We start from the raw sequence: 72,089 nt of genomic DNA, 5'->3' as shown, positions 1-72,089 counted from the left end.
AATATTGTTACAGGTATTCCGCCAAGGGTTTCCCATCCTGACCTGATTGTCGCCATCCCACGAAATCTGCATACAAATGCTCAGAACCTACAATGCAAGAAGTTCGAAGAGGGCCACAAATGTTTTTCGCCACACAGCAGAAGGTCGGTAAAGATGTAATAATTCTTAGGTTTACACAAACAACTGTCACAAAAATAAATAGTAACTTTTAAGTTTACTGAGAGAAATACATGTCAGTTAAATGTTATTTACCAAAGAAAGTTGAAAATAAGGCACATATTTGAAGAAAAACTTTTCTGGAGGTTTTTCACATAGGCAAATGGAGGGTTGAAAGTTTCTGTGAAAGGAACTTTAGTTTTGGAAGCTCACCGATGAAAATCGAGGTAAATGATGTGCGAAGTTCCAATTACGTTGATAAGAAAGAAGCATTTAGTGCTTTAATAGAAAAGCTTAGCCTGTGCAGTCACCTGATAACCACGCCAAGAACACTCGGTAGCCAACAATCATTAGCATGTGGAAAAATTACTATTTAGAAACCACCGAGCATTGCCATATAAAATATTATTACTCTCGGACCATATTATAAAATAATTATAAAAAACCTTTTCAGCAGCCCATGAACTGATTTTTGCTCAAACTGTTTACACCTGTAGGAAATAATTAAGGATTTAGAGGAAAGAAAAACAACTTAAACAGACAGTTTAATGTACACAAGCGAAAATCTGGCAAATGTTAGATTGTTAAGCACGAAACAATACGGTGTACTTAATATTTCGCATGACTGCCAAAATAATAAAGTCCTTCCAAAGTTACCCGACCAGAAGGCATACCTATATACTATTCACGGCTGTAGTACATACACAATTTCACTGTTTGTGTTGGTACGTATAAAGATGCACAATATGTTGACAACACTTTTATCTAAACTTGGGTAGCAAGTAGAAAATAAAGGTTTCAAGAAACCTCTTGTATCTTTCACTAATTTTACTTATGTCCACGTACTTCAGCTTTTTACAGATGGGTGTGGCGGTCAAAATAAGAACTAGATAATTTTTTTAATGTTATGCACGTGGTTCAACAGTAGGCCTAAGTCACCTCCATGTGTTACAATTATTGAGTGTACTTTCCCTATTGTTGGCCATTCATTTTTGCCACCATATAGGATGTTTGGTCCTCTTGAAAAACGTATTAGCAAACAATCTATACCAATAGCACCAGAAGAGTACGTTGTTGTCTCCAAAAAGGAAAGAACTGTAATTAAAGTGTAACTGTTAATGGAGATTGTAATGTGTATGATTGAAAGGAAACTACAAACGGACCTTTGAAATATAACTTGTGGTTGGACTGTACATATGGAAAGCCATATCCGTTCGTTGACAAAGTGAAGAAGTATGCATTCAAGACATCGTCTGCAGTAATTTACAGTTCTGACGATGTGAAGCAAACTGTTAAACACGGTATCCAGAAACTCTGTCAAGAAGAGGAGGACTATGTCAGTAAAGTTTCTGGTTGGTCTCTGTTTGTATAAACCGATTGGAGCTAAGAATTAGTCATTTTGCACCTATGCAGGGCTAAATGTTTATACGATTGCTGGCTTTCGCAAATGATCCTGTAGTAGAAGAGAAATTATGTAATAAATATTATGTTAGTATACTAACTTGCGGTGTTTTATTTCAGGAACCTGACACTTTTCTGGTATTTAAATTAAATTTATTTTTAGCTTCGTCCATAGATAGAACCAAATATCGATTCAATATGTAAAGTAATGTGTGATTTTTTCGGTGAATTTTGGAATTTTTCCCGAATTTATAAGTCAATAAATACAAATAACTAAGATGGCGGTCGTAATGGTTTATAGGATGATGGTAGTAGATGATTTTAAGTCTCTTTTAGAACTTGGATCATGATTTATTGAAATTATTATTTTTTACATAAAATTATTTTTTTTACATCGTCCAGGGATCTAACTAAAAACAGGAATCCTTATAAACAATCATTACTTTGATGAGTGAATTTTTTGATGAAATTTGGATTTTTTCCCGAATTTCTAGCTAAATAATTACGATTTTCCAAGATGGCAGACATAACGAAAAGTGCAAAGAAGGTTTAAAGATTTTTTTATAAAATTTTAATTACCAACTCTTTATTAATTTTTAAAAATTTTCGCAATTTTTTAGCATTAAAATTACGGATTTTCAAGATGGTGGACATTACATCATTATAGGTGACGATATATATACTTTGACATAAGTGGTTGGGGGAGTCACTGCCAGCGGCTTCCTTGGAGGAAGGTTCGGACGCCATTTTTATTTTTTTCCCTCACCTGGTTCGAGCCGAGGACTCCGAGCTCCATGTCGTAAATGTATGTTTGCAACATATTTTATTAAAATTTTATTAATTGAATTTTTTTATAAATATAAATATTTTTCATTAAAATCGGATAATAAATACAAATTTTCAAGATGGCGGCCGTAACGGAAATTGCAACTGTGACGTCACATGCCATGATGACATAATCCATGACGACGTCAGAGGCTTATCGGAGGCTGTAGACATGGATGCTTGAGCCTCTACATATATGGATATTGTGTTCTTTCTAAGGAAAAATGACTTTTGAGGTTTTTTTGAATTCCTAATTTTTGAATTTTTGAGGGAGAAAACGAGAATTTTTCCCTCGAAAAGAGGAATATTTAATTTTTCAAAAATTTTTGGAATATTTTTCCAAAAATATGGAAATTTGTTTAATTTTTAGGATTGTTGGGTAAATGTCTAATTTTTGCTAATTTTGAAGGTCAAAGGTCAAGGTCAAGGTAAAAGGTCAAGGTCACGGTTATCCAAGATGGCCGCCGTGACGTGAGAGTAATCAGCCAGCTCCACGGCTCCAGCTCCACACCCGTCACCCTGTCCCAGGAGGAACCAAACTATACTACTCTCCTAAAGTATAATATTTTACCACTGTTTCATCTTTGGAATTTTTTTCTGAGCTAGAAAGATGAATCAGACTTTTGCTGCATGAAAGCCAACATGTTATGTTTTTAAATTTACACATCTGGATGACTATATTCATGATTTGACACGCATTCATTGCTTTATATTGATCTTTATTGAAAAATATTTACTCAGCAATGTTAATTGTTGTTTGTTTTGGCCGATTATTTTGATTGTTTCCTTTGTTTTTGTGTATGCAGTTGGTGATACCGGCGAATCGTCTAAACGCGTGAATTTCTGCCTGTTTCGGCGATAAGGAGATTCCTGAGATTGCGGGCAGACATGGAGTGACCACCAGTTTAGGCAAGCCTTTACCTACTATACCTTCAGCCACGATCTAAATGCTTCTGCACAAATACTTGGAACGTCTTCAAAATAAATAAATCTGGTCACCTTCAGCTCCACATCATCCTAAATATGCCTTGTATATTATTTCTTTAGACTTAATTTTTAACGTGATTATAATTGCAAAATCGTATTATTGTAATATAATCATTGTAATAATATTTATTTTGTAAATGAAGAGAGCTCTTAGTAACAAAATTGTTTTTAACACTTCTATTTAAGGCACATATCTTATATTTACAATTAATAACATGTGTAACCGTATTTTAATATTTTTTCCGTGCGAAAACCTCTGCTAATACAACAATTAAATATTTGACGAGTGTCATTTTACGTAATTTCGCTACGTTATTTGTTGTTTTTGCCTTTTCAAATTCTTATACCTTGGTACCAAGCTAACATTTATAATTAATTTTTTTTATATTGAATTTTTATTACTGTTAGTATCTGGTTGACAATTTACCCCATTTTCCTCGCAAACAGTCTTTGACAAAATAAAGCTGACACTTTATGATCTTCGATCCTGGAAGCCTCTCCTGGTGACCATGTTCACTACGCATGACATTATTGCCTAGTCAACAAGTTTTGCCAGGGGAATGCTTTAACCCTACTCACACGTTTATGCAAGGGCTATCACAGCCTACACACATAAGGTTAATTCAAAAGTGTGTACAACTTGAATACATGCCTTCAGTTTATTCTAGTGCTGGACATTAAATCCATATTTAAATTTTCAAAAACCTTAAAATAAACCCAAAGATATGACAACTAAATAAAAAAACTTATAAACGTTGACTGAAAGATGCTTTGTGTATTATAATTACGCCATGGGACACACCACGAAATTTTATAATCTATATAATTAAATTGAATTACTATCCAAAAAGTGCAGGTGTGAAAAATATACGTTTCCGAAATCAACAAATGCTAAAGAAACCATAAATGGGAGATTCGACCCTGATACCTCCACCAAATACTTAAATCAAACAAAATATTATTGGGGAAGAAAATTCACGCGAAAAATGGACTATTTGGGAAAGAGGCATCGCAGGAAAGTATTTAAAAAATACTCACAGGTATGGCTACATGACCTCGTAATTTTTTTTTTTTTTTTTTACAGATATTATATTCACATTGTGGTTTTAAAGTTGCGATATCTTGAGAGCTAACAGGCTATTTACAAAAGAACAGCATATAACCAAATGGTCGCATTGTTGGGAAGGGAAGATAATAATTGTAACCGGTGATATGTGCGTATCTGTAGTGGAACAATTGCTAAAAGTCGATATCTTATTTCTCGAGGTCAAAGAGCGTCGCGGCAAGTACGTGTGGACTGCCAACTGCGAAATAAGAGACGGAAATACTGTGAAGCCTGCAGTGTTGCCAGGCGCGGGTTAGGTCGGCACTTCACTCCTGCGAACATTCTGGCTTGAGCTAGAACTCTAACTTTGCTGACCAAAGGAGAAGTACACAAGCTGGCAAAAGTAGTTTTGTAATTTTTAAAAATTTTTTTAATGTAATTTTCGTGACCCACTGATATTGATTTAGCAAAACGTGCGTTCGTTTTCTCCGTGTGCTGCTGATTATTCCTGTCAATATTTTGCTGTTATCTCCAAATGCTTCTGGTAATTCCTAGCGAGACCTGTTGGTTTTCTTTGTGTGCTTCTGGTTATAAAAGGCGAGACTTCTGCTGAGATTCTTTCTGGTTATTTCTGAGATAAAATATCCCTGCTTGAAAATTATTTTTTTTCATAACGAGACAAGAAATTGTATTCAGAGTTTCGCTTACTTAGTAAATTACTGTTCCAAATCAACACTTTCAATATTTTATTATCAGGTAGACTTCAGACCAAAATATTCATTACTCAGATGATTACTATGCCTTAGAACAGCTGAGAAACACTATCATGCGAGACGAACTTCCTAGCAGGGCCCCGTGCCTAGCAGGGCCTCGTGCCTAGCAGGGCCTCGTGCCTAGCAGGACCGCGTGCCTAGCAGGGCCGCGTGCCTAGCAGGACCGCGTGCCTAGCAGTACCTCGTGCCTAGCAGGACCTCGTGCCTAGCAGGGCCTCGTGCCTAGCAGGACCTCGTGCCTAGTAGGGCCGCGTGCCTAGCAGGACCGCGTGCCTAGCAGGGCCGCGTGCCTAGCAGGGTCACGTGACGGTTATTCTCTGCTTTATAGTCCTTTTTTGTCTAGGTTTTCTGTTAATAATTAGGACACAATAGGAAATATAAAATTTTTAAATCTAAAGTGTTGAACAATAATTTTCGATGTCAACTGAGTTTTAATGAATTCTTATAATGAAAACAATTTGAACATTATATTTTCACATATAATGACGCGGTTTCGTAGGAATTTTATCGATATCATTTATAAATATATCCGAATATAATTTCTAGAAAGAACATCAAAATTTATTACAAAAATAATGGTAGACTTTTAAGTTCTATTTTGGTTTAAAAAAATTTTTTTTTTTTTCGAGAATTGTTTCTTAAAAATTTCCCTACTTTGCATTAGGGAGCTATTCAATACTCCGTAATATCAGGACTCTGAAAAACTAAATTTTCCAGGCCCCGCAATTTCTAGGATCGCCACTGGCACGGGGAGACCATAAACAGTAATCTAGAAAGAGATAAAATATTTTTAAAAAGTTCCCATATATAGGCTACCACAATAAATGTTTTGAAGAATAACCATGCTCCAGTTAGTGCCACAAAAAAATGAAACTTCCAAGTAAGTTACATTTATCCTATCAACTCCAGAAGAGTATTAAGAAACATTTACCTAGACGAATAACTTTATTTTGTAAACAAAAATAATAGTGTACCGAAAATTGTTTGTTTGGTAGTAAAATTTTAGCACTTAGGATTTGGTCTCACATGTACAGTTGGTTAATTGATGTTCTTGTCATTACAACGAACAAAGTGATTTCAATGACTTTTTATTCCTATAAATCTCTTGAATTTTTTGTAGGTTGAAAAATTTTCTCAACAAATATTTTTGTAAACTTTATTTTAAAGATCTAATATTTCAGGAAAATGTTAATAATTTTTTATACGCGTGATACTTAATGACGATTTTACTTAATATTTACCAAATATATGTTAAGAAAATTTCAGTCAAGGTATAAAATGAAAGCGCTCTATCGTAATAAATTCACTGAAAAAAACTTCAAATACAGTGCTTAAGAAAAGCTTGTGACCACAGGCTTATATAATATAAAATACCTCAGTTTTTTATTTTTTAGTTATCATTTCATGAATATTTTATAAATAGTGCAGATCATGAGACATCTTAAATAAAAAAACATTGCGATACAACATTTAGTTTCAATATACAATTTTTTTTTTAAATTTTCGATACTCATTTAGAAAACTTACATTTTTAAGTATGGAAAATTTTCATAAATACTAAACCATTTAGTTGATTTCATTATGAATTAAGATGTGTAAAATCATTTTGAAAAAATAAAAACGTTCAAAAAATTTGTTTTCATAAGAAATATTTTCTACTTTTTGAAAAATACAGGGAAAACTCAATGTTGAGAATTAGCATGTTTAAATATAAATAAAAATATTGTTGAGTAAGCTAGGTTACTCTTCAGGCTATTGATCGATGTATATATGTTCTCGCTATCTCTGTCGACAAAATTTATATTTATATTTAAACCTTCAAATACAATTATTTGTTTTTCCCTCATATTTTTTCAAAATGTAATAATAAAATTAATGTAAACAAATTTGTTTGAGCCTTATATTTTAAACATGATTTTACAAGTCTTAAATTAATGAACAAAAATTGATACTGTAATCAACCAAATGATTTAGTATTTACAACATTTTTGAAATTTAAAAATTAAGGTTTTTTTAATAAGAAAAAAAAATTTAAAAATGTATCTTGAAGACTGAATATCAAATCAATTTTTTTTTGATAGATAGATGTATCACGATCTGCCCTATTCACAAAATATTCATTAAATGATAACAAAAAAATAATAGGGTACTTTTATTCTAAATAAGCATGTGATCTTTAACTTTTGTTAGGCACTGTAACTTTTTATAACAATAAAATAAATTTATTATAATAACATGACTTCTGAAGCCGAGCGTTTCAAAATCATATTTCCGTATAGTTTTTAGACTGTATTCATTTTATAAATATTTTCTATAGTAAGTTTTTGTAACAGTGAATTGTTAGTGTGTAAAAATAAAACATACTTTGACTTAATTCAAATGATAGAATGAACTGTACAACGGAAAAGTTAATTAAATTGTTAATAATTTTTGACACTACAGGCAAAACAAAGAGCAAGAAAAAAACAAATGGTGGCAGAAAGGTAACCCAAAATAACTGTGTGTGGCGTGTTTCTGGCAAGTTTCATCTCCCATTAAATTCTTACCATACACGGTGCAAATTGCTACTTGATAATATAGGCAAATCCAAAACACCCGATGTCTTGCAACACAAGCAATAAATTTGGTAAGAGTGCGTGCAAGTACTTTGGATTGTTGTAATACTGAGTTGAAAATATCTTCCGAATCTTTTTAAAATAAAACACCATTCTGAGATAAACGCAATTTAATGTGCGAGTTATTGACGTGACAACGTCTAATAAATCGATGAACGCCGGCTGCACGCACGAAAATGTGTCCCGTTACGCACATTGTTCCGTTACGCTGTGTCCCGTTACGCTCATTGTACGCTTGCGTCGCATCTATCTCTCTTCCACTCGATTGGCCTATGCATCCGAGGAGAAGAAAGACAGCGGCAGCACACATCTTACATCTACACGTGAACTGTTTCGTCGACTGTTTATAAAGTGAAGTGAAAAGTTTATGTGGTTTTCATTGCTTATTACAACAACAATTTCGGCAATAAAGGTTAATTATTCTTGCATTTTAAAAATCTAATTACTAGTATAATTTCAAGTAGGTATTTATTCTTTTATTATTAAAATAAAAATTATACAATTTTATTCATAAAAGTATGCAATCATTTCATCAATGTTTTGTTATGACGTTGTCACGTTAAACTATCATCCGTAAATCGACTTTACAGACAACTATTTTTTTATAATACGCACGAAAACATTCGGTATACTGGTTGAGACTGAATATAATCGATATTTTTAGCTGCTGGTTTATCACGAGAAAATGTGTTTGAAAACTCTAATCTGCTTCCCAAGGCAAGTAAACGTATTTAAAGTTGAAGCTAAACCATTGGTTTACTGATAAAAATACTAAGAAAATATTATAAGATGGAACATCAAGAACCTACGTAAAGTTTAATTAAAGAAAGTTACTCTTCCACGCAGTCCTTGTCACTGTCGTAAAATGATTTCTTTGAAATAATTGAGTTTAACTTCCATATTCCCCATTAATTTTTGGTAACATAGAATTAAAATGAGAATCTTTAAAAGTAGACTGTTGTCCGCTTGTCAATTTTATATTTATAATAAATCTGATGATTACCTACAATTAGTAAAAAGATTTCTCAAAAAAAAAATTGCCCCTGATTTGCAACAGTTCTAGCATCCTGGGTAATGTGCATGTTGCATACTTTCCAGGCGTTAAAGTTTTTTCGTCCTAAATTTCATAGTAGCATTTCTCGAAAACGTTGGAATTAAGGGTAGTTAATAAAATATTTTTTTTTTAATTTTATATAATAAAATCCCAAAATTGTTTCTTTTCTCCATTATTTGTAATAAACCAGTTGTTTGGCTCCACCTTTAAAGACGTATACAAGCCTTGGGAAAACAATACTGATGGCAAGTTTTACCACGAATGCCTGGTTTATATTTTACAGCAATTCATCAACCAAATGAACCTGTTTGTAAAGTCATTACTCACAGTGATAACTATTGTGTATTTAGTATTTACATTGCTTTCAAGCTTAATATTTAGATCAAAAACGTTATCTGAAAGTAACAACGAACTGTAAGAATGAAGATATAGGTTCATGATATATTTATCGTATTTTTTTTCGCTGAATGGCAAGCAATAAAATCTGGTAAATGCACTAAACAATTTGTACGTATAGATCATGAAAAACTCACCTGAAACTTAACCCTTCTGTACTACCTTATTCTATAAAATCCTCTACTTGCTGAATTATTGTTACAAATGTGATGTTAAAGAGAGAAACAACTGGTTTCGAGCCATATATATTCTACGATTTAGGACACTTTAAAAAACATTAATAAATAATAAAATTATCCCATTTATTTGAATAATTATTATTGTTTTTAATTAAAATGAAATGGAAAATTTTTCACATGGTAATATATTTTTGTTATTTTGTGTTATGTACGAATCATATATATTTAAAACGAAGGCACCTTAATGTTTACCAGAAAAACATGAAAGTTGGTTCAAATTTTAAGATGATGTGAAGTGATTATAAACTTAAGTTCAAACATGTAATAGTATAACTGTAATGGATGATCACTAGATAATTGAGACATATAAACTGTAAGGGTAAAATACTTAGAATCAAAAATATACATACTTAAGTTCCAGTTCATTTAACCTTTTCTATCAATTTTTTTACTAATTTTAATGAACTATAAAGACGTTAGTTTTGAAGCTCTTTGGTGTAAAAATTGACGATTAATACAACACATTTACGAGAAAGGTTTTGGAAATTATCATGCGAAATAATGGGGAATTTTTTTTTATCAATTCAAACAAAACCTTGAATCTAGGAATAAAAAAAGTCCAATGTTGTAACGTTGATGATATGGCTAACTTACTTGAGGTGTTTCGTGACTACCAAGTTCCTTTACAGGATTAGTCTGAATACGACTGAAAATCTCCTATAAATTTTGTAACGAAGAAATTATTCACAAAGATACATATTATTTCTCAAATAACCGTTATTACACACTCACGACCACACTAACCATAAGATTATGAATACATATAAATAGTTTAAGATTGTATGCGCATTTATGTTTTGAATAATGTTAATACTGTATGCACACAAATTATCAAGAATGCGATGACAAATATGTAATCTAAATATGTGTAGTAGTAAAAAAAGGACAATTAAACAGTGTGTCATCTCCCAAGAAAATACCTTTGAAAATCAAGATCAAAACTGTACTATTTATATTTTCCCGATAATTTAGGCAAAACCTCCATAGTGAAATTTTACTGACATCCGATCGGTTGATTAAGGATGTTTGAGTAACAGAGCAAAATTCCATTCATACAATGGTAAAAATATATCTTACTACTTACACTTGAATGAATGAATCAATCAATGAGTGAGCTTACTGTCTAGTTGACGTTGGTGTCCCTAGAGGCGACGAATATTAATGAGATGAGAATGGAGCATTGACGGAATTAATGTTATGTGGAAGATAGTATCACCTGATACAACCCTTAGGATCACGAATACGTCAGACTCGTTTCCCAGCTATAGAAACCCACCAATATGTGAACCAGGATCTTCTTAGTGAGGAGCAGGTATTCTGTCTTTTTTTTTGTATTTTGATTTTTGATTATTGGTCTATCACAAACGAGCAAAACATTACTCTTTTTTATCCACTGTTTTTTGACGTACATTTGACAGATTCGTTGTGATCCTCTATTTGAGACAAATATCAGACAGTAAAAGTTTATACCTATCCTTACCGCAGATTCTTACCCAGAACCTCCCACGCCGTAAACTGGCGTTTTCATCCAACTATCGGCTGTAACTGAACCACTGTGGTCCGTATATTGTTATTTTGTTTCCACGACTCACCAAACATATTTGGTTTCATTAGTCATGAGCGTTTTATTAAAAAAAATGTAATTTTTAAAAAAAAGTATGACCATTCATATTTCTTTAAAGTCCACATTTAATTTCTTAAAATTTATCTTCTTTTCTTCTTTAATGTAAAAAACCAAATTTTTCTTAATTTTTAAATTTTAACTATTATTTAACTTTCTGTTTAGGATTACATCATTATTAAAATACTAGAGTACTTCAGACGGATCAATAAGAAACAAGAAATTAAGTGTTTTTAAGGAAAATTTTATGTAATATATTGGTTTTTGATAACACTAAAAAATAAACATGTTTTTCGTTGAGGGTATAATATTTGATCAGTACTCTCGAAACTTGTGTGTTAACATGGCTGTCCTACATTTTCTTTAATTGTAAAAACGCTGTGCACAGAGAATTGAAATAGAAACGAACACTCTGGGTGATTTGGAGAATATAAATCACTCAGAATTTTATTTCCCAAAAAAATATTAGAGTACTTCTTTTTTAAGAATTTATTTTGTGTTACTAATAGCGTAAATCTTGAAATAGTATTAATAGGCACATACTTTTATGTTGAATTTTGTATCATACGCAGCTAGTCACATAAATTATGATAAGAATTAGCTACATGTACAGGAAACATATGACAACTGTTAAACCTTTTATGAAACAATGCAATACATCAAAAAGACAAACATTTTAAACTTAATAAACTAGACGGTTTAAAAAACACGTTGATTATTTTATTCTCAGCCACTTGTAATTTTATAATAGCTGAAAAACCTAACATTTGTTGCACTATCTTATACAACATTAGTTTAAAAATAATTATTAACTTATAGCCTACTGAAAACAAGTATTTATTTTGACATTATAAACATTTATAGGAATCTATAATCGTTTCCTTTGTTAAGAGAAATTTACATAATAATTTGATTATTTTCTACGCATTAATCGTTTAAATGGAAATTGATTATTTTTTAATGTGGCACATTAACACGAATTGAACTTTTTTCTTGAAAAAAAAATAGTTGGAGATATAAAATGGATTTAAGAAAAAAAAATTGTAGCTAACCATCGTATAGGTTTATTACTTGCATTACTTCATGTTTAGGACGTCGTGCAGTCTGGCAACATTGCGACCGCCTGTGGAGTGTGGCCGCTTGGCGGTAACTCGTGACTCGAAGCGCGGGAGTCACCGTTGGCTTCGCGCGGGTGCACATAGCCACAAAAGAGCGACAAATACGACGCAAGCACGTCATGTATGTTTAAGCAAAAAACAACTAATATACAGCTTTTGGTGTGTTCGTGTGTTTAGATTGATTTGGAAAAGTGATGACCCAGTGGAAAGGGGGGGGGGGGGAAGAAACCACGAAAAAGGAAAACCAGCAAGGTCTGACGGCAATTATAATGCTAGTTAAGTGTCTTAGCCCTACATAAAACACCAATCTGATTTCAAGAAAAAATTTGAGCACGTCTTTGCTATGTCCCGCTCGTGTGGTGAACAAGATGCCTGTAAACGCAATGATTGCCTCGCAACACAAGAGTGGTGTGAGATAAGAGTTTTTAGTAAATTACGCAAGTCAGAGATAGTGAACATATACAGTTGGTATTCTTTGTGGTAACGGGAGTATTATAATCACGAACCAAAATTCAAGTGCACACGATATGAGTAGTTTATTTTCGTTCGAACGTACCATTTAAAAGGTATAAAGTTATCAATAACAACGTCAAGTGGCCCTCCAAAGCTTGTATAAAAACTCACTGCAGAGTTGACCGGGCATGTCAGTCTTCTGAGAGGCTCCAGACATCCATACAAAGGTAAGGCAGCACCAGATAATTTAAAATAGTCAGAACCGTTATTTTGAATATATTTTGGTCTCTTATTTTTGTCAATGTATTCTTTTGCCCTTTTATGATTTACTGAACTTAATTTTTCTCCCAATATTTTAAGCATTTGGAAGCTTCATTTCCAACTGGAAAATAGTACTTCGAGCGTATCTTGTGTACTGTATTCTTACTTTTAAATAGCCTATATAATTTTTACCTTTGAAATAAAATTATTAACTTTCACTTTACTCACTTCTCAGTTATAATGTTTAATAATTAGTTCTATGCAGTTTGAATTATTGATGGTAATGACATAAATAATAACAATGATACAAAATATATATATAAGAGGTTAAAAAACTAACTTTTCAATGTCATCAACATACATAAACAGAAAAAAATTCTCTGAAGTTTGCTCCTTTTTTATCTCGTAAACTTCTTCTTACATAACTTTATTCAGATATGATAGAACAATTTTACAAATTTCTTATTAATTTACTTCATTCTTAGCTAGTAAATGTATTATTATTAAACGAAGCAATCATATATTTTCTGGTTCACACAGAAATTCCCAAAGAAAAAGAAACCTTAAGATTTTAGTAGGATACATACCACTTTTTCACAAAATTAATTTTCCCGAGAGATTTTGGATATGAGGTGGGAACTATTGCATTTTGCCCTGCCTCATAAGCGAGATGCCACAGGCATGTACTTACCACAGATTCACATCATATAAGCGTCAAAAATATATTTTATTTGAGCGTATTTTTATAAAAAAATATCCTTAGAATGTTGTTTTTTCGTAATAAATAACAAAAACAAGAATCGAATTGTTTATCCTTTAAAGGTATATTTAATGTAATTTACTAAAGAAATATAACTAAATGTAGTTTGTACGTCTAAGCCCCGAAAGATAAGTAACACTCATACAGATATTTATAAAATATATGAAATAAATAAAAGGATCTCACACAATAATATTTTTACAATTTTATTCCAAAAAAGGTTTTGTTTGATAGTGGTTTAAAAAAATGTATTTGAAACAAAAAATTATTTCTTTATAAATAATTTTAAAACAATGTCGTATTAAAGGATTACATTAGGTAAACATTTCAAAGGTTTATTTACAAGACACATAAGCAACACTTGTAAACAGTTATTTACTCAAAAATATTAAACGAGATTAAATTATTTATTAAAATCTACACTAAATAAAAATATAAGCATACAGAACATATAATAAATAAAATTGTTATTTCTTATTTTTAACAAATTACAATAATGTCATACTGTTCAGGTAAAATAAACTAAATGTAAAATAAAAAATCTTTCATTTAAATATATAAAAAGACAAAGAGTATATTATTTCAAAAAAAAATTCTCTAGCCATTGTCATAGAATGTTTACTTAACTTAAATTCTGTCTCTCTCTCTCTCTCTCTCTCTCTCTCTCTCTCTCTCTCTCTCTCTCTCTCTCTCCCTCCCACTGTATTGGGAATTAACCTTTTTTCCCCAGATGGTACCATTAAAAATAAAATATGTTACTAATTTTTAACTGATAAATTGTGACTTTCAAACACCATACAGCTGAATATATTTCTTCACATCAAAACTGTCCGGTGCAGATATTCTGTAAAAAAAATTAGGTCCGATATTTAACACTATTCATAATATTTTCAATTTACATTTTCTATACGTACACTCTAAAGGGGAAATAAGATAGTTTAAAAATTCTGACCCAATTATTATCAATTTTATTACCTATTATGATCAGGTTTTAAGTTAAAAATGATATAAATATATATACATATAACAGGTTTTAAGACAAATTCGTTTACTATGAGATTTTGCAGAAAGAAAATGCATTTTAATGCATTAATATTAAAATTTATATATACATACATATATACGAGTACATACTCGGAACTACACAATAAACATATTTCATAAATTACAGTCACAAGCAAAAAACGTATTATAATATTTAATATTGTTCTTTAAATTAAAAAAAAATACAATAATGTCATTTGTATTTTTCAGGAATCAACATGAAGGTTCTAACAACGACTTTAGTAGTCATTCTCGCACTACAAAGCATCGAAGGAAGATCGTTTTTTTCCTTGTATGACTTATTGGGTAATGACGCTGTTGAAGTAGAATCAGCAACCCCACCATCTAAACCATCTGGTTCTCCACCATCTGGCACTCCACCAGCGAAGCCATCTGGTACCCCACCATCTGGCTCTCCACCAACAGGAAAACCATCCAAGGCTTTCTTCGTGAATGACCGGGCGAGCTCTCCACCACCCAAGCCATCTGGTTCTCCACCATCTGGGTCCAGACCATCGGGCACTCCACCAGCGAAGCCATCTGGTACCCCACCATCTGGCTCTCCACCAACAGGAAAACCATCCAAGGCATTCTTCGTGAATGACCGAGCCAGCTCTCCACCACCCAAGCCATCTGGTTCTCCACCATCTGGGTCCAGACCATCGGGCACTCCACCAGCGAAACCATCTGGTACCCCACCATCTGGCTCTCCACCAACAGGAAAACCATCCAAGGCTTTCTTCGAGATTGACCGAGCCAGCTCTCCACCACCCAAGCCATCTGGTTCTCCACCATCTGGGTCCAGACCATCGGGCACTCCACCAGCGAAGCCATCTGGTACCCCACCATCTGGCTCTCCACCAACAGGAAAACCATCCAAGGCTTTCTTCGTGAATGACCGAGCCAGCTCTCCACCACCCAAGCCATCTGGTTCTCCACCATCTGGGTCCAGACCATCGGGCACTCCACCAGCGAAGCCATCTGGTACCCCACCATCTGGCTCTCCACCAACAGGAAAACCATCCAAGGCTTTCTTCGTGAATGACCGAGCCAGCTCTCCACCACCCAAGCCATCTGGTTCTCCACCATCTGGGTCCAGACCATCGGGCACTCCACCAGCGAAACCATCTGGTACCCCACCATCTGGCTCTCCACCAACAGGAAAACCATCCAAGGCTTTCTTCGAGATTGACCGAGCCAGCTCTCCACCACCCAAGCCATCTGGTTCTCCACCATCTGGGTCCAGACCATCGGGCACTCCACCAGCGAAGCCATCTGGTTCTCCACCATCTGGCTCTCCACCAACAGGAAAACCATCCAAGGCTTTCTTCGTGAATGACCGAGCCAGCTCTCCACCACCCAAGCCATTTGGTTCTCCACCATCTGGGTCCAGACCATCGGGCACTCCACCAGCGAAGCCATCTGGTACCCCACCATCTGGCTCTCCACCAACAGGAAAACCATCTAAGGCTTTTATAGCTTAGAGAAAACTCATATTTCTGCCTGTTTAACCATTTTTGGTTTTTGTTCTCTATAATTGTTTATAATTTATTGTTTTTTTGTGGAATTTTCGAAAAGCATTTTAATGTAAAATAAGACTTTGTCAATAAATATATTACTTAAGTTAATTTTTTGTTCTTTAATTATTTCTTTTATTATATATTGATAATTAATAGTTTTATTTAAAACGTATAATATATTTAATATTTTTTAATTATAGGGTTATTAAGATTAAAGTATTTGTTATAGATATGGTACGATTTTCACCATCATTATATGAAATGCTATAAACAATTATCACACAAGGTTCACGCTATGTTATTATCGTCATATGTTATATACCGTCAATTAAGGGGGTTCAAATTTGGGACCATAACTTTGGAGGATCAGCTTTCGAATTTCAATCTAAACTTCCCGTTTGAGATTTACCATAATTTCCTAGTCGCTTTCCAGAAAATTTCTGAGATGTGTTCTTTATAGAGGCACGATTTTTTTTTTCGATTTATATTATTTATACTTAAAGCTAGTGTCCCTAATTAATGAACTTGTTGCGATGAGAAAATTTTATTTCTATCTACTGTTGGCCTTTAAGCTAGTTTTAAAGAAACAAAGGATATAAAATTTAGAGTAATCGATCACTTTCATCCTTCTCTTTTCCACCACTATCATCAATCAACTTTTTTTTTTATTCCATCCCTCATTTATCCAGATGCTATGCTTTATGCCTTACCACAACTCCTTTAGGTACAAATTTTTATTATTTTTTTAAAATTAAATTAACTATAATGATTGATTATGTTATGGTTGATTGCTGTATTTCGAATGTTGATTAGGCATCTTCTCTCCACTTTCCCCTTCGCCAAACACCATTCACGCCAAATCACTTTGATTTTTATTCCATCTTTCTACTTCTAAACATAGTTCACAAGATAGGCGGTTGGTGTCACTGGTTTGTGCCATCAGTCAATTTGAATTATTTTAGAGGTAGTTCAGAGATTCTGTACAAGGTAGCACCAGAGTCGCTGGGTGTTATTTTTATTTCTAAATAATTTGAGTGCACTGGCTGTGCATCAGTCATGTGATCTCAAGGTTGGGAAGCGAGCACCTTGTCCATTTTTTTTTATAAAAAGATGGTTGGCACACCGGCAAGTTTGACAGTCAACAATGTGCCAATCATCTACCACCCGTTAATGATATATGTAACCCCGCGTCGTAGAGAAAATTTAGTGAAAGTGTTTGGAGTATGACAAGGCCAAGGAGACGATAAGGACAGCACAATTGACAACCATGTCTTACCCGGGATTCGAACCCAGAGCCCCCGCACCGAACCCCGGTGCTTTGCCGACTACGCTACGGAGGCCGACATCCATTCGGCCACAAGCAATATTGAAGAGTAGGAGGGAAATAAGGTAGGCTAAAGAAAATATCAACGGAGGGAGAAGCAAGAGGAAGGTAAAATTATAAAATATGAGTTTATTCATGAAGGGATTAAAATTAATAAGGAGGAGGAGGAGGGGAAATTGAGGATGGATCAGAAAAAGTTAAGGGGAGAAGCTGGAAGAAGTATGGGAGGAAGAGTATGGGAATAGGAAGGTGAAACTATTAAGTATGAAATCAATGATGATGTAGAGGAAAGTAGATGAAATATAGGCAACATGTCAACCAGGTACGCTAGCATATTTAATACCAGAAACGATGACCAGAGTGCACTACATGTAATGCCGTTGTTGTATACCAGGATCGCTAGTGTCCCATGCTTTAGTTTAATTACTCACTGAGAAGTTACAGCACATATGCCAGAAATGCTGGCCAGAGCACACCACATATTTAATATTGAAAACATTAGTGGCCAAAATTTTACTAGAGCACACCAACACCATACATCAACAAATTGCTCCATTTCGTGCAGGTACTGCGATTATGACTTGCTCGAAAACACCATATTCCCCTCCCACCACATCCTCCTTCAAACGAACACACGCATACATCTCCTATATTTCTACCCTGTACTTTCAGTCTTCTCCACACCTGTCCTTTATTCTTCTCCGAGTCACACACCAACGCACACACTTTCTCTCTCCCCCTCTCCTTTTTTATCCTCCTCTCGTCCTTCTTCCCCACTCTCTCAGCCTCTCTCTCATGCTGTCTCTTCTCACATCCCCTCCTCCTCTACCAGCCACCATCAGTGGGGAAAAATGGAAAATTATGTGTAATATTTAGGCAAATTACCTTCGGTTAGCTGAAAAAATCATGCAAAAAGTGTTATGTTTAAATGTAAAATAATTAACATATTTAAAATACATGAAGAAAAACTGAGTTAAAAACCAAAAACAGCATGTGGATTAATGTGAAAGCTAGGCACATATTATTTTTATATACAAATATTTAAAATCAACCAAACTACTGTACAAAAAACTGGACCAATTTTCCAAGAATAATCTCGAATGGCTATAGTTTTCAACACCCATACAAGAATTTAATTAAAAACCATTACATAGAACCATAAGTAATAATTATGTAACATTACTTGAATCGGAAAATATTTTAAATTAGCGTTCGCAATTCACATCAACTTGAATTACCAGGATTAGGCAAATCCAAAACCTGTTATGAGTTAAGTGATTGTATAACAGAAGTTTTCAGTGTAAGTGTAAATAAAATTTTATTCACCCCATTGCATTTATGGTAGCTATTATTGTTAAAATAGTTCGAAATGTATGTATCAATTTAGTCATGTTTAGAGTATTTAATGAAGCAAACCAAATTAATTATCATTTCTTGACTCAGAATGTTTTTTTTCATGCGCCTTTGCGATTAAAGTCGCCTTGAATTTCCATGAATATTCAAACCACTTATATGTAACTACGTGCATTGGTTGCAGTCTCAATGTATGATTATGATAAAAAGGAGTAAAGCCCTCCAAAAATATACAAAGCAAAATAAAAATATTCTTATCTCAAGAAGTTTACTGTAGCCTAGTCCACAACAAAACTTGCTCTTAAGAGAAGTCCTTTAGCTCAGAGCACATACTCAAACAAGCATTCGAATGTGTTCTATTTTCTTGGAAACAGATCAATGAACTTCAACAAAATTTTTACAGGGAATGTAAAAAATGTATATCCATGATTATATAATTGTACTTTTTGATTAGAGATCAATAAATAATAATTAAAACATATTGAATTCACCAAAAAACAGACGATTTCATATACATTTTGTGTGCATTTCCTAAAGAGAATTGTGAAAATAAAAAGCTTGAGACATAGCTACATGTGTTAGCTACAATTTGATGTAATAATATAATTGTGTCACCGCTTTGGAATTTGTGTAACTAGAACACAAATGCATGTTATGTGTTTTTGAGGGCAAGCTGGCTGGCTTGGGCCGGCCTGTTCGTGTCGCTGGTGTGCGTCATCCTCTCTCGGCTGGAGGGGCGGTAAGGCAGCGTGCCCTGCCATCCGCGTGGAAGGGGAACCGCGAGAAACTAGGGGAAGGGTGAAGGGGGAAACAACAAACCATTTTTTGCCTTCTCGCACACAATTCAGACTTGAGGACACAATTTCTATATCCGTACCCAAAGCTGGAACATTTATCAGTAATATAAATCGAGAATATGGGGCGACGTAAAGAGTGGAGGAAGGGAAACAAGACTCGGCTGTTTCTCACATCTAAACGAAAAAGAGAACAGGTGCTGCACTTCTGAAATACCATGAAGAATGGTAAATTCTCGTTTATCAATATTATTCGTTCACGCTTACCGTGTCCTGGAATAAACAAAAACACAAAAAAAATCAAACAAACACTCTCATTGCATACTGTTATGACATAGCGACGATCGCGGGAAATAGATACTTGTTAGCAATAATTGTGTGTAAGTAAAGTTACTAGATCGTTTACTGCAAGGATATAATAAGAAATCACATTAAAATGTTTCCTGCACATGTAAGTTATTACTCAAGGGCACACACGAAAAAAGTGTATCTGAACCCTGACTTGTCGATAGCCAAGATGTTTCGTTTGTATCAAGATTATTGCAAGGAAAAACTAGTTGTACCACAAAATGAAGCATTGTACCGTAAAATTTTTGTGGAAAAATTCAAGTTTTGATTTAAGAAGCCGAAAAATGACACATGTGGTAAATGTGATCGGTATGAGTTACTTCTTAAATCCAGTAAGGATGTAATTGTTCTGGAACAATCTGAGAAAGAAAAGAAGATACATTTGGAGCTGGCAGAAACGTCCTATGAAGAAAAAAGGAAAGACAAATTGCTAAGTAAAAGTAACAGTAACTGCATAACAATGTTATTTGATCTTCATAAATGCCTCCCTAACCCACATTTAGTGAATGGAGTAGCATTTTACAAACGACAACTCTGGACATTTAACTTAAAAATATATGAGATAGGTCGCCAGAAATCTGCTGCTACTTGTTTAATCTGGGATGAAACCATTGCAGCAAGAGGTGGACAGGAAATTTAATCCTGTTTATACAAGTATCTGCAGAGTATACCTGATGCAATTGAAGAAGTGAATATGTATAGCGATTCCTGTCCTGGCCAAAACCGCAATATTTACATGGCCGTAATGTTATTGACTCATGTGAAAACTGTAAACATTCAAGGTAGAACACTGATCATCAATCATAAATTCCTAGAGCCTGACCATACTTATATGGAGGCTGATACGATACATGCGGCAATTGAGAAAACAAATAAAAACACAACAGTAAATGTAGAACTTCTAAGAGACTGGGCAAACCTAATTCGAATGGTACAATGATGTCCACCCATAACAGTTATTGAACTGGAGAAAAATGACTTTTTTAACTTCAAGGAATTGCTTAGCAATCATTATGTTCATCGGAAGGGTGATAACGAAGGAGATAAAATTTCTTGGTTGAGAATAAAGTGGATGAGATATGATTCTTCATGTTCCGATACAATCAAGTTCAAATATTCTTTCCAAGATGATGAACAATTCAAGACACTTGATCTGTCACGAAGACACAAGAAAAGGAATTCGCTTCCAACCTTAAGTCCTATTTCAAGTATGCCATTACCACTTCCGGTAGAGAAGGTAAATGATTTGAAGTCTCTCTTACCTTACATTCATCCCAACCGTCGTCAATTTTATGAGTCATTCCTGAAGGGACTCACACCATCCTCTGAGCTTACCGGTGGGTAACTCCCGGATGACAGTGAAGAAGATGAAGCAGACACTGAATAAAGTGAAAGTTAGACCTGTTTAATACTAACCAAAACCTTGTGGATACAATGGATTTGCTTATTTTGTTTGTTGTTTTATTGGGCTACAATGTAATACTTGTATGTATTTATTTCTGATTTTTACTGAGCATATCCACCACATACATGGTGGATAAGAATATTAATTAGTGAAATTATTCATATGTTAATGTGCATTGACTGATTATGTTCAAGAGTCCTCTTAAATTGATAAGAACTGAAATTATTTCATCTAATTAATATGTCTAAATAGTAGTTAAAGGTTCTAATTATGTATTTTGTGTGCTTTTTCAAGACCAATGTCAGCAATTTTAACACATTTTGAACGAAATAAGGGCCAATGTCTTTTTTTTTTGTTAATGTGTCTAGAGAAGTTGGACTTGGTGTACTATACTCTTCATGGACTCTAGTTTGTATTGGGGAAGTATCATAACATTGATGGGCATAGTTTCTTTGCCATTAATATTTTAAGAATAAACCATATATTCAGAGCTTAATATCTCGGAACTGTTATTTTTGACATTGGCCCTTTTAGAACCAAGCCATAGAATTATTCTACTAAGAACTGTGTCTAAGTGCACAATTTCGGGAACCGAGGTATTAAAACTTTTCGGCAAGATAGAATGGGGATTGTGTCCATAATGTTTTCTTAAGCAGTAGGAGAAATTGCATTGACTTTTGTAAAGTTTTAGCCAAGATAACCTATTGCAAGATGGGGAGGTACTATTACGACTCTTTAAATTGTATATGAAACGGACTCACATGCTCTAAATGCGCTGTAACCATTTGCAGTGTACTTCCGTTGAATCATCATAAACTGTTTAAAATTAATCAAATATATGGTTTTACGAGAGACTGAACCAAATAGTTTTTAATACAGGTCGACAGCAGCATTTTCAAATGTTTTAGACCATGCAAAGTACCACATACCTTTCTGCTGATCAAAGTTATATGCTGAGACCAGTTTAGTGAACTAGTAAGTGTAGGCTTACTTTGCCACGTGTACTTCGTATTGTGAACAATATGTGTAAAGCAAAGATGCCTCGAAACAAAGGATGATAAGAGAAAAGTTATCTAGGTTATTAACGCAATTTTAAGATAGTGAATAAACAATCTTTATATTGTAATCGGTAACCTAAGTATTACACTCACAAGCCAAAATTCAAGTGCCCACGTTAAAACTGGAAATACGTAAGTGATTTATTTTCGGTCAGACGTAGCTTTGAAAATGTATTGAAGTATTAAGTAAATTGTCAAGTGGCCATCCAAAGCTTGTATAAAAACTCACTGCAGAGTGAGGTAGACATGTCAGTCTTCTGAGATACTCCAGACATCCAAACAAAGGTAAGGCAGCACCTAAGAACTTATAATAGGCAGAGCAGTCATTTTAGAAAAATAATTGGTTGCTTATTTTTGGGAATCTTTTCTTTTACCATTATATGATTTATGGAACTTACTTTTATCCCAAATATTTTTATAATTTGATAGAAACTTTTCTAATTTGAAAATATTAATTTTTAATTGTTCCTTATAAATTAATTAGTACATTAAAAGCTATTTACATTTAAAATAAAATTATTTAATAATGTGTTTCTCTGTTCACATGTCACATAGCAGTACAAATTATTGATAGCAAAGCCTATAAGTTTATTCTTACTACGAAAGTGTATAGCCAACGTTAGAAAACGAACTTTCCAATGCTGTCTCGATGTGAAAACTCGAAGACTCTATAATGTAGAGCAATTTTTATTTTATAAACTTCTTCTTACATAACTTTATTAAATATGACACAATTTTATATAAAATATTATAACCTTAATTCGTTCTTAGTAACGTTAATTAAACTCAGAAATTATTAATAAATTCCTAAAGTGATAGAACCTCTAAGAATTCAGTAAGTAGGCCACGGAACACATGGCCACAAAATCATTCGTCATTTATATTGTGAGAGCATTTATATATGAGGTGGGAACTCTATGATTTTGCCCCGCCTCATGAGCATACAATGCCTCCTAGTCAACCAAAGACATATTTCTTACTGTCTCGACAACATAGCTGTCTTAATAGACGATCATGGGTGATGATAACATAAGAATGGAAATAAACGAAATGCATGACAGGAGAAAACTTAACATCTGCGATTAAAAAATACAACACGTCACAACAACGCACACCTTAAACAAATCCTGTTTCCAAAAGTGTGGCACGCGTCATCTGATCATGTACCCCAGGTTTAACTCAATATGTACATAGGCGTCACAAAAAATGCCTTATTTAAGAGTATTATGTTTATGAAGTTGTTATAAGTACCAAATAAAACAGTATCTAATAAAGTTATTTTAAAAAATCTAATTGCTATCATATTTCCCAATTTTTAAGAGTCATTAAATACAAATTAACGTTTTGTGTACGTCTGAGCCCCAAAAGATAAGTTACACTTGCACACACGTGTGTACAAAATAAATAAAATATGTTAATAAAAAGGTAACAAAATAACTATTTATTTTTTTTATTGTTTTCTCGTAAAACCGATTTGTTAACAATAATTTAAATTAATAATTAAATAAATATAAAAATCAAATACAATTTTCAATAAAGCTTTAAACTCATTTATTAATAAAGTATTTCATTAGTTTAAAATGTCAAATGTTATTTTAATAAGACACTAACGAAATATTTGAGAAAGTTATTAACTAAAATATATTAAAGGAGAATAAACAATTGATTTAAAATCCAAACAAAATGAGATTATACCACAATCAATATAAAATAGTTAAAAATAATAATTATATCTATCGTTTAATGTAAATAAAAAAATATTTAATGCTATTGAGCCAAAGAAAATATCGGTGAAATGAAACTCAGCCTTCCTTCGTAATATATAAAAAAATTTAAAAAAATGGTCTTAAGAAGTGATGGATAAATTTCTCTCTGTACTTAGAATAAATATCATTAAAATTGAAAATACTGATAGGTATTTTATCTCCTTTCCTAAATATTTATAGATTTTCTACACGTATACACAAAAGAGTAAAAATGAACAAAATAAATTTCAGAAACAATTATTTGAAAATTTTTCGAAGTTCCAGATTTCTAAATTTAAAATCCAGATTTATTAGAAAACACGTTAAGCGAAAAAAGGTAGGGTAGCAATAAATTAGTTAAAAAGTAATTTTAAAAATATATTAGTATATACTTGGGAATAAATACTGGATTGATAAATCTTAAAAAACGAAAAAAGATAAAGTAAAATTAATGTAATTGTGAAATGTTCCAGGAATCAACATGAAAATTCTAACTACCTTAGTAGTCATTCTCACACTACAAAGCATCGAAGGAAGATCGTATTTTTCCTTGTATGACTTATTGGGCAATGACGCTGTTGAAGTAGAATCTGCAACCCCACAATCTAAACCATCTGGTTCTCCACCATCTGGGTCCAGACCATCGGGCACTCCACCAGCGAAGCCATCTGGTACCCCACCATCTGGCTCTCCACCAACAGGAAAACCATCCAAGGCTTTCTTCGTGAATGACCGAGCCAGCTCTCCACCACCCAAGCCATCTGGTTCACCACCATCTGGGTCCAGACCATCAGGCACTCCACCAGCGAAGCCATCTGGTACCCCACCATCTGGCTCTCCACCAACAGGAAAACCATCCAAGGCTTTCTTCGTGAATGACCGAGCCAGCTCTCCACCACCCAAGCCATCTGGTTCACCACCATCTGGAACTCCACCACCGAAGCCATCTGGTTCCCCACCATCTGGCTCTCCACCAACAGGAAAACCATCCAAGGCTTTCTTCGTGAATAACCGAGCCAGCTCTCCACCAGCCAAGCCATCCGGTTCTCCACCATCTGGGTCCAGACCATCAGGCACTCCACCAGCGAAGCCATCTGGTACCCCACCATCTGGCTCTCCACCAACAGGAAAACCATCCAAGGCTTTCTTCGTGAATGATCGAGCCAGCTCTCCACCAGCCAAGCCATCCGGTTCACCACCATCTGGGTCCAGACCATCAGGCACTCCACCAACGAAGCCATCTGGTACCCCACCATCTGGCTCTCCACCAACAGGAAAATCATCCAAGGCTTTCTTCGTGAATGACCGAGCCAGCTCTCCACCACCCAAGCCATCTGGTTCTCCACCATCTGGGTCCAGACCATCAGGCACTCCACCAGCGAAGCCATCTGGTACCCCACCATCGGGCTCTCCACCAACAGGAAAACCATCCAAGGCTTTCTTCGTGAATGACCGAGCCAGCTCTCCACCACCCAAGCCATCTGGTTCACCACCATCTGGGTCCAGACCATCAGGCACTCCACCAGCGAAGCCATCTGGTACCCCACCATCTGGCTCTCAACCAACAGGAAAACCATCCAAGGCTTTCTTCGTGAATGACCGAGCCAGCTCTCCACCACCCAAGCCATCTGGTTCTCCACCATCTGGTTCCAGACCATCAGGCACTCCACCAGCGAAGCCATCTGGTACCCCACCATCGGGCTCTCCACCAACAGGAAAACCATCCAAGGCTTTCTTCGTGAATGACCGAGCCAGCTCTCCACGACCCAAGCCATCTGGTTCACCACCATCTGGGTCCAGACCATCAGGCACTCCACCAGCGAAGCCATCTGGTACCCCACCATCTGGCTCTCCACCAACAGGAAAACCATCCAAGGCTTTCTTCGTGAATGACCGAGCCAGCTCTCCACCACCCAAGCCATCCGGTTCACCACCAACTGGGTCCAGACCATCAGGCACTCCACCAGCGAAGCCATCTGGTACCCCACCATCTGGCTCTCCAACAACAGGAAAACCATCCAAGGCTTTCTTCGTGAATGACCGAGCCAGCTCTCCACCACCCAAGCCATCTGGTTCTCCACCATCTGGGTCCAGACCATCAGGCACTCCACCAGCGAAGCCATCTGGTACCCCACCATCGGGCTCTCCACCAACAGGAAAACCATCCAAGGCTTTCTTCGTGAATGACCGAGCCAGCTCTCCACCACCCAAGCCATCTGGTTCACCACCATCTGGGTCCAGACCATCAGGCACTCCACCAGCGAAGCCATCTGGTACCCCACCATCTGGCTCTCAACCAACAGGAAAACCATCCAAGGCTTTCTTCGTGAATGACCGAGCCAGCTCTCCACCACCCAAGCCATCTGGTTCTCCACCATCTGGGTCCAGACCATCAGGCACTCCACCAGCGAAGCCATCTGGTACCCCACCATCGGGCTCTCCACCAACAGGAAAACCATCCAAGGCTTTCTTCGTGAATGACCGAGCCAGCTCTCCACGACCCAAGCCATCTGGTTCACCACCATCTGGGTCCAGACCATCAGGCACTCCACCAGCGAAGCCATCTGGTACCCCACCATCTGGCTCTCCACCAACAGGAAAACCATCCAAGGCTTTCTTCGTGAATGACCGAGCCAGCTCTCCACCACCCAAGCCATCCGGTTCTCCACCATCTGGAACTCCACCACCGAAGCCATCTGGTTCCCCACCATCTGGCTCTCCACCAACAGGAAAACCATCCAAGGCTTTCTTCGAGAATGACCGAGCCCGCTCTCCACCGCCCAAGCCATCTGGTTCTCCACCATCTGGATCCAGACCATCGGGCACTCCACCAGCGAAGCCATCTGGTTCTCCACCATCTGGCTCTCCACCAACAGGAAAACCATCCAAGGCTTTCTTCGAGAATGACCGAGCCAGCTCTCCACCACCCAAGCCATCCGGTTCTCCACCATCTGGAACTCCACCACCGAAGCCCTCTGGTTCTCCACCATCTGGTTCTCCGCCAACAGGAAAACCGTCTAAGGCTTTCTTTGCCTAATAACAACTAATTTTCTATCTTTTCAATAATTTAGAGCTCTGTCTACCACATTTCAATAATATTTAATAATTGTTTTTTATGTTTCGAAATATTTGAATATTCTTTAATTGTAAGATGTGACTTGAGTCAATAAAATTTTCTTATTCAATGTTTTATGAATTCTTTTGACCTACATATATATTCTATTTTTTAAATATTTATAACTATTTAGAAATATTTGTTATAAAATATGAGTTTTTAATGCTAAAAATATACGCTTTTAAATTTTTTAAAACAAATTTTTAAATAATGGAATATATAAACATGATAATTTTAACCGACCATTAGCTGCATTCTATGTATAACTGCTAACAATTAGCAAAAAATATCTATTACACTGTGATTTTAATAAATTTTATAAGCTTTTTACTACTGAGTAAGTTGGTCAACGATAAACTTTGGATTCTTATATTAGGGGATTTCTTGTTCGATGCAGATTCACAATTTCTAATCGAAGTGTTAATAGTTGTATAAATCACTCCAGTACCTTGCAGAGATTTTTTCTTTAAATATACAACTGTCGGTTACTTATACGCTTTTCTTATTTTATGTTGTACATGACCTATGACGCCTATGAACGTTTTGCCCCTAGGAACAAACCCTAATTATAAGGCCGATTCATTCTTCACCCAAACACTCACTGAAAGAACCACTCTGTTTACTAAGTTTTAACACACACGCAAGTTAAACACTTGCTTGCTCAGATGGGGCCTAACCTGCATATTAATAGCAAACACAGGGGAAACTAACACACGTACATATGCTTAAAAGGGTGTCAGAACATAAACGACAAGCTCAAGTAAGATTTAATATTTGGATTTTGTTTAATATATAATTATATATATACCTGTTGCGCCTCTGGTTTTTCACGGTTTAACAGTTAAATTTAACTAAAAAATCTGTCTAAGTATTTGCATTGCACAACATAATCTGTTATAGCTTTTATTTATTTATTTATTTATTTATTGCCTCATTTTAAGTGGCGAAGTCAAGGCGTACCGCCTTGTCTTACACTTAACCACATACATCTTTACTAACTAGGTACACATACAAAAAATTGTCACAAATACATTTAAATAAAACATGAATTAACATATAAATACGAATATGAAAATAATAAAAAATTAGCACATACGATACACACGAGCTACCTGAAGTATAACTATTATAGGCATACTATAAAAAGGCCTTTTTTTATCTATCTAATGCTAAAATTATAAAGATTTAAATATATTTAATAACTTTAATATTTATGTAAAAAACTAAGACACAAACAATTTAGATATATATACCAAAAATTTTCTTATAATAAATCAAACATATACACGTACATTCACACATATTCAATCACACATATCTGATAACACAGCAATACCTGATTATTGGAGCTAAGCAATTACCTGAATAATGTTTTCTTAAACATAGAAAGGGAATTTTGAAGTCTGATTGACTCGGGTAATTTATTCCAGGCACGAGCAGTAGTCACAGAGAAATATTTTGAGTATACAGCTGTTTTATGTTGGGGGATGAGCAAAGAACAATCACTCTGCGAACGTGTGCCTATACCATGACGTGAACCGAGGAACTGAAACTTGTCAAAAAGATAGGACGGGGTCTGTGTCATCAATGTTTTCTTAAGCAGTAAAAGGGAATGGAACTGTCGCATTTTGTGCAGTTTCAGCCAAGATAACCTATTGTAGTACGGGGAAATATGCTAACGACTCTTTTAATGAGTTTTGTACGGCCTATAGTAATCAAAACGTTGGCACTGATACCAAATGTGGTTAGAATAGGTATATATATATATATATATATATATATATATATATATATATATATATATATATATTTTAACTTGCTATGGTGTTGATGAATTTTATTTTCACCACCTGTTCAATTCTCCTATGTTCTGCATGAAGCGACGTTACTTGCTGTCTGGCTATATTCATAGCTCGAGGTATTATTTTGTGAGCTTTGCAAAATATTCGACTTGCGTTTGCTAGTCATGATAAAAAAATTAAATTCACTAATAAAATTTACCTACCACCTACAACCAAATCGATAGATAAAGAAAATCAGCTTAATCCAAAACACATGCATAGTCCATTGTTAGAGAAGGAGTTAGCCGTTATTAGCGCCGTTATTTTTCTAGCTGCTGCGTGCTCCACTAAGCGGACGGGTCTCAACAAGGTGAAGGATAATAAGTTGCTAGACCTTGTGCCAATCATGTGCATTATAGGCACCTTCTTTAATTTTATAATAATTGAGATTTTTTTAATTTTTAAAATTAAAGTTAAATTTATTGGCCTACGACATTTTTCAGCCCAATGTACGGCCGGGTCAATTCTTTTTGTAGCGTGTTCTTTCCTCTCCACCCCTCCCCCTCTTCGCACCTTCAGCTCTCAAGCTCGCCGAAGCTGAGTTAAGCAGCCATCTCCTATAATTCCCGCCTCCAGTCAGGCCCGGCGTCTCAAAACCCTACACGATTTAGTGACTACAAAAGCTGTGGCGAGCTCTGGCGTCGCTCCCAATGGACTTCGTGGAAGTATGGCCATCAGCAGCCTTCAAGCCGGAGCAGACACGTAGCGGCGTTCGTTCGCCGCGAATTTCCATCGCCCAAGCGGAAATTTCTCCTCTCCCCGCACCAAGAACCCTGCCTGAGGTGACCCCGGGCGGTCATAGCCCCCTTGCGGTCACTGTTCCCGCGCAAGGTTTAACCCCCCCCCCCCCCCACAAGGCCGCCATCTTGGAGAGGCCTTTCAAAAAACTTCTGGGCGCGCCAGAAGTGACAGCTCGCCCCATCTAACGAGAGGGACACCAACTAACCATGTGTCCTTCCCCTGGACCGCCGCCAGAGTGCAGCACTGTCCACCCCCCCCCCCCCCCCCCCCCTTTTGGCGAGGCAACCTCGCAGGAGTCGACCATGCACTCGAGGGTTCGAGAGATCGAAGAGTCCCCCTTCACCTGGACCCAAAGGACAGAGCCCCCCCGCTTTTAATAAGGAAGTTCTTTTGATCGAGGAGGATTCTCTGGGCAGCTTTTCAACAGAGCAGACGGGCGGGCTTCTCCGCTGATCCGCACCTCACACGCATTTCGCCGAATTCCGTCATCCGCCTGCGGAATGTAGTTACCTGCATTAAAGGCACCCTGGCCCCATTACTTTTGTCTCACATTTATTTTTCGGTAGTCTGGCTAGAGCAGTTAGAAAAATTTGTAAATTCTTTGTATCTTATTAAGCTTGAAGAACATGTCTTCCGCGAACGACCGCGTCTTCGCGCGACGGGCACCAACCCGGTACCGAGACGGCTGAGTTCTCCCCGCTTCGGTAAGTGTTCACCACTGTCCCTTTTTGATCCCACCCCTTCACAAGAGCGAATGCCGCCCCTCCCTTAATCGCCTTCAGATCAGGCCTAATTTCTTTGATTGGTTTGGTCTGTAGGCGGGTTCAAGAGCACCGCCAAGATTCCACCAACCTGACGGCTCCAGGAGTGCAAGCCAAGCCTCCATTGTTCAGCCCCATTAGCCGGTCATCAACTGGGATACCACCATTCTGGCCTTAACTTCGTCCCGGGCAACTGGGCAGAGAATTTCCCATCTTCCGCCGAATAAAATCAACAAGTGCCAGCTGGGAGACAATTTAAATTTAGTTTGTTTTTGTCTTTATAAATGTATTTTATATTGTTTTTAAGGAAGAATTTAACCTTAATAACCTTAATGAATAACTGGTATAATTATGTGTAGGGCGCGGGCCAACTTAACTTAGTTGTTGTTTAAGAAATAATGTTGTATTATTACTATTCAACCAGCAAACTAAAAGAAAAGAAAAGAATTTGAATGATTTAATTTAATAAATCAAAAAGAATCCTAGCAAACCCTAATCTTGACTTTTTATTTAAGCTCACAACCAAACGATCCTCCAGCCCCTTGTAAGCCATCCAGGGGCTGCATGAAATTTCTTGTACACAATCTCTCTCGTGCACCTCTGTTATTCTTTTTGACCAGTTCGTTTCCAGCAATTTCATATAATTAAGATTTACATTTCAGGGTGTTTCCTAATGTTGATAAGACACTTAAATAACTTTTACAAGACACGAGGGAGGAGCGTAACAACCTTACTATATGACAGTGTGGCGGAGATTGACTGATTCTATGACCTATGATTATCAGTCATGAAAATTAATTTACCACGTATTCACTTTATTAGGGATGGAACTACGTAGTAATATGTGGCATATTTGTTTAAACAGGTTATGAGCTAGCTGTGTGCCAAATCTCATCCAAATCCGTTCATCGCTTCGGGCGTGATTGAGTAACAAACACGCACACACACGCTCCACACTACCGAACTTTCGCACTTATTATATTAGTGTGATATATATAAATTATCAAAATAAAAAACATAATCTCCACTACATATTTATCATTTCTTTATCAGGTCAATACACCTATTTGGTTATATTCAGCTAAAAGCTTATTTTAATATTATTACAGATAGCAATATAACTAATTTGTGAAATTATTTAGATACAAAATACACTTTCCTCTAAACACGTTAATCTCTCTTTTATCAGGTATATAAAATTGATTTATCCTATGCAGCTATGGGCATATTTAAATGAAACATATTAAAATCTAATGGATTTTATGATAGTCAAATCAATTATATCACCAAGCTTAACCGAAACAAATGGTAAAATTGATCAAGAAAAATCAAAGAAACTAAATATTTTTAATATAAATGTTTAGAGGTAAAGCTAGGGTATTTGGAGAGCTGAATTATTTTCCTGGAACAATATGGCACCCAAAAAACTAGTATTCATTAGCAAAAAAAGTTGCAGAAAAATCCACTTAAATGCAAAAAGAAAGAAACTAACTTTATTTGCACACCTAAAAGAACCAACTTTCTCTTATTTTTAACATGTGCATTATACAAATACAAAAGTTCATATAGACCATCATACTCCAAGCAAAATTCATTAAAGTCAACTATCAATACACAAAAGCAGAAAATCAGACTCTAAACATTATTGGCCATTATAGAAAATAACAAACAACTACCATACTTAGCTCTCTAAAACCTCTATCCTTTCGTAATTTTCACTCTTCTCTCTCTCTCTTTCAACTGTCGACCTGTCCGGTTGGTACCACTGAGTTTGTTTGGTTTTGATGAAAAAAAAATGTTTACTCGACCCTCTACTTAGTCTACCGTTTCTCTGAATGTTTTCCATTTTTGCAGCACACGGCATTACACTAGCTATGGCTATGACTCATCGGAAAAGAAAAATTTTTTTTTCCGCCAAATAAAGTCTCAGTTAAGGTTAATCATATTATTCATTACCTAATTAACTGTTTGTAGCGTAGAAATGTAAAATCAAAATATTTGAAACTTCTCGTGACCTTACGGACAGTCACAATTTAATGGCACATTTTATTTAATGATGCTTCCCTAAATAATTATACACATTTTTCTGTGTATTTTAAACAGATACTTTAACGTTTGATAATCTACAAAGAAGACAATTTTGTTGTTTCAGATGCATGATGTGTAAACAACAGTTGGCTTATATCGTCAATTTATCAATTAAAAGTGGTTTTAGAAAAAAATATTAATTTTAAAATGTTTTTAAAATACAAAATATTGGAGACAACTATTATCTATTGTGCTTAAACATGTACCATATTTGCTGGAGGAAAAATAAAAACATCGAAAATATTGTTTTCAAAGAGTTTATTTATGTGTCGGTTGACATAAAAGTACAGTAAAATTGAGTTTTGGTTCCAGGCCAAATACAAGGACTCTAATTTAAATTTATCGTGGCAGACTTAAAGCTCATCCAGTTGCTTGAAGCATATGTATATTACGAAGATTAGCCAAGGAAAAATATTTGATGCAATTTGATAAAGAATAATCACGTATAAAAGTTCACTTGAATTGGAATGCATTCTTCAATATTGTTCCATGTGCTTCTTTAAAAACTAAAATCATTACTCTTGCTATTTTTTTACTTTTGTTTAATTTTATTTTAGATCATTATTAGGGCTAAAAATTTTCCAAATTTTATCACAATTATAACCTTATTTCTCTTGTATGCCATTGTAAAGAAACTAGCGAATTCTAGAGGTGCATTCGACTATCAAGAACTATGAAGTAACGCCGACATTGGTTTGACTACTAAAAGCTTTGGCATGAAGACGACAAGAGTAAAATGCACGTAGAGGCTCACCAGTTTCTTTGCAAGTGTGTGTATTTTCAGCGCACGGGGGACGCCATAGTATATGCAACAACACAGGTAAACACATTTTATTTCGCGCTGGTGAAGAAGTAAATCGAATTTGTTTCATTTGCGATGGTCCGATCAAGCTCATGTAGTGATGGGTAGGTTATTAATTCAGAATAAAAGACTTGTTTTGAAAAAAAACATTTATTAATTAAAATATGTTATGAACAATTAAACAAAATTGTAGTCGAAATAAGTAACAGTGGTACACATCGGTGCAAAAAAATAATACTTTCTAAGTTATGCTGGCAGACTAACATCTTCCACTCAGTGAGAAGTCATTTGCCAGAAAGGTCTTCACTATGTAGTACTCTCTGTAAGGGTTACGGAATGGAATGTAGGTAATTTTTTATTGAACAAGAGATAACTATTGTGAATAGTAAGGCTGCGTGTATGATTTCAAATAAGAAAACAAACCGAGGAGCGGACAAACGCAAGCAGCGTTACGAGAATTCACGTGGAATGCTCCGCTACTCACAGTTTTCCCATTCGACCGCTAGAGCATGCGTTGGAGTGGCGTCGCCGCCGACGCACTCTCCTCCTCCACCGGTTCCCGCAACCACGTACCTAACTATTCCCCTCATGCGATCGGAATTTTTGAAATGAAGTTTCACTTGGAATACTGTGAAACATTTTGTAGTGGTGACGTTTCACAGCGTATTCAGAGGTGCCCCCCCCCCCCAAACACTATGACTCACCCCCCCTAACCTAATGATGAGCCACCCCCACCCCACCGAAATTGTTTATGCCATTTTCTCAATTATTTACTCAATTATTTTATAATATTATACTGTTTTAGTATTATATTTTGTCACATTTTGCATTAATTAAAACTGGTTTTCTAATAACAATTTTGGTCATATATCAGGTAATGTTTCCATCCTGAACCGAAAGATGGCAAACTGCTTTTGTTGAGGAAAGTTGCGGGGTTGCCAATTTGATTTGCAAGATCCCTTTCAACTATCAAAGCACCAGAAACGTATTTTAACTTTAGTAGCTATAAAGTATGTAAATAATATATACATTTTTTCTCGTCTTTTAACACACACACACACACACACCCTGAAATTTTAATGACGCAGTGTGCGTCGTTACCCCCCTCTTGTGGGCACCCCTGGCGTATTTGAAACAGACACAAAGCGACGCCTCCCCGAGGCTCACTTGCGGCCGTAGCCCTGCGCGAAGCCGGGCTTGTCGGCCGCGTCGGCCGCGTCCAGCTGCTGGCTCGCCTGGTCGCGGCGCCGCTGCTCCGCGGCCAGCAGCGCGTCGAGCGGCGCGTCGAGCACACCGCGCAGCCACCGCGCGTCGACGCGCGCCAGCGCGTGGGGGGAGCGCGCCGCGCCGCAGCCCAGGTCCCAGCTGTGCAGGCCGCGCAGCACGTGGCGGCCGTCGCCCGGCTCGCACGCCACCGGCCCGCCCGCGCCCACCTGCGAGGCGCACGGCACACGTCAACCCTCGCCTGACTGGCTGACGCCTGGGCCCCCCGCGATTTCCCGCCTGAAGAACAAACCTGGCAAGTAGTAACAGGTACGTAGGGGCATGCTGATTTCGCGAAAAGATCTCGGGACTAGATGAAAGTCAAAACACTGTAGCATCGTCTGTGTTTCGTGATTGGGTGAGTTTCTTCCAGGTACATATCGATTGTAACAACACCAATCACAGTGATTCAGTGCGGAAGTAAACGCGTCCTGAGTGGCTCGGTCATACAAGGACACGACTTCTCTCGCAGACGACCGCCAATCACAAGGAAGAAACCACATTTGCGGGTATACCTTGTTGCAGTCTAATAAGTGTTCAGATCTTTTCGCGAAATCTTCATGCCCCTACAGATACGTAGAGACCCGTGAAATTCGCGGGTTCATTTCGTGTTATGCTAAAATTCTAATAATTATACCTAAGTTTTGCTTCTGTCATTGGTTCACTGTTAATCTGGAGGACTGAGGGCCAATTAGAGACCCTCACTCATAGAAGTGTCAAATCACCTGCCAACCAGTCGAGACGACTCACAAGTCAGCAGCCAATTAACAGTTGGCATTTGCCCGAGTGTGTAGAGGATATTTGAGTCTATCCTGGAGGTCATTGAACCCCCGAATTTTACGGGTCTCTACAGATACGTAGGGGCATGCATAGAGACCGGGAAAATTCGCGGATTCCTTTCGCGAAAGGCTAGAATCCAAAAACGTTTGCCTTTTTACCGCATCAGTGATTGGGCAACAGTTCATCTGAATGACACTCGGCCAATGAAAAACATTTAAACAAAAGAAGTATCGAATCACTAGCGTCCCAGTTAAAAGGCGACACGAGTCAGTAGCTAATGAGCAGATGTCATTTTCCCGCATGCATAGAGGATCATGGAGTCTATCCTACAGGTCATTGAAATCGCGAATTTTTCCGGTCTCTAGGCATGCATATTTCACGAAAAGATTCCGAGACCAGATGAAAGTTAAAACTCTGTAGCACCGTATGTGTTTCGTGATTGGGTGGGTTTCTGTCAGGTACATTTCGATTATCACAGCACCAATCACAGTAATTCGGTGCGGAACCCAAAGCGTCCTGAGTGGCTACGTCAAACGAGGCAACGACTTCTCTCTCAGACGGCCGCCAATCACAAGGAAAAAAAAAAAAAAAACGCTGGTGCGGGTATACCTTGTTGCAGTCTAGTAGGCGTTCAGATTTATTCGCGAAAAATGCCTGCCCCTACAGATACGTCACGTCGGCACAATCCACCACTTAGCCGCGGCCGTACCTCACAAAGGAACAATTGTTTGATTGCTTGTTGCAACTTATGGAACTGTTTTTAACTATGGCTTAGAATTGTCAGCATTAGTTTCATTCTGTTGCTGGTAGTGAATTTTTTTAACTGATACCGTGGATACCTCTTTATGTTTATCTTATCTTTAGTGCAAACTCTGCTCATGTTTCTGGCTGCATGAAAACCAATCATGTAACCACAACGCAACAGGCACGACACAATGGAAGCGACGTAAATACAAAAAAAATAATCTAAACTGTTATTACGATACATGTGTAATGTCAGGACAAACATACTTGTAAATGTGTAAGACATTTTATCTATATATCTATATATTATACATAGGTTTGACATGTAGATATATATGTATATAAATAAAATAAACTTTCATTGTTTCAAGGCGTTTCTGCAGTAAGTTTCACCATTTTTTTATGATAGTTGAACTTTGCCCTTGTAATAAAATCAATATTCATGTATTTTTTTTACTATTTTGATTACTAAATTCGTTTGTAGAATTATTTTAATACGTTCGAGTTCATATTAAATTTTGACTAAACAAATGTTTCTCAAACGGTCCAATAAAACAAACGTAAACGTTGAGGGCTGTCAAGTATTTAGAGCGAAAGTGACATCTAGTTGTTTGTTTCGGGTTGACGTGAGATGGGATCGAAGGGCAGCCGATGTGGGCCTCGAGCACGGGGCGGTGTGGGACGACTGGCTCACCTGGCAGAGGTCCGCGTCGCCGGAGATGGGCAGCACGCACTGGAAGCTGCGGTGCAGCTGGAAGTAGGAGCCCAGGAAGGTGCTGCGGAAGCTGGTCTGGCAGGAGTCTTCGTCCAGGAACTGCACCGGCACCTGGTGCAGCACGTCGTCCCGCGACGAGCCTGCGAGCACCGCCGCCGTCACACCTCGCACCCGCACTCACTTGACAACCACACGCCAGCACCAACACTCCAGCACCCTCACTCCAGCACCTACATCCGTCCAATACATTTGATCTCCCCACTCCAACACTCGTCGCGTTCACTTGACAACCACACTCCAGGACCTTCACACGTCACACGAACTTGCTGCCCGCACTCCAGCATCTGCACTCCAGCACCTACATCCGTCCAATACATTTGCTCTCCCCACTCCAACACTCGTCGCGTTCACTTGACAACCACACTCCAGGACCTTCACACGTCACACGCACTTGCTGCCCGCACTCCAGTATCTGCACTCCAGCACCTACATCCGTCCAATACATTTGCTCTCCCCACTCCAACACTCGTCGCGTTCACTTGACAACCACACTCCAGGACCTTCACACGTCACACGCACTTGCTGCCCGCACTCCAGTATCTGCACTCCAGCACCTACATCCGTCCAATACATTTGCTCTCCCCACTCCAACACTCGTCGCGTTCACTTGACAACCACACTCCAGGACCTTCACACGTCTCACGCACTTGCCTCCCACACGCCAGTACCAACATTCCAGCCCCCACAATCCAGCACCTACATTCGTCCAATGCATTTGATCTCCCCACTCCAACACTCGTCGCGTTCACTTGACCTCCACACTCCAGGACCTTCACACGTCTCACGCACTTGCCTCCCACACGCCAGTACCAACACTCCAGTACCCACACTCCAGCACCTACATTCGTCCAATGCATTTGATCTCCCCACTCCAATACTCGTCGCGTTCACTTGACAACCACACTCCAGGACCTTCACACGTCTCACGCACTTGCCTCCCACACGCCAGTACCAACACTCCAGCACCCACAATCCAGCACCTACATTCGTCCAATGCATTTGATCTCCCCACTCCAATACTCGTCGCGTTCACTTGACCTCCACACTCCAGGACCTTCACACGTCTCACGCACTTGCCTCCCACACGCCAGTACCAACACTCCAGTACCCACACTCCAGCACCTACATTCGTCCAATGCATTTGATCTCCCCACTCCAATACTCGTCGCGTTCACTTGACCTCCACACTCCAGGACCTTCACACGTCTCACGAACTTGCCTCCCACACGCCAGTACCAACACTCCAGTACCCACACTCCAGCACCTACATTCGTCCAATGCATTTGATCTCCCCACTCCAACACTCGTCGCGTTCACTTGACCACCACACTCCAGGACCTTCACACGTCACACGAACTTGCCTCCCACACGCCAGTACCAACACTCCAGCACCCACAATCCAGCACCTACATTCGTCCAATGCATTTGATCTCCCCACTCCAACACTCGTCGCGTTCACTTGACCACCACACTCCAGGACCTTCACACGTCACACGAACTTGCCTCCCACACGCCAGTACCAACACTCCAGCACCCACAATCCAGCACCTACATTCGTCCAATGCATTTGATCTCCCCACTCCAATACTCGTCGCGTTCACTTGACCTCCACACTCCAGGACCTTCACACGTCTCACGCACTTGCCTCCCACACGCCAGTACCAACACTCCAGTACCCACACTCCAGCACCTACATTCGTCCAATGCATTTGATCTCCCCACTCCAATACTCGTCGCGTTCACTTGACCTCCACACTCCAGGACCTTCACACGTCTCACGAACTTGCCTCCCACACGCCAGTACCAACACTCCAGTACCCACACTCCAGCACCTACATTCGTCCAATGCATTTGATCTCCCCACTCCAACACTCGTCGCGTTCACTTGACCACCACACTCCAGGACCTTCACACGTCACACGAACTTGCCTCCCACACGCCAGTACCAACACTCCAGCACCCACAATCCAGCACCTACATTCGTCCAATGCATTTGATCTCCCCACTCCAACACTCGTCGCGTTCACTTGACCACCACACTCCAGGACCTTCACACGTCACACGAACTTGCCTCCCACACGCCAGTACCAACACTCCAGCACCCACAATCCAGCACCTACATTCGTCCAATGCATTTGATCTCCCCACTCCAATACTCGTCGCGTTCACTTGACAACCACACTCCAGGACCTTCACACGTCTCACGCACTTGCCTCCCACACGCCAGTACCAACACTCCAGCACCCACAATCCAGCACCTACATTCGTCCAATGCATTTGATCTCCCCACTCCAACACTCGTCGCGTTCACTTGACCTCCACACTCCAGGACCTTCACACGTCTCACGCACTTGCCTCCCACACGCCAGTACCAACACTCCAGTACCCACACTCCAGCACCTACATTCGTCCAATGCATTTGATCTCCCCACTCCAATACTCGTCGCGTTCACTTGACCTCCACACTCCAGGACCTTCACACGTCTCACGAACTTGCCTCCCACACGCCAGTACCAACACTCCAGTACCCACACTCCAGCACCTACATTCGTCCAATGCATTTGATCTCCCCACTCCAACACTCGTCGCGTTCACTTGACCACCACACTCCAGGACCTTCACACGTCACACGAACTTGCCTCCCACACGCCAGTACCAACACTCCAGCACCCACAATCCAGCACCTACATTCGTCCAATGCATTTGATCTCCCCACTCCAACACTCGTCGCGTTCACTTGACCACCACACTCCAGGACCTTCACACGTCTCACGAACTTGCCTCCCACACGCCAGTACCAACACTCCAGTACCCACACTCCAGCACCTACATTCGTCCAATGCATTTGATCTCCCCACTCCAACACTCGTCGCGTTCACTTGACAACCACACTCCAGGACCTTCACACGTCTCACGCACTTGCCTCCCACACGCCAGTACCAACACTCCAGCACCCACAATCCAGCACCTACATTCGTCCAATGCATTTGATCTCCCCACTCCAATACTCGTCGCGTTCACTTGACCACCACACTCCAGGACCTTCACACGTCACACGAACTTGCCTCCCACACGCCAGTACCAACACTCCAGCACCCACAATCCAGCACCTACATTCGTCCAATGCATTTGATCTCCCCACTCCAATACTCGTCGCGTTCACTTGACCACCACACTCCAGGACCTTCACACGTCACACGAACTTGCCTCCCACACGCCAGTACCAACACTCCAGCACCCACAATCCAGCACCTACATTCGTCCAATGCATTTGATCTCCCCACTCCAATACTCGTCGCGTTCACTTGACCACCACACTCCAGGACCTTCACACGTCACACGAACTTGCCTCCCACACGCCAGTACCAACACTCCAGCACCCACAATCCAGCACCTACATTCGTCCAATGCATTTGATCTCCCCACTCCAACACTCGTCGCGTTCACTTGACAACCACACTCCAGGACCTTCACACGTCTCACGCACTTGCCTCCCACACGCCAGTACCAACACTCCAGCACCCACAATCCAGCACCTACATTCGTCCAATGCATTTGATCTCCCCACTCCAATACTCGTCGCGTTCACTTGACCACCACACTCCAGGACCTTCACACGTCACACGAACTTGCCTCCCACACGCCAGTACCAACACTCCAGCACCCACAATCCAGCACCTACATTCGTCCAATGCATTTGATCTCCCCACTCCAATACTCGTCGCGTTCACTTGACCACCACACTCCAGGACCTTCACACGTCACACGAACTTGCCTCCCACACGCCAGTACCAACACTCCAGCACCCACAATCCAGCACCTACATTCGTCCAATGCATTTGATCTCCCCACTCCAATACTCGTCGCGTTCACTTGACCACCACACTCCAGGACCTTCACACGTCACACGAACTTGCCTCCCACACGCCAGTACCAACACTCCAGCACCCACAATCCAGCACCTACATTCGTCCAATGCATTTGATCTCCCCACTCCAACACTCGTCGCGTTCACTTGACCACCACACTCCAGGACCTTCACACGTCACACGAACTTGCCTCCCACACGCCAGTACCAACACTCCAGCACCCACAATCCAGCACCTACATTCGTCCAATGCATTTGATCTCCCCACTCCAATACTCGTCGCGTTCACTTGACCACCACACTCCAGGACCTTCACACGTCACACGAACTTGCCTCCCACACGCCAGTACCAACACGCCAGCACCAACACTCCAGTACCTACTGGCCCTGTTTATGTGATATACATACTTCGAAAAATATTGGTTACTAATGTCGTGTAATATTGCGATCTTTTTTACTCCTGTCATATTCTGAGTAGTTCATAAATAAGTATATCGTATCATTACTAATCTAAATGATATCGCACATTAGTGTTGCCACGGCTTGTACTGATGGCTGTACAACCACATGCATAGCAATAGAAAAAAAAATCATATGAAACTACTCTAGATTCTTAAATTATAGTACGTGCGAATAGAAATAATCAGTTTATTTTTGTAAATGGAATTTCATTCGTGTTTGTGTACGAAGAAAATTTTCAATTCTTTGTGAATTGCTTATTTTTAAGTACAAAATACGGAAATTTCGTTAGAGACTTGCAGTGTATATATACTTTGAATAAAACACTGTTAAAACTACTGTGAACCCATGATGTATGACTACAAACATGCTGAAACTGCTCCAATGATAAACAGTAAATCTAAACAGATTTGCAAAAAGTATTATAAGGTTCACTCTTAGAGTTTTACTTAATTTTCACGCCATATCAGTACTGAAAGATAGCAAATGTTTGTACACGTCTGAACAGAAAAAAATATTGTTATTTTACAAAATATTTCTTTGAAAACCAGTTGCCAAGAAATATTTCGTAACATTGCAAGAAAGACACTGAAACTTTGTACAACACATGGCTATTTTTACATATAGATAATATGATTTTCGATTTAATACTGAGCATTTCTTACGAAAATTGGCGCAAAATTTTACATTTTAATTGATGTTTCCTTCAAGCATAATTTTTTTTAATCCATGGGAACGACAATCGAATATTCAACAATGTGACTATATTTTGTTTCATCATGCTTATTATGTGCACAGTTAATATTAGACAGCTATTTAGGGAATAACATTAACTATTGGAGGTATTGGTACAAAAACACAAAGCATCGATTCCTGGGTAACAGTCCTAATCTAGTATTACTGCGAACACTTTTTTTGTAGTGATAGAGTTGTTTTCATGTAAAGTAAAAATTTTAAAATACCTGTAATTTTACATGAACATTTCGTTCCATTTAAAAAAAAAATACAGTGTATACCTACATTATTTCTGTTACGTAAAGAACACGCGGTGGACGTTTGAAAAAGCACGTGTGTTTTTCTTTCAGTTTATTTTCTTTAATACTGAATTTATCTACGTTCTTACAGCAAAATATGAATTTTACCCCCGCCGACCCAACCTACCAAACGTTGAGCAGGGACGAAATCATCTCTGTAGCCCATATTATTTTACTTTGTTTTGTAAGGTATATTTATGTTGATCACAATACATGATTTCAAGTCTCAAGCTTTTTACTTGCATTGAAAAATGTATGAATCTAGTAAAGCTTGGTATTTCGGACAGTAAATTTACAAATATTCCAAGCCTATCTCTGACTTATGTATTGGGGCATGCAAATTTCGCGAAAAATATTCCGAGACCAGCTGAAATTTGGCATCGTGTGTGTTTCGTGATTGGGCGGAGTTTTATTTCAGGCACACGTCAATTGTTACAAAACCAGTCACAGTAATTCAAGTGCGGAAGCAAACGCGTCCTGAGTGGCTCGGTCAAAAAAGGCAACAACTTCTCTCGCAGACGGCAGCCAATCACAAGGAAGAAACCGCTGGTGCGCGCGGTGTACCTTGTTTCTTTCTGATAGCCGTTCAGAAAAATGCCTCCCCCTTCGTTATTTAACGTCAGGTTTCGCAAACGTGCGACAGTCCCTCCAGAACGCTGTGGTGTTATGGAAGAGAGGGTTAAGTCAAAAACATCAAATTTTAAGAGAGGTGGAAGAGATTATTTGAAGGATATGCCTTTTGACACTTTATATGGTTTGTAGTTTCGTGTTGCCTGTATAAAACATCAACAATTAATAATATAACGACTGATATTTAATCGTGAAAATAATATTAGACTTTCTTCCACCTCTCGTAAAATTTGATGTTCTTGACTTGACCCTCTCTTCCATAACACCACAGAGCGGTCTCCCGGATCTCTCTCAGAAACAAGATGTGTGAGTGTGAGTGTGTGAATGTGTGAATGTGTGAATGTGTGCAGTGGCGTAGCTAAGGTGACTGATGCCCCTGGCCAGAATTGAAAATGTCGCCCCCTCTTGGATTAAAAGAGGGGGGGGGGGAGGGTTCGGTAACGCGACAAACCCCCCCCCCCCCCTCACCAAAGCACCCGGCGGGGGCCATCCCTGCCACCCGCTTGCTACGCCTCTGAATGTATGTGAGTGTGATTTACAGGGGCGCAACAACAGGGGGGGGGGGCAAGGGTATTTGGCCCCCCTCTGAAACCTTGAAGTGGGGGCAAACGGGAGCAAATAAAGTGCTGTGTAATCAATTTTTAGATAACAAAACTGCTTAAATAGCACCATTTTCCACCTTGAAATACAAATTTTCCCAGGGGAGGACCCCCGGACCCCCCGCTTTAATAGCGGGAATCGATGATTCTTTATAAAAAGGTATATTGCGCCCCCTTTGGAAATGTAGTTGTTGCGCCCCTGAGTGTGAATGTGTGAATGTGTGTGCTCACCCTGCAGCGCGCCCTTGCTCCAGCCGGTCGCGACGCACATGTTCTCGGGCGCGGCCGCCGGGCCCTCGGGCACGCAGATGATGTCCACGTGCTGGTCGGGCACGAAGCCGTCGTCGAGGACCAGCACGGCCATGTCGTTGAACAGCGAGTTGCGGTCGTACTCGGGGTGCAGCACCTTCACGGCCACGGAGGCCGTCTGCGCGCTTCGCGGCTGGCTGTGCTGCTGGCTCAGCCGCCACACGCCCGCCTTCACCAGCAGGTCTGACGCCTCCAGCCTGGCCGAATTCAAACACAGTTAAAACCGGGCGTGGTCCGTTTTTCCCCCCTAGATTTCCTCACTAACCCTTTCAGGCACACTTTCGTCAGTTCCGAACATATACCTAGAGACAGGAAAAGTTCGCGGGTTCATTTCGCGATAGGCTAGAATCCAAGTGCGTGGTGTAACTCATTGCCGTTTCAGTGATTGGAACACAGTTTGCCTGAAGGACTGTGAGCCAATGAATGACCCTCAACGTAAGAAGTATCGAATCATAAGCATCCCAGTTAGCAGGTGTCACGAGTCGGTAGCCAATGAGCTGGTGTAATATTCCCGCGTACATAGAGGATCGTGGAGTCCATCCTAGAGGTCATTCAAACCGCGAATTATTCCAGTCCCCAGATATACTTTATTTTAATTATTTCATTGTAGCTAAACATTTTTTATTTTTATGTGGTAATAATTTTACGCCATAATTATTGTTAGAGACCCGTGATTTTCGCGGATTCATTTCGTGTTATGCTAAAATTCAAATAATTATACCTTAGTGCTGCTTCTGTCATTGGTTCTCTGTTAATCTGGAGGACTGAGGGCCAATTAGAGACCCTCACTCATAGAAATGTCGAATCACAGGCCACCCAGTCGAGACGACTCACAAGTCAACAGCCAATGAACAGTTGGCATTTGCCCGAGTGTGTAGAGGATATTGGAGTCTATCCTGGAGGTCATTGAATCCGCGAAATTCACGGGTCTCTAATTATATAATGGGTAATTAAAATAGATAATTTAACTTGTGAACAGTTTACTTTAATATTTAAGTTCTAACTAATGTAAATACTGTATATTTTTTTTCCTTTATATCTTAATTTTTGACTTTAAAGGCCTAGTAAATTTTTGTTTTCTGAAACAATGTTTTACTTTATCTGATATTTAAATTAAATGCTATTTTTAACTTTCAATAAAGTTATAACTAATTAAATTTTAATGAATTTTTAAATTTAAACGTTTACATTAGTGAGTGATATATTTCTGGTTCAATTAAGTGAATTGTTATCAAAGTTGTGAAATAAGAGAAAAGTTTTTAAAAAATTAAAAAATATAAATATGTACGATCTGACTAAGTATTGTTCTATTTGAAAAAAAATTACACAATACAAATCAACAAAATTTAGCAGCCAACAATTTTAAGTATGAAGTATTTAAGATGTTTAGTCATAAAAATATATTTTAAATTTTACTAATATATTGATCACAAGCAAATATTGCTAAACGCCAATTATTTACAAATCAAATTTAGAATAATATAAAAATATTTTAATGCACATTGTGTAATAATTTCATGCATTATATTTAACTAGCGGCTTAACAAATTACACTAAAGAGTTGTTTACTATATTTTCGATTTTATTTCAAAAAACTAGTTTACTTACTGGTCCACACAGTGTGCCGTAGTTACAACAGCCTTCTGAGAAACTATCGCTCCACTGCAAAGATTACTTTGGTTGTTGTTGTCTACAATCAGCGCGTGCCACGGAAATTCCCCAAAACCACAATCATTCTTCGAAAGTCCTTCTCGCGATACCTGAAAAAAAAATTGATTTGTTAATGTTTTGACATAGCTTCATGAAATAAAGAAAACATATTTATGCATGGTTTTAAATTTCTGATTTTGTACGTCAGGTGAAGTCTGACAGCTACATGTATTTGAAACACTGGAAAATTGCAATGAAACGTGTCTTGAAAATTTGTCAAAATAATAACATACCTGTCTGTGTATACCACATTTCGTCCCAGGAGTCGGCTGTTGAACAAACGTCGACTGCGGAGGAGATGGGTACGTTCTAGGAGGCTGGATGACTACCACAGACTGTTGTCCAGTAGCTGCAGGTACGCCTGGCTGGGACAATGTAGGGCTAGTGGCTTGCTGGGGGGTCGGGTTCAGGATCGGGGCTCCAGGGAGTATGACTTGTTGAGTCGTCTGAGAAAATGGTACATTAGTTGGTTGGGTTGGAAATCCTGGCAGTTGAGAAGGTTCATTAATTGGTTGCTGGGTCGGGTAACCTGGTTGAGATGGAGACTGAACACTGGGGATGTTTTGTACTGGAGGTTGAAGTTTTGACGCAGGTTCTGAATGAGGTACTTGATTTTGATTTCCTGTCTGCAAGACAGTTTGAGTTTGACCAGGAGATTGTGGTTGGTACTGGGTTTGTGGTTGTTGGCCAGGAAAATTTGGCTGTCTGTAACCAGGGGCTGAATTTAATGTTCCCTGGGAGATGAAAGGATTATTTGCAAGAGAGTTACCAGATTCTCCTGTTGGAAATGGCTTTTGAGTTTGAGAAGGGAATGTAGATGGTCTGTATTCGGGTGCTGAATTTATTCCTGCCTGAGATATAAAAGGATTCTTTGAAAGAGAATCACCTGGTTCTCCAGAAAATATTGGTACCTGGGTTTGTGCAGTACCAGACAACGATTGAGAATTTGATGATGCTCCAGTTGACAGAATTGATTGGCCAGTTTGGATGGTATTTTGGGAAGTTGAACAGCAGACGCCACTAGCTCCATCCAGTGGTACTCGGCAGTTCTGCATTTGAAAAAATTGGTTTACATCATTAAACATATCTTTATATAATAATAAACAAGAATATTGTTAATGCAAAATACAAATTTTTAATTAAGTTTTAGGTAAATAAGTTAAGTTCCTACCTTTAAAGGTCTCAAAGTGTTTTGTTCCCCACACTGGTACGAGTGAAGGCATTTTCCAAAAGGATTACATTCATCTGGAAGTGTATGACTGCCATCATTGTGACCGGTGGGCATCATCATACCAGCTGGCCATGGGTCCTTGTAGTTAGGGTCTCTGCAGCACTTTCCTTCAATTCCAGTTTCAGGGTCTACGCAATCCTATAATTTTAGGAGAGAAACACATCAATTTATTATGGCACTAACTAACATAACTCATTTGACGATGTTACTTTTTAAAATTGTTTACTTACAGTCAATGGCACTTTGTTTTCGAACTGCTCTCTTGTAAGGATGACTTGGAAATTGGACATGACACCATTTGCAGTACAGAAACTTTCTTTGACGCACTTCAAAGCAGCAGCACACCCAGGGTAGGGTGTTGTATTAAGAGGACCTGTGTATGGTTTCTGACTTGGGTTAGGAGTAACTGCAGGTGCATCAAAAATTGACCCTCCAATCGGTATTCCATTGCTTCCAGGTGATGGTTGGTAAAACTGATTTGTGTTTGAACTTCCGCTAACGAACTGAGGATTTCCAGCATTTCCAGGCTGCAGGGGTGCATTTGGTTTGAATACCAACCCAGGTTGCTGGACTTGCCCACTTGTTCCATATATACTCTCCGGCTGTTGAGAATTACCATTAGTGTTATAAATCACTCCAGGTTGCTGGGGTTTTCCAGAAACATCATAAACAAGGCCTGATGTTTGAGACTGACCACTAGTACCAGTAATGAGTCCATTTTGCTGAGGCTGTCCAGAAATACTATGAACAAGGCCTGTTTGCGGAGTTTGGCCAGCTGTACCATGAATAATTCCAGATTGCTGAGGTTGTCCATTAGTTCCGTGGATAAGTCCTGGTTGTGACTGAACAGTTGGACCAAAATTGACTCCAGGTTGCTGAGACTGTTCAATGGGACCATTAACAAAGCCGGGCTGACCTGGCTGTGCCGGCGATGAAGAAACAAATCCGGGTTGGTTTGGTTTCCCACTGAAACCCCCATAATTTGGTCCCTGCTGGTTTGTCCCTCCGGGTATATTTTGTCCAGATACGAGTCCTGTGTTCCCAGATGGGATGGTCTGCTGTCCTGGTTGTACAACCACACTTCCAGGTTGACCAAACTGTCCTGTCACTACTCCGGGCTGCGATGAAATTACGAGTTTACAGCATATCTGTGTTGCAGCATCGCACTGTCCCTGAAAATAAAGTTTCGTTACTATTCATCTGATGTAAATAAATAAATAGTTAAATACATACATGATATCGAGTGAAATATGAATAATTATTAATAATGTAAATTGTCTCCTTAAATAAAATCGTGAAAATGATCTTGTATATACTTATCTAACTAAAATTGTATTTTGTATTTCTGATAATACATTTGGAGAAACTAATAAAAAACTATACAAAGATAGTTTTAATAAAATATGAATTTAATATTTTGAGATGACATTTTATCGTACTAAAATAAACTTTGAAATTAATATTTTACATCGTAGGAAAATATAAAACAGAAATAATTTTTAGCGCAAAAAAGAAATAACTTGAAATTATATTTATAGCCCCAAGTTGTGGTACAAAAATTAGCACTAAGCGAACATTTATTTTCGGCTATTGAAATGCAAAGCTGAACATGCAATAATATAACTTGATTTATCTTTAGTTTGTTAGTACAGTTACACAAGAACTTTTATGCTAGTCACAGCATGTGTTGATTGAAAACTATACATAATGTAACAATGTTAGATAATGACTGTAATAGTTTAGTTTAATCCTGTAACACTATTTAATGACAATAGTTATGATTGCGATGGAAAACCTTAATTCCAAAATCAGTTAGTTATGTTGTTACATAAAGATATTTATTTCTATTCTCGCAAGTAAGTATAGAAAAAAATTAATGTTTCGTTAAAAAATATATTTTTTAAAGCATTTTAAACAAATTGTAGCTAAACTCTGCAGTAATTTTACATTGGTGTTTTGGGACAATATTTCGATTTAATCTTAAAAGTTATCACATAAATAAAATGTATCTTCATTTAAACTGAGATATTATCAAGCACAACAGCCTTAAAAAGACTGCGAGCATTCTTTGGAAAAATTTATTTTAACTATACATTACACGAATTGGTAAAAAATTTAAATGAAATTTGTTTCAATTTTTTCTTTATACCGCTAACTATAGTTTACTATATCAGGCACATTTTATCATTGTTTTATTTAGACTATTTTTAATATTTATTTTTATCTCTATAGATTTTAGTTTTACGTGTACTCTTTAAAAGTTTAAATAAATTGGTTTCATTGTAATTATTTTAGTGATAAAACATACAGCTTAATTAACAAATCTATTACTTCTTAGATATAAAGAATTAGCGTATTAAACATTTTTCTGAAATAATTTTAATTAATTTTCTTTTACATTAAAACGTCCCTGGTCACAAATTGTATATCCAGGAACAGATAGGTTGTTATTTTTGTGACTCAGTTAAAAGACTTTTGGCTAACAAGCTAAGGCGTAATTAAAAATCAATGAGTATGAAATAATAATCCTGTAGTATTTTAATAGCCAATCTTTATCAGCTTACTATACCAGAAAAACAAACAAAATATAAATCTTTACTTTAAGGCTTGATTCCACTATCCATGTTGTTTTATTTAATTTTCGCATTATAAATGTTTAATATTAATACCTACCTAAGTTCCAATAAATTATTATAGAAAATAAGGTTTAGTTTTTAACTATCATCCCAGATATTTTGCACATTTTTTTGCTGTATATAAAAATCAGGCAACTATAAAAAATAAAAATCTCGCCTCACTTATAATGTCATAATCACTCAATATAAAATAATTATTTGTCTTTTCACAGCCTGGAAAGTGCATACAATTTTAATATTATAAATATTTTCATAAATATCTATAATAAGAAAATAATGTAGTATCCAACACAGTGGCAGACCCAGCTCCTAGTTTTGTGAAGGTTGGATGCCCGGAGGTTTTTGTGTGGTATAAAACACTTCTCAGTTACATGTTGGACGCAAAATTTAAAAATTATATCACCTCTTAGCTAGTTATTGTGGCAACTGTAATTTTATTTCATTTTCAAGAGTACTAAAAATAAAAAATAAAATCTACAAAACATTAGCACTTTAAAAAAATGTAAAATTACGAATTTTTACAAAAAGATCAAAATGCTATTTTTTAGTCTCGGCAGTTTTTTTTTTTACCAGTTCTAGTGGTGTTATGGGGAAAAAAATGTGGGGGGGGGGATGGGGGTTGAATCTCCCCCATCTCCCCTCTTGTAGGGACCGATACTGTTTCAACACGGTGAAGGAACTCGCGACGGCTGTCGCCGTGGTTGCGGTCGGCAAACGCGCTCACCTCGGTGGCTTGGAGCGGCTTCTTCTGGCCGACGATCAGCCCGTCGTGGCACTGCTGCTTGGGCACGCACAGGTGGTTGCTGGCGGTGCAGGGTTGCTTCAGGCCGGTCAGGAAGGGGTTGCCCTGCGGCGCCAGGGGCTGCTGGGGCTGCAGGGGCTGCAGGGGTTGCTGGGGCTGCAGGGCCGGCAGGGGTTGCTGGGGCTGCTGGGGCTGCAGGGGCTGCTGGGGCTGCAGGGGCTGAGAGCCGCCCCCGGCGCCGGCGAAGGCGTTGTCGCCCTGCCACCAGAAGGAGCCGGGGGACTGCGACGGCACAGGGGACGGCTGCGCCTCGCCCAGCACGCTGTTGAAGCTGTCCGCGGGCAGCGGGCTCAGCTCCGGCGGGAACGGGGTCGTGGTGCGGTGCTTCTTGCCGCCCTTGATGGGCCCGTAGGCGCTCGCCACGCACACCGCGGCCAGCAGGGCGCAAGCTAGCCTCGTCGCTGTCATCTGCCGGCAACAACGTCCGCCTTTACAAACCCTGGAGGGATGATACGCAACCAACTTGTATAACATTTTGGAAGTTAAAACGTCTTTGGGGCCGATGGGAGTAAAATTTCAAGGCCGAATCTCAATGCAACGTTTTCATGAAAAAATTGTTTTTTTTTCCTAACCTAACTAATTACTAAGTGTATTTGGAAGGGGTCTGGGTAGGGAAGACTCTAAGTGCGTCTCAGGCCGAAGCCTATACGCTCTAAGCATGCAGGTCATGAACCATGCAGGAGAGGAAGCATGCATCATGTGCTAGGAGGGGATTGCTGTGAAATTGTTTCTGACGCTAATTGGTTTCGGACGGTTCAGAGAACTTGTCAGGCCCCGATGCCTTGAGCGAGCTCCAAGTGGTGGCGTGTGGCTGAGGTTGAACCCTGTCATGCTGCAGGAATAGGCGGGTCGCACCGGTAGGGACCCGCCTGCGCCTGACGCCACCCGAATTGCTGGCATCTAGTAAGGGATTTTTGGGCAGAGGGCAACACAACGGGATTTGAGCTTACAATGTTGACAGGCTTTCACGGCCATTGTCTGAAGTAGCTTGGCTTTTGGGTTGTAGCCGTGTCCTTGGCGAATAATTAGCCGACGTTTCGGTCGACATTGCAGTCGCCATCATCAATGGGAACCTATTTTACATTTTTAATATTTAATCCCGCTTGCCCGTCCTAAAAATTCTTACAGTAGGTATATAAAATAATTATTTTCCTTTTGCATTGTCGTGTTTGTCGTTACAGCTATTCCTTTGGGAGAGGCAAGGGAACCGTGATTACCAAGAGTGTTTTTGAAACCTCGAGTGGGTATATTTTTTTAACGGAATCCTGTTTTGAAACTTCAACGGCTAAAAGATAGCATCGCAATGTTGTTTTCAAACCCAACAAATAGATCGTTATGTTCGTATTGCTGAAGGACATGGTTCAAGGCCATTGAGTTAAGATCATAAATTACCTTGCAGGTATAAGGGTGTCGCAGAGAGAATATATATTTTTAAACATGGCCAGGAAGTCATAACGCGAAGGAGAACATAAGTACAATTACTGCCATGGAAGTTTTTTTCAGTCCTGTGTATACAACCCGAATTTTTCTCCAAAGAAACAATGCCAAACTATTACTTACTCAGCCAAATGTGACGTCATGCATTGAAAGAAAATATCCCCAGTTTGGTTCAATGTTGTATGAGAGATGAAAACATCCCTGAACCGTAGAGATAACGTTTGTACAATCAACCACTTCGATGCGGCTGAATCTCGAAAGCCAATATAGTTTTTTAGACAATTGCCGAAAAAAGGCGGCAAACAACTGTAAAAACGTTTGTTAAAAGATGAAACATTGTTTTCTACATAAATGTCAAAATCTGTTTTTCTATGTTCTAATGAAGGCGAATATTCACTGTTAAAATATATAAAAATATAATGTTATTTAAGCCCTTCAAACAATAGTGGCGTCTTTGGGTACCTATTTCTCGCACTTCAATTAAGTGTCTCTCTCACCAGACAGAGCGCAGTTTTATAGTGTGTATTCAAGTGAAATAAAATCCCTTTAGTGAATTTCAAAGATATATAGTTGAGTGTACGTACCGATGACTACGTTGAAGGATTTCAATAAAGTGTTAACCAGATGTGTAAAGTGTTAAAATTATGCATGAACACAACACGAATCTAGTATTCATTCTGCACGGAAGCAAATCGAGACCATGTTTGGAGGTTTTGTGCTTAAAGGTGTCTTTCTCCGGTAAGAGGTGGCAGACCCCGCCCTCATTCCTACAGGGCTGATGGCCAATGAGCACACAGCTCGGTGAGCACTGGGTCAGAGCCAGCTATGATGCAGCGAGTCATATCGACTTTACGTCCGCGGTAAGTTCCACAAGTCTGAAACAACTGGGGGATTCCGTCTAGGGCATCATTTCTGTCGCTAAAATAATTATTTTGAGAAAATTGAATTTCCCAAAAAATATTTGTGTTATGAATATTCTGTTAAGCAAAGTACAACATAATGGTCGATACAAACATTGTAAATGATTTTTATTTTAAGAAGTATAGAAAAAAATCACACAATAGCCTAGAAAATAATCTTAAGAAAATTTTTTATTATTCAAACGAAAGTATTTTTGTGAAAATATTCATTTCAAATAAAATAATAATATATAGTTTCTAAACGTTAAATTCATATTTTTAGTGACGGCCTGTTTTATTTTTTAACTTGACTTATTAATTGTAGCGTGTGTGAAAAAAAAAATTGTGTCCTTCTAAAAACATTTTGAAAGCAACAATAGCATTTTAAAACGAAAACATTTTTTTTTTTTTGTATTTTAAATAATTCTGCACGACAGTCTCTGTACACATAATTCCTCGTGTACAAAACAAATGCCTAGAGTAAAATTTTGAGTACTATAATTTAATGTTCCCGTGAGTACCTATTCCAGTTTCTCTAACGTTAGGGGTCTTGAAAGAATTACATTCATAGTATTTTAACGTGTTACACTGCGTTTCGCGTCCCAAACTTTATACTGCTGATGAGCTGTTTTCCTCCCATAGGACGAAGTGTCCATAGAACCACCCGCAGAGCAGCGCGGCATGTGTAGGCAGCCTGGGTGTGTCCGGAATGCAGCCGTGGTTGCGACAGCGCGGAACGACAGTCTGAACCAACTCGCTCTCAGCGAGAGGAAACCGGATGGGACAGAGGAATGTGTGTTCCGAGAGGTCGCACAGTTCACTACGAAAAAAAAATGTCCAGTTAATCTGGTAGGTACTTTTTAAATATATTTAAATTTGCTTTTAAAGGAAACAAAAGTAAAGGAACATAAAACAAAGATTGGTCCAATAGTGATTAAGTCAAATACAAATCTAATTTTAGTATTATAATTTTTATCATTACAAAAATAATAACTTGAGCTAATTTTTTTTTTTTTACTTCAATGCTAAACTTGAGTTTCTCCATCTCTGTAGGTAAGCTGCACAAAATTTTATTCACTTTAGACGACAAAACTACTTAATAAGCCATTCAACGACATCTTCAAATTACTTTTGTTTTTACTTTTGTAATTTTAAACTTAATCGCCAGGATATTGTGTGTGGATATTATTTCACGACATTATACACTGGCCCACATACAGCGAACGTAATATTTCGTAATCACGTGCTGAGCATAAATAAAATATTATATATATATATATGTGTTGTATCACAACAAAGTGACAGTATAAACATCTTTTTCAGCAGAGTGTTTATCTCAAAAACAATGACGAGAAATAATATAATCGCAGTGCTAGATTATAGTTTATTCCCCCAATGAAAATTTATTTTTCATAATGCAACAGCTTTGTGCTTTTAAATATTGTTGGAAGGATCGTCTGTAATTGCGTGAATAATTGTGGAAATAAGACATGGCAGGGTATGGAAATGTTTTATAACACTAAAACTTACCTATTAAAGTTTTTCGGAATGCTACCCGAAATATTTTTAGATCGTTTTATTAATGTAAAAAAAATATCAGACTTAAATTCTAGTGTTACATTCGACCTTTAATATCAGTTCGAGAAGTTGTATTTTAGCCAATTATTGAAAAACATTTTCAATTGAACTTAATTTCCGGACAACGTGTTTCGTAAATTAATTATGATTATTTCAGAATATTAAAAAAGTTTAATAGTACATTTTTCACTTCAGCAAAATAATATGAGAAAGCACCCGTTTACGAATTGCATTTTTAAAAAAATAAACCTTTTGAAGTAAAGAAGATTTTATCAGGATTTATTCAGAATAATGACCTAATAAACAAATAACTGTTTTCGCTTCAATTGCATGAGGTGCACCGTTGTAGTGTACACGGCATGTAAATGTTTCAGCGTCAATCTTATAACGCCTTGAACGTAGGCAATATTTCTTCCACGCCGCGCCGATGTAAGCACATTCATTGCAGCGAGGAGTGAAATGAAGGACTGGTTGTCGCCAGGAACAAACAGACAGCACAGAAAATAGTTTACTGTTGTGGCTTGTTTGTGCGATGTGTGCCTACGAGGAGTCACGTGCTGGCACAGCTCGGGATAATGCAGCCCGATGCACGTCAGCTAGGTACACTCAAGTGCACCTCGGAGTGCACCGCTTCGCTACCGCCCGTAACACCGGCTGTCGAGCGAAGTCATCCCCGAAATATTTTTAGCATCAAACTGTTACTTACAGGTGGGGCGAGTGATTTAATGTTTTTCGCGAAACATTCTGAGCTAACGCTAGAGAGCAAAAAAAAAAAAATTATGGCCTTGAAGGCGCGGACTTCTTCCACCGCAACATGGACTGCAGCATGCAAGGGAAGCCATTGCGTCATTTGGCCTGGTCGAATAACGCCGAAAATATATTAGTAGAGTCACGGAAATTTCGCGCATTCATTTAGTCGCAAGTTAGAATGCAAACCTTCACACTCTCGCACTGTGTTCATGATTGGCCCGCAGTTACTTGGACACGCCCCTCTATGGCTGTGAGCCAACGACGCCCAGCTAGGAGACAAGTAAGCGAATCGGGTAGTGCCAATTAACGAGGATAAACATGCTCTCGCTAGGAAATCAACCAATGGGAAAGCGAACATGGGTTGAACACACCTACTACCTTAAATTCTACTCTGAAGCCAGACGAATCTGCGAAATTTCCGGGTCTCTATATATTAGAAGTATTACTCGCGAGCAAGTGTCAAACGTGTTAGCAAGAGAGAGTCAGCCAATCTCATTATGTGAACGGTGAATTGTTCGTAGTATGGGCGATTTTTCGCGATCAGCCACTGACGTCACTCACCAGCAGAGACGCGAGCACTTCGCGGGTGACCTCAAACTCACACACGCCAGTTTTGAACCGGTGGTCGCACCACAGACACACGCCTGTTTTGAACCGGTGGTCGCACCACAGACACACGCCAGTTTTGAAACGGTGGTCGCACCATAGACACACGCCTGTTTTGACTGGTGGTCGAACCACAAAGACACACGCCTGTTTTGACTGGTGGTCACACCACACAGACACGCCGGTTTTGAACCGGTGGTCGCACCACAGACACACGCCAGTTTTGAACCGGTGGTCGCACCACAGTCCTCCCAAGGCGCCCTGCGCGACCCTGAGCTAGAAGCGAGCACGGCGAAGAAGTGACGACACGGCCGTGTTGACCCCGGCAGGCAAGACAAGGAGTCACTGGCCTCGGCACCGGCCGTTGACCACGCCAGGGAGGCTCGAGCGTGTACAGATACAGAAGTGTCAAGTCCAGCCTGTAGCGGTAGCTGTGCAAGGAACGATGATGACTAGGGACTGGAAAAATTCGCGGGTAGAATGACCTCTAGGATGGACTCCACGATCCTCTTTGTACGCGGGAATATTACACCAGTTCATTGGCTACTGACTCGTGACACCTGCTAACTGGGATGCTGTTATGATTCGATACTTCTTACGTTGAGGGTCATTCATTGGCTCACAGTCCTTCAGGCAAACTGTGTTCCAATCACTGAAGCGGCAATAAGTTGCACGCACTTGGATTATAGCCTATCGCGAAATGAACCCGCGAATTTTTCCTGTCTCTAATGATGACTTCACGGACGGGCCGTTCAACTCCGGTTCAGTGGCACTGGATTTCGCCGCCTCGGGTTTGACAGCGCTTATGTCATTTGTTTACAGGCTGTCGTCCTAGAAAAAAGCTGTTAGCCTTGACTCTTATACAGACTGTTTGGAAATAGTTCTGGATTTACTCTGTAAGCGTAAGTTTGTGAACATATTGTAAACGATACATTTATTGATTTTTTTGTTTTGTTTTGAAAAGCCATTAAAAATATTTATTGTGACTCAGAAGTTCTGCACAATGATTTTGTGACAAATCTCGGATGAAAATCGTGTACGGTTTTATGACTTCTGCGAAGGTAAGCCCACGAAAATTTACGTAATATCTTAAATATCTCCGAGTTCGATTAAAACTATTTGAAGGAAGATGTAACAAAATAAGTGCAACAGAGTTATGAAGAAAAAATAATTTTTAGTCGAATTTCACCTTGTTCGTTAGTGTTTTAAGTTTATCACTATTTTAAAAAACTGATTTCTTTTTTATTTGGTGGTGAATTTATGCGCACTGCCTTCTTTCACACTCATAAACTATACAATTTGAAAAGCAATAAAATTAGTTTACAATAAATATTATAATGTTATAATAACGTACAAAAAAGGTTTTAAAATCTAAGTAAAGTAAGAAGTACGTTAAGCAGGAGTTTAGTAATACGAAAGTTTGTGCAATATGACCACCTTGTGAATCAGTCTAATAATGTTCATGTCGTATTTTAAAGAAACCATTGTTTTTGATTCTTTTGGAGAAACTTAATACTCAAAATTGCATAGTAAAGATATTAAATATTTTCGTATTTAAATCAAAAATAAAATTTAAACATCTTAGTGAATTCCGAGCCAATATCATACTCGCAAATGCCGAAGGGACGAATCGTGTGCACATAAGTCAACATTTAAACATGATTTACAACAAGCCCAATCATTAAATGAAATTGAAATAAATAAGTAAATGAAAGTAATTATTTATAAAATGGTATTGATGTAAGTATAAAGTTACGTTGCGAACGCTAAAATTATGTCTGAATTATTAATTTTTATGAAGTATTATTGGAGATATGGTGTTTTGGAAATAATTTTAAAATATTATTTTTTTAACAAAACAATTGTTATCATTTGTTTCATTTTTATTTTTCATTATTAGCGGTGAACGTTAACTTCAAAATTAACCCAATTATTAATTTTGTTGAAGTATCAAAGAAGATATGGCGTACCGACAATAAAAATCACCTTTGAGAATTAATATATGTATAAAATTAAAGTTGAAGAATACTCGTAACAGAAAAAAACTTCTACAATACTGGTCTCTGTACATCGACTTAGAGTTCGAACTTCTTTGTACATATTTGTAATATTTTTCTTCTGTATTTGGTTTGTTTTACATTAGGATTAAAGTTTAATCGACAATGAGGACATAAGAGATGGATTAAAAAAAACACACAGATCAACGATATCGGAAAAGTATTTGAATGTGGTCTATAGTAAGGAACAATCACAGTATTTGCTGTAACGATTTCGGACAACCGTGGGAAACTGAAATCAGGACAGCTGGACCCGGATTCGAACCCGTGTTCTTCGAAATACGAGACCAGTGTGTTACCACTGCACCACGCCGGGTATTGAATTACTAGAGGTGTTCTTTACACGCGAACTTCACCTACTGCAAATGCGTTCGCTATGAAACAGATGTGTTTCACGTAAATATTACGTTTTTAGATATTCCTCATAACAGTGTAGTTCATACTTACTTCTTAGATAAAAAGGACAATATTTCCACAGGGCTTGATTATTTTTAGATTAGCCACGTACTTTGCTGAACTATTTCATTCAAAATAAGTAGAGATGGTAAATTATATCGGGCAAATTTGACTTTCCGATAGGCTTCACTACACTTTGCCCACATTTGAAAACAATATCTTCTAGTTGGTTCTTATCAGCCAAAGAACCGCATTTAACCAAAGAAGTCGCATTTAGCCAAAGAAGCCACATTTAACACAGCCAATTATGAAGCACACACTGCAATAAAGAATATCCGTAATTCCCCGTAAAATAACAACGCCATATAAAATATATATTTATTCCAATTTAAAGGAAAGAAAGAAGAGGTTACAGTTGATTGTAGACAATACATGCGCAAACATTTTTGTAATAAATAATCACTTCAAGTCATGAATAAAAAACCCATTAAAGGCTTAAATTATACTATCCGGCTGGATTCCACAGCCGTAAAAACAATTTAGTAAAGGGTAACTAGGGACCGGAAATTTCCCGGATTAAATTACCTAAAGGATAGACTCCAGAGTTCTATGTACCTACACTCCTGGTAATGTCAGCCACTCGTTGGCTGCTGTCTTGTGAAACATCCCAACGTAGACATATACCTGGTTGATGCTTCGATAATGTGTTTTACGTCAATAAAACTGTGCACGCAAGCTCAAAGCGACAACACCACGCATAATGAAACTAACTCCGAACCACTTGGGCCAGCCATTCGGTGCGTGTTAATCTGAGCCATACTAAGTTGCTGGACTCGAAACACTCGGACCACCGACTCGGAACATTTTAACCTGAGCCATGCCAGTGTGATGTGCTTGAACCACTCGTGCCACCACTCGGTGCGTGTTAACCTGAGCCATGCAAGGGTGTTGAACTCGAACAACTCGGGCCAGTTACTGGGAGAGTGTTAACCTGAGCCATGTCAGGGTGCTGGACTCGAACCACTCGGACCACCACTCGTAGAGTGTTGACCTGAGCCATGCCAGTGTGCTGGGCTGGAACCACTCTGACCACCAACCAGGAGTATTTTAACCTGAGCCATGCCAGGGTGCTGGACTCGAACAAGAGCCCCTCGCGAGGCCGGCGTGACGGTTTAACGACAACAGCCGCCGAGGACCTGCTAAATGTTCAACACCGACTCGAGTTCAAGATGTCATACCTACACCACGAGATCCTAACGTCTATAGATAGAGTACTTTTTTTTTTGCGTATTCATTCCACTCCAGTATAGTTTTAACTTACCTTTACTTATACAATTTTTTTAAGTATTCGATGGTTCATAACAAGGTCGCATTATTTAACAGGTTATCGGGCCTAAGTGATTAAGTGAATACTTATTTTGGTCTATAACTGCATCAGGGTCGTCAATTACGTGTTAAGAGCGCTGTTGTCTATTTTCTGGTACCACGAAGAACTCAACACACTTGATCACAAATAAATCGGTGTCTAGTGTTCAATAGATGCTGTCTCATTTTGCCTTCCGGCTGGATTGCATTTGGTTGGAAAATATTATTTCTGTTATAATGTTATTGGTCAAAACTACCTATGGTCCAATGAAAACGCAGCTGAAAGCGTCTCTCCGAATAGTAACGTGAATGTTGTAAGAAGGCGCTGAACTTGATTAGTAGGGTCACCATTTCAAGCAGCGCCATTCTTTATTTCACCCTCGCCACCACTCTTCCCTGAATTCTCGGCAAACAAAATTTGTATCGCACGCAAAAAAATTTTTATACATATTTCAAAATCTAATTTAATTTTTTTTTGTTTTTCACCTTGTAAAATTATTGTTATAAACGTTGTTCAGATACCTGCAAACACTTGTTTTGTTTAGAATCATTAAAATATTTTTCTAGTATATTTTTTTTTAAGTTTTAGAACAATCATGCAGTATGAAGATACACAATCTTGGCCAAGGCACCTATGGCCCTTTATTTCCGCGCGCCTATGGCCCTAGTAACAAAATGCCAACGTCACTATAGAGTTTTGAAATACAACATGCGGCAATGCCACGGCGCATCGAGAAGCGCTAGGTGAGGAAGAACTTCAGAACACGGTGGCAATATGTTTGCAAGGCAAACGTAGCAACATAATAATCCATTTGGACTACAGAACATTCTAATCAATAATTTCGTCCGTAAATATAGGCGATTTTCCAATCTCAGCGTGAAAATAAAAACAGAAAAAATTGTATTGCCCCATGTGCGGGAAACAAGAATGAAAACAAATTTCTATTGCACGACTAACAACCGAAGAAAAATAAAAGATTCCTTAGGTTAGATGGAAATACAGTTTCTTAAACCGTCTGACGATAATTTCTAAAAATGGATTCATGGTACCTCCAACCCATTTTATTGTTGTCCCTAAATTATCAGTCTAGAAAGAATAAGGGTAGATATATAAAACAGGATGTCTATAAAATAATGTCCCAGTTTCAATGGTATATTATAACCGTTTTATTTAGAATATTTACAAGAAATCATAAATCATATTGAAGGTAAAATAACCCAGTCTTTCTTACAAATCTTCAATCTGTGCACCTTTAGCAATAAGGCAAACATCCAAACTAAAAGTCCAATTCTTCCCACACTTTGGTTAACAAGTCCGGAGTAATGGAAGCAATAAGGTCTTCAATTCTGTGTCTCGACTCTAGCAAATCATTAGTTAGCGACGGAACGCCGAAACGATCTTTTCTAAAGCCTCAAAGGAGAAAATCGCATGGCTTTATGTCAAGTGAACGTGGAGGCCAGCGAAAAAGAGCTTTGTCATCGGTACCATCGGCGGATGTTTTGGCCACATGGGGGACCACAATTAAACTTTAAACGAAACGCACTTTGAACCGAATTTACACATTCACTGTTAGCAAATTGCAGAACACAAAACGTTTCGCGCTCAGGAGTCGCCATTTTGCGTAGGTGGCGCTGCGAGCGAGAAAACAGCAAAGCAGTACTCGCGCATGCGCTCATCTTAAACTGTTTGAGTTACTGAAGTAGCTTGGCTTCTGGGTTGTAGCCGTGTCCTTGGCAAATAATTCACCGACGTTTCGCTCGACATTGCAGTCGCCATCATCAGGGAGCAGTTACCTACCGAGGTAGGCAAATTAGGTAACTGCTCCCTGATGATGGCGACTGCAATGTCAACCGAAACGTCGGTGAATTATTTGCCAAGGACACGGCTACAACCCAGAAACCAAGCTACTTCAGACAATGGCCGTGAAAGCCTGCGAACATTATTGTTTGAGTTACTCTTTAATCGTGAACGTGAACCAGAAGTCTGCAACGCTTGCAGTTGATACTATGAAAATTTCTAACTGGGACATTATTTTATGGACATCTGTGTTGCTCACTATGGAGGAAATAGCGCGGTGGGCAGCACTCACCTCGGAGACGGGTCTCTGCTGCGGAGGCTGGACAGGCCTCGTGTGCGCGCAAGTCAGCAGCGCCGCCGCTTTATACGGCGCAGCGCGCGCACTGCCTTCTGGGAAGAGCCGGGGCATGCTCGCATCCGGAACCAGTCCCGCACGCCGCGCTCAGGGTCGCCGCGTCATCGCTCCTCCAGGTCGCTCCCTGCGCGCTCTTCCCCTCGCCCCCAGCCAACACCGGCCCACCTGCCGGCCGCCTCCACCCCTCCCAGCCTCTGGAGGCGCGAGCACGCACTGCTGGAGTGTTCTTCGTGGCTGCAGCAAACCGCACGCCGCGCTCCAAGCTTTGAAGACAATGTTTGTAAGGGCGGTACTCGGCCTTGTTAAGGGCCACGCCTACCCGGGCACACACATGGTGCGCAGAGCTTCAGGAAAAACAACGCGATTTCAAAACCACTCAAGAAATCCGAGTGTGGTCTGCTTACGAACAGCATTTAAGAGTTCGTTGAGGGCCGAAAAGTACTTTTGATTTCGGATTAAGTTTTTACACTGTATTTTTATAAGAGTTAGTTAAAACGGCTAAAACGCATGTTTTCAGAGTAATTTTTAGACGTGAAACAACCAGTACAAATTCTTAAAAGCACTTAAGAGACTTGCATTACACATTTTTCTTCATTTCTCGGCCATATTACGTTACGGTCACCGCTCAAATTACACAGTTTTCCTGTGACGACGAGAAGACTGCGCGTCAGTTCAGAGCCTTGCGCTTAGAGGCGACACCGTGCTAGAAGCACCAGCGAGCGTCGCGCTTATCATCCCGCCTCACTAACACACATACCCTTAAGGGTACAACCGTACCCTAACTCGCGGGCCGCTGTTCCAGAACGTGTTTTAGAAAACAGTGCCCTGCGCGAGGCAAGAAGCTGGTTTCGCTAACATCGATACAGTTGTCACGGCAAAAAATATTAGAGATAGCAGCACCATCGCATAAAAACAGAAAGACCTATCTAATTTTCTAAAGTACTTTTAAAGTTGCGAATGTTTATTGTTATGATCATTAAAGTACAAAATATGTATTCCAAGATTGTTTCGCTATCTTAAAAATTCATTTGGCACACCAGCACGCTTGGTACGTCCTTCGATGATCACAAAAATGACTACATACGAGATTTTTGGCGCATGACGTAGGTCCGCCATCTGGAAGAAATCAACGAAAATGTGTGCTCTGGGCATGCGCGGAATTGGGGCAGCAAATCATCAACGGATAGAACACCAAAATCCGTTCCCTAAAAATTAAGGGATTGGCCGTGTTCTGTCGTGCACTTAGACTACAGTTAGGGTACAGGTCAAGCATGTTCAACACCTAAACCCTTATTTTTTTTGTGTCTTGGAATACCGGTTTAAATTCATAAACTAAATAAACTTTATGCCTGTATATTAATGAAATTTTCCGTAGATTTATGAAATATCATCTCTGGGTAATTTGCGACCTGTGCTCTTCGTAAATTAAAGGTGAATATTTTTAACAGAGTAAAAATGACGTAGTGCCTTTTTTGAAAACTTTAGTGTGGTAGGAATATGGTTGTATTAGTGGGTGTCTGTTTTAAAGTTGAATTTACTCTGGTTAGCAATCAGTTAGCATGACAAACCGTAACTGTATTAAGGCTTAATACTAGAAGTTATTTTTGTTTAATAACTTGAAAGTAAATCTCTTGGAAGAATCGCAAGAATGCAATCATAAGGTGAGTAGTGTTTAAAAAATAGAACAACATTCATCAGCAAGGCATTGGCGTTAAAATATATTGTGAAAAAATTCTTATAAATAAACATAAAATAGTGGTTTCTGAATAAAATTGAAGTAATTTTGACTTCGGTTACTAACATGGCAAAATTGAACAAAACCACGCTCTTGCTTGTAACCTCTTTAGGTGGAAACAAAATTTTTGTACTCACCAACCATCAAGGCTGTTAATTTTTTTAAAATTAAAATTTAGTCTTCGTTTTTCATTAACAGCGAGATCACCACAGCTCAGGGAAGCTATGCTGGGCTTAGTGTGAGATACCATCCCAGCATTGGCCCCGAGTGGTCGCGGGGTATTATGGGAAACCGAAATCACGATGGCCGTACCGGAACTCCGGCCAAAATGCTCTGAAGTGGGAGTCCAGTGTGTAAGCAATACGCTAGCTCGCTCCGTGGGAATGATGATGATGATGACGGGTTGATTGGCCCCGAAAGCTGAATTGGTCCTTCACCCATCGCCGTGGGAGGATTACTATGGCGTGACTGGGGCTTACCGGGCGAGATCATTCTCCGACAGCTCACGATTGCCTCTTGGAGAGTGGAGTTGAGGAGGCAACACAACTCCAGGCACTCAAACTAGAAGAAAATATATATCCCACCAGTGAATAAAAACCATAAAAATCCCCAACCAGTCCGGGAATCTAACACGGGACCTTTGTTCTCACCGTATCTGTGTTAGTGAGGCGGGATGGTAAAAGCGACGCTCGCTGGTGCTTCTAGCGCGGTATCGCCTCTAAGCGCAATGCAATGAACCGGCGCGCAGTCTTCTCTTCGTCCATGCGACATCTGTGAAATTTGAGCTGTAACTGTAACATTAGGTGGCCGGAAAAAATGAAGATAAAGGTGTAATGCTGGTCCCTTGAGTGCTTTCTAGAAACCTTACCGGACTTACCGTGTCCAAAAAAATAACTCTGAAAACACGCATTTCAGCCGTTCCCACTCTCCTAAAAATACAGTTCAAAATGAAAAGTGGAAAACGATCAACTCATCCACCCTCAGCGTATTCTTAAATTCTTTTCGTATACAGACAACTTCTGGGGTATCTTGAGTGGTTGTCCAGCAGCGTGGTTTCTTCTGAAGCTCTGCACACCGTGTATGTGTGTCCAGGTACAAGGGCCCATTCATATGTTTGGCTCGTTGGTAATTTCAATCAACAACGAGCTAAGTACCCCCGTTTAATGACATTTATTTACATTTATTTGTTCGATTCGGCAGTTGTATTGAATTTGACGTAAATTTTTAATGAATTTAGACAACACAAATCTACACCCACACTTTACTCGGAATTCTAACCCAGAATCTCTCTCAACGAAAGCTGGCATTCATCCAACTGCGCTGCGGAGGATAGCAATTTAATTCCTAACATGGGCACTGAAATATGCTGGGCTATAAGTGACCTATAGCGGTTGCTGCGACACGTACAAATGTTACATACTTGTGTTAAAAATGTTCTGTTTCTTATACTGAAGTTTCGCTACTTGTAAATTGTAGGCCTTCACCAGTTACAACAATGATCTATTATTTTTCTGCTCATGTTTCTCAGTGTATGCGGCCTCGGGGGCAAAATAAAATACAGTTATGAGACCCCTTAAATACTGTTGTCAAGTAATTTCAACTATGTATCATTATAATTAAGTTGGTTATTTTTTATTGAAATAAAAACTGCTGCCAAACAAAGGTTTCCTCAACTTATGACTAGAGACCGGAAAAATTCGCGGATTCCTTTCGCGAAAGGCTAGAATCCAAAAACGTTTGCCTTTTTACCGCATCAGTGATTGGGCAACAGTTCATCTGAATGACACTCGGCCAATAAAAAACCTTTAACAAAAGAAGTATCGAATCACTAGCGTCCCAGTTAAAAGGCGACACGAGTCAGTAGCCAATGAGCAGATGTCATTTTCCCGCATGCATAGAGGATCATGGAGTCTATCCTACAGGTCATTGAAATGGAGAATTTTTCCGGTCTCTACTTATGACTAGAGACCTGCAAAATTCGCGGATTCATTTCGTGATATGCTACAATTCAAATAATTATACCTTAGCGCTGCTTCTGCAATTGGTTCTCTGTTAATCTGAAGTAATGAGGGCCAATTAGAAACCCTCGCTCAAAGAAGTGTCGAATCACAGACACTCGGTCGAGACGACTCACAAGTCAGCAGCCAATGAACAGGTGGCATTTGCCCGAGTGTGTAGAGTGTAGTAGAGTCCATCCTGGAGGTCATTGAATCCGCAAATTTTGCAGGTCTCTACTTATGACCTATTAATTGCAACACAAGTTGCAAGTAAACGCATGCAGTTTAAAATTGTATAGTACTATCTCAAAACAAATACGAAGTGTGATCAAAAAATACGCTCATAATTTTATTACGAACAAAGTAAAAAGCATACATCAAATTTGAACTGTTCTCCTTCAAACTACTCTCCTTGGCTAGCGACGCGCACTCACCCCATGACTGGAGCTTCTCTGGGAGGCCTTCAGATGCTCAGTCGTAGCCCGCTCTGTGCCGGGAATGCTGTCGAAACACTTTCCTCCCAGCTCGACCCATTTTTCCGGTCTCCGTTTCGCAAACATAACCTCGTGTTAACCCGTGGTTCGAAATCAATGATCAGAGATAAAGAAATTCGGCGCATTCATTTATTCGCAAGTTAGAACGCAAACCTTCACTCTCTCGCTCTCTGTTCGTGATTGGACCGTAGTTATTTGGACACACCCCTCTACGATCGTTAGCAAACTATGCCCGGCTAGAAGAGAAGTAATAGAATAAGGTATTGCTAATTACCAAGAATAAAATTGTTCTCACGAAGAAATAAACCAACGGGAAAGCAAAGATCGGTTAGGCACACCTTATAAGTAGTTGGAAATGGGGGGTTCAAGCACAGGCGGAGGAGCCAGGAGCCCGCCATCTTGGATGACGTCATCGGCGGCCATCTTGGATGACGTCATCATGACCTTTGACCTTGACCTTTGACCTTGTCAATCTATGCTAATCTATGCTAATCTATGCCAATCTATGCCAATCCGTATGCTAATCTATGCTAATCCATGCCAATCTACGCTAATCTATGCTAATCCATGCTAATCTGTATGCCAATCCATGCTAATCCATCCGCCATTTTGTATTTCTAGAAATTTCCACCAACTTCGAATCGTGACGTCACCGTTGCACTTTGTGTCACGGACGCCATCTTGGATTTGAATTTTTTTTTCGAACTTTGAAATTCGATGTAAACATCAACCGCCATCTTGTTTCGTCTGCTGCAGGCCGCCATCTTGTTTCCGTCTGCTGGAGGCAGCCATCTTGCGACGTCATATAGTTCTGTTGGTCGCCACCAGATAGCAGCAGGGATTATTTTATTTTTTTTCTTTAACTAAAATAATTTCAGTGCCGAGGCTGGGATTCGATCCATGGGACGTGAAAACGTCCAGGATGTCGTGGTTAAGAGGCGGACACCTTGACCACTAGACCACGAGACCAATTGGGATATGGTGGAATAAATAATCTATATATGCCACGTACTGACGTCAAGTTTTATGATAAAAGGGGGGAGGGTGTCTTTGCCTTCCCAAATGCATGAAATTCAAATTATTATTATACCATCGCCATCTTTAATTCCAGCACAGACTACCAGATGGCGCTAAATTCAAAAATTAGTTGCCAGAGGCGCCGCCATCTTGGTTCTCAAGTTGGCTGGTAGATGTCGCTAGTATCGCGCGCCAAATTCAAAAATTAGTTGCCAGAGGCGCCGCCATCTTGGTTCTCAAGTTGGCTGGTAGATGTCGCTAGTATCGCGCGCCAAATTCAAAAATTAGTTGCCAGAGGCGCCGCCATCTTGGTTCTCAAGTTGGCTGGTAGATGGCACCACCGTCGCCATATTTATTTCATTCAATCGATACCAGATGGCGCCACCATCGCCATCTTTAGTTCCTAGTGTTGCTACCAGAGTGTGCCACCGTCGCCATCTTTAATTCTTAAAGTTACCGCCGGAGCGCGCCACCATCGCCATCTTTAATTCATAAAGTCGCTACCGGATGGCACCACTGTCGGCCATCTTTAATTCAAGGTATTGTCGCCGGATGGTGCCAAGTTTGAATTTAAAAACCTACAAGTGTTATGCAATGTGTAACCAGTCGAGATAAGTTTGGAACCTGTAGCCATATTATTATTATTATTTATTAATGTATGTTTATTAAATATGATAGAGTATTTATAAAATATTGGTGTTGTGTAGAGTCTCTCTCTCTTCTTCTCGTAGTGGCAGACAGTTGTAGCAATTGTAGTCAGTTTGGAACCACTATACTACATCTCGACACTACTTAGAAATTATGCCTCCACTATTTTACCCGGACTTGGCACCGGGCAAGCATGGAACCAGAAGAGTAATGCAAGGGAATGGCTTTTCATTTGTTTGTAACAAACAAACCATCCATCCGATTACATTATCCCAAGTGCCATGCCTGGCTGTGTTACCCCCCCACGAAGCTGAAAAATGAAAACAATTCCCATAAGAACACAAGGGGAGGGTAAATATGTGCAAACATTGAGGGAAAAATATCCATCGCTGAAACATACTTCCCAGCATTAATTACAACAACAAAAGATGACAGCAAAGAGGACGGGGAAGAGAAGGCCTAAATAAAAAATGTATAAATACATGTGATAAGCCTCCATTACCCAACGTAGCCATGGGGTAGCGTATGTATACCATCATCCTGGATAACTCTTTTGTTATCTGTCCAAGTAAGTGCTAGTTTGTTGGTGCACTCGGAATAGATATCATGGTGGTAGGAGCGTATAGATCGCACTTTTACACGCAATGTAGACTCCTGGTGTAGTGTACGCAGGTAGTCCTCAAAAGTGATTCGGTTTTTAATCACAGACCTTTGCACACCTTTGGCCTTCTTGGTTACAATGTCTTTGCACTTTAGGGCGTACAGCTTAGCCCTCAAGCCGATAAATTCTGTCATGGGTCGGCCACAGCACTCATCTTTGAATTTCCCGATTACTTTAGAATTAGTCGCAGAGTGCAGGACATGGTTGGTAGGGTAACCACTCATGTCAAAGTGGTCTAACAGTGCATGGTCAGACTGCAAATCAGAGTAGAAATCATGAGTATCAATCTGATAAATAAAGCTGTCTGTATCCATGTAGGCTAGCTCAAGCCTATCATTATACCTGGGTTTCATCACATCATAATGGAAGTGGTACATCAAAGTCTTGGAGAGGTCAAGAACGGCAAATCCAACATATATTGGCTTGTCGAACATTATTTTCTCGTGCTGAAGGTGCACCAGTGCCAGACTCTGATCATAGACTGTGTAGTCCTTGAAGGTGGGGCGAGCCACAAGCTTGCGGAGGCGCTCTTCACAGCACACCAGCTCCATTGCTTGCCTCTTACGTTTCGCCTCCATCAATTTCCCAAAAGTAGCATTATTAGCTAGTTTGAAAAAGTCTTTCTCAAAGTCGTTCTGTGCGGCTTGTCGTTTTCCAGTGTTCAATGCTATGTATGGCTGCAACCATGCTGACTGACGAAAATGTAGGACTCTATGGATATGAGTTAGGCCGAGACCGTGGGAAATTGCTTGTTTGAGGTTAATGTAATGGATAACGTAGTGGGATTTGTTGGAGAGAGTGGTGAGAAGTTTAGATTGGGTAGAATTGGGAGGACACTCATTCCTAGGAAGGAAGGGTAGATCCCGGTGGGACGGATGTAATTCTACTGGATACTCGACGTCACACTCCACAATGTAGCCAATATCACTATCATCAGGTATGCTGGTAAAATCAATGTTCGTATCATTGCTCCACTGAAAGTCGCTGTGTGGTAGAGGGCAAGACATGGCCCAACCGTACAAATTGTTGGCATCTAGGTATGCAAGAGACGATGAAGGTTTGGTGGGGTTGTGTGTCTCAGGTGCATAGGCATTGTTTGCCACGCAGTGCCTTTTCATGCACTGTGCCACCCCACCTCGGATGCCTGACTCAACAAATAAATGCATGTCATAATCTGTGAGCAGGTCCAACCGAACTTGGGTAGTCTTGAGCATGGCATCAAAAGTAAATCCTGGTGCACTGATGTAATGCGCACAATCTAGACCATACGTGTCAAGACAAAGGCTGCGGAAGCTCTCGAAAACATCAAATAAGATCAAAACATCTGACTTTAGGTATACATCGCTATACTCCCCCAATGTCGAGCAATGATACGAACATTGATTTTACCAGCATACCTGATGATAGTGATATTGGCTACATTGTGGAGTGTGACGTCGAGTATCCAGTAGAATTACATCCGTCCCACCGGGATCTACCCTTCCTTCCTAGGAATGAGTGTCCTCCCAATTCTACCCAATCTAAACTTCTCACCACTCTCTCCAACAAATCCCACTACGTTATCCATTACATTAACCTCAAACAAGCAATTTCCCACGGTCTCGGCCTAACTCATATCCATAGAGTCCTACATTTTCGTCAGTCAGCATGGTTGCAGCCATACATAGCATTGAACACTGGAAAACGACAAGCCGCACAGAACGACTTTGAGAAAGACTTTTTCAAACTAGCTAATAATGCTACTTTTGGGAAATTGATGGAGGCGAAACGTAAGAGGCAAGCAATGGAGCTGGTGTGCTGTGAAGAGCGCCTCCGCAAGCTTGTGGCTCGCCCCACCATCAAGGACTACACAGTCTATGATTAGAGTCGGGCACTGGTGCACCTTCAGCACGAGAAAATAATGTTCGACAAGCCAATATATGTTGGATTTGCCGTTCTTGACCTCTCCAAGACTTTGATGTACCACTTCCATTATGATGTGATGAAACCCAGGTATAATGATAGGCTTGAGCTAGCCTACATGGATACAGACAGCTTTATTTATCAGATTGGTACTCATGATTTCTACTCTTATTTGCAGTCTGACCATGCACTGTTAGACCACTTTGACATGAGTGGTTACCCTACCAACCATGTCCTGCACTCTGCGACTAATTCTAAAGTAATCGGGAAATTCAAAGATGAGTGCTGTGGCCGACCCATGACAGAATTTATCGGCGACGGTCTGTTAGAGTCTCGTCGGCTAGTACACACATTTCCTACCAGTACAATTAATTATTATAAAGCTAGTGTGACCTGCTTATGTTTACACAGGAAATATTACAGCTTCAAACTGTTGACACATTTTTTTTGTCAAGTTCTCAGTAATACATAAAAATTTTTTTAACAAGTTGGTGGTCCTGCTTATACACTTTCATCTGTTTTTATGCAAGTGACTGCTGGTTATTCTTCGAAATAGTATTTTAACTAGTATTTCGTTGGTAGGTATCTACTTCTCCGTCGAACCGCATCGAGGCTTCTCTGCAGGATCCGGAGCTGATAGCAAGAAATATAGCATCATCATCATCATCATCATCCACGTCTGCTGATATTTCAGTTAGTTCAGGGGTAGGCGCGATGGGTCCTAGTTGTCGCTTTTGCAAGAAGTTATTTACGGCCTGGAAAAATGCCTTACGTCATGAACGACAGTGTGCAGACGCACCTAACCTAGAAATGCACCTCTGCGAGAAATGCGGCACTACATTTGCTCGTTGGGGTAACCTACAGCGCCATTTGAAGATCTGTACCGGCACACATACATCTCGCAGCAAGCATTGTCGGTACTGCTACAGGCAGTTTACGAGGACCTTCGATGCTTGTAGGCATGAGGATTCCTGTACTGGAAACCAGGCTCGAGCAGTTAATGCTCTTTGTGATAAGTGCGGAAATGTTTTTGCCCGGCGCGACAATTTATCAGCACACCGCTTGGTATGTCGTGGGTCTGCGGCGACGACTCCAGCTCTCCCGACTCGGTGCACAATGCTTGTGAGTGATGAGCAGCAAGCCTCTACTTCTAGAGCAGTTCAACCCATGGTGTTGCCTAATACCTCAACATCCCAGGCCACATCAACCATTGAGCCAGAAGATATTAATAATAATAATGATTTTGTTGAAGTGGCTCGTGCATTCAGTGGTAGTTTGCGCACCTTCGTAGCCGGGAACAATTTCGACCGTTCATTGGATATCTGTACATATCTTGAGACGATGGAGGATAGAATAGTTGCGCAGCTAACTGAGATTGTAGAGGCAACTGGGGCCGTAAAATTTAATATGTGGCTCGAGTGCAATTATGCAAAACCAGCACCATTCGACGACAGTGCAGACCTGCGTGCCTTCAAGACCCCCAACATCCCTCTATACAATGTAGATGATGTTGCTATAGCTGTTCGAAATAGTATTTTGAACATCTGTAAGGAGGAGGACGAGTACATGAGCAAAGGTTCTGGCTGGTCGCTGACGTCAGTGAAGTGCATACAACTTCGTGTCAGCAAGCTCGACCCACTGCGTGCATCTTCCTATCTGCCTCTGCCACCATCGATTGCTATCAAACATGCTGTACTTAATCCCCAGAACGAAGACCAAGAATGTTTCAAGTGGGCCATTATCTCCAAGTTTGTTGGGGGATTTAATGTGTGTCGAGTTGACCAACGATACCTGAACCTGGAGACACAATTTAACTTTGACGGACTTGATTTCCCTACACCAGTCAAACAGATCAATGTCTTTGAGCGACACAACCCAACCGTGTCAGTTAATGTCTATACTCTCGGTGAA

At 39.3% G+C, this 72,089-nt stretch overlaps 1 protein-coding gene across 1 annotated transcript; it reads right to left on the bottom strand.

The window, feature by feature from the left end:
* Nucleotides 1–33,082: 33,082 nt before the first annotated feature.
* LOC134528954 (uncharacterized) lies at nt 33,083–61,778 on the bottom strand. Its single transcript, XM_063362622.1, has 9 exons — nt 61,662–61,778; nt 50,406–50,891; nt 47,276–48,217; nt 46,986–47,183; nt 46,048–46,863; nt 45,713–45,864; nt 44,027–44,301; nt 37,125–37,285; nt 33,083–35,076 (listed from the first exon to the last, which is right to left on the bottom strand). The coding sequence occupies exons 1-9, from the start codon at nt 61,776–61,778 to the stop codon at nt 34,807–34,809; spliced, it is 3,417 nt and encodes a 1,138-aa protein (XP_063218692.1). The 3' UTR covers nt 33,083–34,806.
* Between the last annotated feature and the right edge of the window lie 10,311 nt (nt 61,779–72,089).

Source organism: Bacillus rossius, chromosome 2, assembly GCF_032445375.1.
Source record: "Bacillus rossius redtenbacheri isolate Brsri chromosome 2, Brsri_v3, whole genome shotgun sequence".
Lineage (NCBI taxonomy): Eukaryota > Metazoa > Arthropoda > Insecta > Phasmatodea > Bacillidae > Bacillus > Bacillus rossius.
The sequence above is the reverse complement of the archived record's forward strand: the minus strand, read 5'-3'. Positions and strand labels throughout refer to the sequence as shown.

Bases quoted from the DNA above. Each gene is read 5' to 3' on its own strand.
- LOC134528954 (XM_063362622.1), bottom strand. From the start codon at position 61,778: ATGCCCCGGCTCTTCCCAGAAGGCAGTGCGCGCGCTGCGCCGTATAAA. The intron at 50,892-61,661 runs GTGAGTGCTGCC...TGTTGCCGGCAG, and splicing joins AGCAGAGACCCGTCTCCGAG to ATGACAGCGACGAGGCTAGC. The intron at 37,286-44,026 runs GTGAGCACACAC...CGGTGCTCGCAG, and splicing joins GAGCAAGGGCGCGCTGCAGG to GCTCGTCGCGGGACGACGTG.